Source organism: Hyperolius riggenbachi, chromosome 12, assembly GCF_040937935.1.
Source record: "Hyperolius riggenbachi isolate aHypRig1 chromosome 12, aHypRig1.pri, whole genome shotgun sequence".
Classification (NCBI taxonomy): Eukaryota; Metazoa; Chordata; class Amphibia; order Anura; family Hyperoliidae; genus Hyperolius; species Hyperolius riggenbachi.
The window spans coordinates 74615190-74687278 of record NC_090657.1 but is presented as its reverse complement, the minus strand read 5'-3'; the positions used below and the strand labels follow the sequence as shown (position 1 = coordinate 74687278).

Genomic DNA, 72089 nt, shown 5'->3' with positions numbered 1-72089 from the left:
ACAATGCCTAGTCTTGGGTGTGAGATCCGTGGTCTCTACACCCTGGAACTAGTCTGATGTATAACAGAATGATAACACAAGTTCCCTAGTCTTGGGTGTGAGGTCTGTGGTCTCTACACCCTGAAACTAGTCTGAAGTATAACAGAATAAACACAAGTAATCTGGCTCAGTGTGAATTCCCAGGTCCTCCTGGTTCAAACACACTGTAGGATCTGACTAAGGTCTGAGTGCTTCCACGTAGTGATCGCAATGGCAGACAATTTGAGAGTGGCCAGCAGTAACCATATATAGAGCAGTGCTCACTGGCGCCGCCCTAAAATGATCAACCAATGGTTACCAGCTCTGAGGTCAGCTGACCAGCCTGGTCAGCTGATCCCCCCTTGGCCATCATAAAAGTTCTGCTTTTCAGCGCACGCGCGTGTATTCCTAAACCTATGTGAACTAACAGGCTCAGCCACCCCGGCTGCACGCTGCTGCGTGCAAACCGCCACGCTGGACGCGGAACCAGCCGCCTCGCTATCAATACATGCGACAGCTTTTCCGCGTTCTGCCATGTCACTAGATGCACGCTTCCGCGTGCAGACCGCCGCATTGGACGCGGAATCAGCCACCTTGCTGCTAGTACACGCGGCGGCTTTTCCGCGTTTTCTCACACAGCCTTTTACATTTTTTCCATTGACTTGAATGGGTGAAATCTGATTGGCTGTTTGTAGCTCCGCCCAGGTGTGCAGGGGTGCCGCGAGACCCCCAGAACATATCATCCCAGGTAGTAAGGGATCTGTGGTCTCTACACCCTGAAACTAGTCTGAAGTATAACAGAATAAACACAAGTAATCTGGCTCAGTGTGAATTCCCAGGTCCTCCTGGTTCAAGTTTAGTTCAAATCGGTCGAGCTGTTTTCGCGTGATCGCGGCACACACACATACATACACACATATATACATGCACACACATATACATACATACATACGATTTTATATATATAGATAACCAACTTTTGTTTAAATATCTGTAAAAAACTATTATTTTCATTAAACATCAAATGACAAAAATAATAAAAATTAACATATGTCAAGTTTTGATTGCTTAAAACATGTTCAAAGATTATGATGCCAAAAGGTGTTTCCATTATTTTGTCCAGCCCCTGTATTGGTGTGCAAGATCTGTCCCCTGGAGTTTAAAGGGAATTGCGTTGAATCTCTTCACATAAGGATCCGCACCATTCAGTTAAAGCCACTTTATTTAATCTTCTTAAAATCACATTAAAGCATCAAATGTACCAGATCTACCATGACAACTCCTTTCAAATCTGGTGATGCTTCTTCAAGTCATTAGACACAAAAGCACAACTGCTTGCAGTTTTTGAAAGGGACAGTTGAAGCTATGTAATCAGTTCCTACCCGTTTTGATTAACTCAGTTTCTAGCTGCATACAATGTGCACGTAAACTGGAATTATAGACATCTTATTGCCTATCTCTGTACTTCACACATCACACCAAAGCTGTATCATTCACAAGGCCACCCAAGGCAGGTGCCTAGAGCCTAATCCGTGTTCAGGGGCCTGGCTGGCAACCAGAGCCGGGACAAGGTCCTCCAGCACCCAAGACTGAGACACCAAAGGGTGCCCTCCATCACCCCCACCACAGTCTTTACACTCTGGTTGCTATTTGATTACTAGAAACCCCCCCCCCCCCCTGCCCCACCACCACCTTAATCTCTAGTAATCTGGCTTGCAGTCACTGCCATGTATCCCCTTTTCTTATTTCTCTCTGCTTCAGACACAATAGGGTATTGATAGCTGAATGAGTTGTGCGCCCCCTCCTACACTGCGCCCTGAGGATGGAGCCTCTCTCGCCACTGCCTCGGCCCTGGCAACTTTTATGAACCCTATTCCTAGAGATGAGCCGAAATTTCGAACTGCTTTTATTACGAATGCGAAATTTAACATTACGACCCAAATTCGTAATTTCGTAATTAATTTTCAAATCGTAATTTACAATTTCGTAATCGAAATTTCACTCCCGTAATCACGAATTTCGTGTCTCCAACCGAAATTTTACTTTTTCAGGTTTGTAAGGGTTTCTATCCCTCTAGATGCCTAAAATGAATAGCCCAGCCAGTCCTCCTCCTCCTCCTCCTCCTCCTCCTCCTCCTCCTCCTCCTCCTCCTCCTCCTCCTCCTCCTCCTCCTCCTCCTCCTCCTCCTCCTCCTCCTCCTCCTCCTCCTCCTCTTCCTCCTCCTCCTCTCTCTCTCTCTCTCTCTCTCTCTCTCCAGAGATCTGTAGTATTTCAAAACCATACTCACATTCATGACATGTCCAGGGATCAAACCCAGGCCAACCACATGGAAGACAGCTATGCTCACCACCATACCACCAAACACACACTAAATAGACTGCTAACCTAAATCTTACTTGTAGACAGTCATATGAGACACATGCTGGGTGCAGGGCTTTGTGATTGGACCATGGACCATGCGATAGAGTGAGGTGCAAAAATGAAATCATGCCTAGCAGAGGATGGTTTCACAATGCTAAATGCTAGGCTGGCTGTGGTGCAATTGGTTAGTGCGTCTGACTGGTAACAGCAAGGTTACAGGTTCGATTCCATCCAGGCATGTCTTTTCCTTTTGCGTTCAACAGTTGTCCAAACAGAGCCAATAGAGCCCCAGATAGCCATGTAGAGTTAGGTCACAGCTAGCCTGGCTGTGGTGCAATTGGTTAGTGTGTCTGGCTGGTAACAGCAAGGTTACAGGTTCGATTCCATCCAGGCATGTCTTTTCCTTTTGAGTTCAACAGTTGTCCAAACACCGAGCACAAAGTTTTGCATGCGTAAAGTTTTACGCACGCAAAATACCCCATGGGGTTCAATGGCGCAGCGCGCGCACGCAAAAGGAAAAGACATGCCTGGATGGAATCAAACCTGTAACCTTGCTGTTACCAGCCAGACACACTAACCAATTGCACCACAGCCAGGCTAGCTGTGACCTAACTCTACATGGCTATCTGGGGCTCTGTTGGCTCTGTTTGGACAACTGTTGAACGCAAAAGGAAAAGACATGCCTGGATGGAATCGAACCTGTAACCTTGCTGTTACCAGCCAGACACACTAACCAATTGCACCACAGCCAGGCTAGCTGTGACCAACCTCTACATGGCTATCTGGGGCTCTGTTGGCTCTGTTTGGACAACTGTTGAACGCAAAAGGAAAAGACATGCCTGGATGGAATCGAACCTGTAACCTTGCTGTTACCAGCCAGACACACTAACCAATTGCACCACAGCCAGGCTAGCTGTGACCTAACTCTACATGGCTATCTGGGGCTCTGTTGGCTCTGTTTGGACAACTGTTGAACGCAAAAGGAAAAGACATGCCTGGATGGAATCGAACCTGTAACCTTGCTGTTACCAGCCAGACACACTAACCAATTGCACCACAGCCAGGCTAGCTGTGACCTAACTCTACATGGCTATCTGGGGCTCTGTTGGCTCTGTTTGGACAACTGTTGAACGCAAAAGGAAAAGACATGCCTGGATGGAATTGAACCTGTAACCTTGCTGTTACCAGCCAGACACACTAACCAATTGCACCACAGCCAGCCTAGCATTTAGCACTGTGAAACCATCCTCTGCTAGGCATGATTTCATTTTTGCACCTCACTCTATCGCATGGTCCAATCACAAAGCCCTGCACCCAGCATGTGTCTCATATGACTGTCTACAAGTAAGATTTAGGTTAGCAGTCTATTTAGTGTGTGTTTGGTGGTATGGTGGTGAGCATAGCTGTCTTCCATGTGGTTGGCCTGGGTTTGATCCCTGGACATGTCATGAATGTGAGTATGGTTTTGAAATACTACAAATCTCTGGAGAGGGAGAGAGAGAGAGAGAGAGGGGGAGAGAGAGAGAGAGAGGGAGAGAGAGGGAGAGGGAGAGGGAGAGAGAGGGGGAGAGAGAGGGAGAGAGGGAGAGAGGAGGTTGGTTATTCATTTTAGGCATCTAGAGGGATAGAAACCTTTGCAAACTTTAAAATACTAAATTTCGTAATCGTAATTACGAAAATTTGCGTAATTTGCGAAAATTACGAAATTTCGATTACTGCTGAAATCGTAATTGTAGTAATTTCGCGAAATTTCGGAAATTCGTAATTAAGTCATTACGCTCATCCCTACCTATTCCCCTTCTTACCTAATCAAAGAAAGGTAAATCCACAATATCCAGGCAAGTCTCTCGCTTTTGACAACTACAATCACGTTAGTAAAATATTGAGTTTAGAGCGCAGCTTGTTGGACAGCCAGGCTATGTTTGTTATTGCCAAGTGCTCTGTATAGGACAAGCCATGCCATCCACACTACTGCAGTAAATCACTAAGACTGTTTATTTGTTGTTTGGGTGCTGTCCTAACGCTGATAGGTGTTGCTCTTTGCTCTTGTTCAGTATGATGTTATTGCGTTTCTTTTATGCTGACGTTATTGTCTGTGTTTTTCAAACAAACAAAAATTATATTGTACTGCATTATAGCTATGAAGTGATAACAACAATACCAATAACATTTCTTTAGCACTTTTCTCCCATAGGACTCATGATGTAAAATGAAATCCATATTACCTAATATTTCTTACATCTGTCATGTATGAACTGTTTATCTACTCTAGGTGATGCTTTTATACCTGTGCTTCAGCTGTGTGTGTTATGGTTACAGGAAAATCAATAAAATATATTTGACCACCAATTATTGTCATCTGCAGAGTCGAGCTTCTGTTTCAGCAAAAACTGGGACCTCGAGTTGCACAAAGAAGCCATTCAGGATGATAGAATGTATCTGTGACCTAAGAGTAAGGGCTGGGATCCCGGCACTTTGCGATCAGCTGCGGTCAGAAAAGCGCTGCAGCAGTAGGTGATTCCACAGCTGCTGCCTGCACCATTTTTGCCGCAATCCCAGAGCAATTGTATTCAAGGAAATTTGGGGAAAATTTGCCATCCGATTTGGAGATATTATAGCAATTACTTAAAGGACCTCTGTTGCGAAAATCTTAAAATTTTAAATCGATGTAAACATATACAGATAAGAAGTACAGTACTTTTCTTCCAGAGTAAAATGAACTATAAATTACTTTTCTCTTATGTTGCTGTCACTTACAGTAAGTAGTAGAAAACTGACAGAACCGACACGTTTTGGACTAGCTCATCTCCTCATGGGTTTTCTTTATTTTGAAAAGCACTTAGTTAATGGCAGTTGCTCCGCCCAACTGCCAAGAAAGTGTGCAGCGAGCAGGCAGGCTGGCCAGCATCTTTTTATAAATCTTTTCCAAGGAGTGTTTTTATAAAGAATAAAGGCCATGCTGAAAATCCCCTATGGAGAGATGGACTAGCCCAAAACCTGTCAGTAATGTCAGATTTCCACTACTTACTGTAAGTGACAGCAACACAGGAGAAAAGTAATGTATGGCTCGTCTTACTCTGGAAGAAACTTCTTATCTGCTTCTTATCTGTATGTGTTTACATGTATTTTAAAAGTAAAGATTTTCACAGCAGTGGTCCTTTAAATATTTCCATATTTGTTTTTTCTCCCAAGGTTAGAGTGGGAAGGAGGGGTGAAGCAGGCAATTTGGGTTCCCCGCTAATGCTGAAAGCTTGGGCGCCGCCATAGGCACCTATAGGAATATTGGCATTGAGCTGTGATTTGATTGCCCAATAAATAGCCGATGCAGTGCCCGTTATTAATTGGGCACTGGGAGCACCCAAATTACAGCTCAATGATGATATTTCTATTCCATTGATATTGGATGATATTTCTAATACCATAGCTGTGCATGGCACAGCTTCTGGGATTCATCTGTGTCCTCGCAGAACAGGAAGTGCTGCCACGCGCGGCAGATAGTGATAACAAACCTGTAATCAATTAGTCTCAGATCCTTCCTTTGGCTAGAAAGTGTAATGGTCAAGGACTTTACCTCTGACACGAGACCTGGGTTCAAATCTCTACTCTTCCTGTTCAGTAAGTTGCACCTATTCAGTAAGGAGACCTTGGGTGAGACACCCTAACACTGCACCGTTCTAATGAGTGCGCTCCAGTGGCTGCCTCGCAAGCGCTTTGAGTCCGACAGGAGAAAAGCACTATACAAATACTGGAATTTATTTTATTTATTCCTTTCTTTCAAATACTGTCAGTTGGCAAACATCTGCTGTCTGTAAGTAACTTGTACCCTGTGACTGAGTCACTGACATCGGAAATAAATATTCACATCTGCATTAGAGAGCTTGGAGAATAGGTGCGGAAGAGGCAGTCTCTTGTATTGACTATAAGTTTTGTCTATGTGTAGCACTAATAGCTTCTGACCCACTTCAGCTGTTTACCTGCAAGTGAGCAGTGCGGTAATCAGAAATGATGTCATTCAACAAACACAAGCTGATACGACGCGAGGGCATCTTCATGCTTAACGTGCAGCGCTGTATTGATTCTATCGGTGATTACCGGTGTGAAATGAAAACATGGCAAGACCTAAGGCAAAGCTCATTTATTTGCTTTCACTTCCAAGCGACCTATAGATGGCAGGTGATCGCCATTTGATAGCAAACAATACAGTGTTTTAAAGATTCCAGTAAGGTATGTGCTGGGTGGCCATAAGTAGCCAAAGCCGGCACTATCAGCAATGATCAGGTGATGATCATGTTAATAAACCAATAATTATGACGTCATGTATCTACACAGCTATAGCGGCGTTCAAATGCCCGACGACCGACGCTAGCTGCAATACATTACCTGTTCCGGCCGGGGCATGTCCCCTGGTCTCCGCTGTCACTTCTCTGTGCTCGGCTCCTCCACCTTCCATGAACTTAGTGTCCCGGCAGGAAGTTTAAACAGTAGAGCGCCCTCTACTGTTTAAACTTCCCCGGCAGGAAGTTCAGTGAAGCTGGAGGAGCCGAGCACAGAGAAGGGCCAACGGAGACCAGGGGACATGCGCCGGCCAGAGCAGGTAATGTATGCAAGGGGAGGGGGCCGCGGCAGCACCACCACCACAGATTGTGATCGGTTTCATGCTGAAATCGATTCACAATCTGTTTGCAGTAAAGCCAGCCATACGATCCCTCTCTGATCAGATTCGATCAGAGAGGGATCTATCTGTTGGTCGGATCTGATGGCAAATCAACCAGTGTATGGCTACCTGTAGAGGGGAGAGAGATTGTAGAGAGCTTTGTAGGTTAGGGTTAAGGGCTTGTTCACTCCTAGGGCGTTTTGCGTTTTTTTCAAGCACCGGCGATTTTGAAAATCCCCTTAAAAGTGCTTGTGCAATGATTCCCTATGAGAGTGTTCACATTTGAGCTTCTCATTTCCGATCCGCTCAATGGAAAAGTATAGTATGCCTCAATGGAAAGTATAGGGGAATCACACAACCCTTGAAAAAGCGCTTTGCTTAGCGATTTCCCAGGCGCTTTTAAGAATAAATACAATGGGCTTGATTCACAAAAGGGTGATAACTGAGTTATCACGCCTAAAAGCTTTGCACTTGCAAACTAGGGTGCAAACTACTCAGCACCCTAGTTTGCACGTGGAAAGCTTTTAGGCGTGATAACTAAGTTTTTAGGCGTGATAACTGAGTTATCACGCTTTTATGAATCAAGCCCATTGTATTAATTATTTTCCGGTTCAAAGAGTTCACTTCCTGACTGACGTCAGGAAGTGAAAAAACAAATCGCTCTGCAAAAGCGGATAAAAAACGCAGCTCCCCCCAAGCGCTGGCAGAGGAAAAACATTTGCCCACAAAATTGAAAATCGCTGACGTTTTCAATTTCAGCCATGTTCAGTGCAGATTGGAGGGGAGCCTGTCTGGTAGTTGGTGGTCCAAAAAGTAGTATATTACAATAGCCCAATAGGTGTTTTGTACTAACAGTGGCGTAGCAATAGGGGGTGCAGAGATTGCAACCGCATCAGTGCCCTTGGGCCAGAGGGGCCCTCCCTCAACCACAGTATTAGCTCTCTATTGGTCCTGTGCTTGTAATAATCACTTCTATAGATGCCTTGAATAGTAATAGTAATTATTAGCACACTGTCCCCATCTCCTTCTTGCACCTCTGACACTGTGGTTCTCCTTGGCAGGATTTGGTGCGCCCTATCAATTGTTGTGTATAGAGTGCTTGGGGAGCCCCAATGTAAAACTTGCACCAGGGCCCATTGCTCCTTAGCTACGCCACTACCGATAGCCTGGCTGCGTTGTGCTTTGTCGCGCGTTTACGGCCCGGCTGCACACTTGCCCCAGTCATGCTCCAGCAGGCGCAGGACGCTCCCAGCGACGGGGGCATGCTTGCAGCCAGCCCACACATACTCGACAAAACGTAACTTGGCCAGGCTATCGCCCCGTGCAGCAGGAGCCACCAGGGGAGTTGTATAGGGGCCGAGTGGCCACAAGGGGCTTAAGGAAGCCCCGGGTAAGGGTCCATCTGAAAATGGCACCTGCGAATAATGGCGCACGGTGTTGTTGCTAATCCGTTTGACGCTTATCGCTATTTAACGTTAAAGCCTTATCGCTATTTAACGTTAAAGCCTTATTGTTATTTAGCGTTAACACACAGAACCCTCTCTGTACCTATCCCTAACCCCCCCTGGTGGTGCCTAACCCTAACCACCCCCCTGGTGGTGCCTAACCCTAACCACCCCCATGGTGGTGCCTAACCCTAACCACCCCCCTGATGGTGCCTAACCCTAACCACCCCCTTGGTGGTGCCTAACCCTAACCACTCCCCTGGTGGTGCCTAACCCTAACCACCTCCATGGTGGTGCCTAAACCTAAGATTTCCAGTGGTGCCTAACCCTAACCACCCCCCTGGCGGTGCCTAATCCTAACCACCCCCTTGGTGGTGCCTAACCCTAACCACCCTCCTGGTGATGCCTAACCCTAACCACCCCCTTGGTAGTGCCTAACCCTAACCACTCCCCTGGTGGTGCCTAACCCTAAGACCTCCATGGTGATGCCTAACCCTAAATCTCCCCTGGTGGTGCCTAACCTTGACAGTGTTACATTAAATCCATTCACTGTTTTGCAGTTAAATAACTTCTGCAGTTTGGCTTATGTAGGGCGCTATTGATAAATAATGTTACTGTGCACAATAACGTCTGCTGTTTGGCATATGAACAGCACTATTGATAAATAATGTTACTGTGTGCCGTTTTTCTTCTTTTTTCCCTGTGCGCCATTATTATGCAGTACTAACGATAAATAGCGATAAGCGTATCTTTTTAATGCGGCGCCAATTTTATGCATAGGCGCTGTGCGCAATTATTCGCTGATACCAAGTCAGGAATAGGTACCTCAGTATACATAGCCAGGATTAGATGCCTCTGTATAGATAGTCAGGAACAGGTACCTCAGTATACATAGCCAGGATTAGATGCCTCTGTATAGTCAGGAATAGCTACCACAGTATACATAACCAGGAGGATTAGATGCCTCTGTATAGATAGTCAGGAATAGGTACCTCAGTATACATAGCCAGGATTAGATGCCTCTGTATAGATAGTCAGGAATAGATACCTCAGTATACATAGCCAGGATTAGATGCCTCTGTATAGATAGACAGGAATAGGTACCTCAGTATACATAGCCAGGATTAGATGCCTCTGTATAGATAGTCAGGAATAGGTACCTCAGTATACATAGCCAGGATTACATGCCTCTGTATAGTCAGGAATAGCTACCACAGTATACATAGCCAGGAGGATTAGATGCCTCTGTATAGATAGTCAGGAATAGGTACCTCAGTATAGGTAGTCAGGATTAGATGCCTCTGTATAGATAGTCAGGAATAGGTACCTCAGTATACATAGCCAGGATTAGATGCCTCTGTATAGATAGTCAGGAATAGGTACCTCAGTATACATAGCCAGAATTAGATGCCTCTGTATAGATAGTCAGGAATAGGTACCTCAGTATACATAGCCAGGATTAGATGCCTCTGTATAGATAGTCAGGAATAGGTACCTCAGTATACATAGCCAGGTTTAGATGCCTCTGTATAGATAGTCAGGAATAGGTACCTCAGTATACATAGCCAGGATTAGATGCCTCTGTATAGATAGACAGGAATATGTACCACAGTATAGGTAGCCAGTATTAGATGCCTCTGTATAGTCAGGAATAAGTACCTCAGTATACATAGGTAGGATTAGATGCCTCTGTATAGATAGACAGGAATAGGTACCTCAGTATACACAGCCAGGATTAGATGCCTCTGTATAGATAGCTAGGAATAGGTACCTCAGTATACATAGCCAGGATTAAATGCCTCTGTATAGATAGTCAGGAATAGGTACCACAGTATAGGTAGCCAGTATTAGATGTCTCTGTATAGATAGTCAGGATTAGATGCCTCTGTATAGGTAATTCAAAAAGGTAAGGGGAAAAAATAACAATCTAATGAGCGTGTATGTCCAACAAACCCACTGTGTGGTCACTTTATTAGTGCATTAGAAAAAGTTAAAGTGCATACTCAGACAAACATCTTGTAAAATATCTGACAGATCTGTCAAAATATAAAAAAACAATATGGCCGGCCCATGCTGTAATGCAATTCACACACCACCTACAACTACCTGCCAGGAATGGTCCGCTGGACTACACCTACTAGCTATGAGCAACAGTTCAGAGAGCAGGTATCCCTGGTCGCAATCCCCAGATATTCATTTATTAATAGCATCAAGCACAATTCATGATGAAAAAGCAATGATGCTTGGCGCCTTAAGCTGATGCTGTCATTCCTCAAACAATTGCCAATTAGAAAAGGCCCGAATGAATCGAGGCGAACTTTCCTGGAAGTTCGATTCGCCCCATAATGCTCCATTAGGGTCAACTTTGACCCTCTACATCACAGTCAGCAGGCACATTGTAGCCAATCAGGCTACACTCAGTCCTGGAGCCACTCCCCCCTTATATAAGGCAGGCTCCGCTGGCCATTACACTCACTCGTGTGCCTGCAATAGTGAGAGTAGGGTGAGCTGCTTCAGACTGTTTCTCCTAGGGAAAGATTAGTTAGGCTCTTGGCTTGTTAGCTTGCTCCTGGCTGATTGTTATTGCTAAAATAGTACCAACCAACAGCTTTTGAGAGCTAATATTCTCCTGATGTGTTTTTTTTTTGTGTTGCTCACTGACACTGACATTATACAGCCCTATCTGTTGCAGCTGGACCTTGGTAATTGTTATTACTGTGCCAGCCAGGCCCTACCTAACTATCTATACTGGGACACCTACCTATGCCTTCTTAACTACTGGGGCACCTACTTACCTTTACGGGGACACCTACCTATGCCTACCTACCTACCTACCTTAGGGGACCTACCTATGCCTACTTACCTATACTGTGACTCCTACCTATGCCTACCTACCTATACTGGGACACCTACCTATGCCTACCTACCTATACTGGGTCTCCTACCTATGCCTAGCTAACTACTGAGGCACCTACCTATGCCTATCTACCTATACTGGGACACCTACCCATGCCTACCTACCTATACGGGGACACCTACCTATGCCCACCTACCTATACTGGGACTCCTACCTATGCCTAGCTAACTACTGGGGCACCTACCTACCTATACTGGGTCTCCTACTTATGCCTAGCTAACTACTGAGGCACCTACCTATGGCTATCTACCTATACTGGGACACCTACCTATGCCTACCTACCTATACTGGGACTCCTACCTATGCCTAGCTAACTACTGGGGCACCTACCTATGCCTACCTACCTATACTGGGTCTCCTACCTATGCCTAGCTAACTACTGAGGCACCTACCTATGCCTATCTACCTATACTGGGACACCTACCTATGCCTACCTACCTATACTGGGACTCCTACCTATGCCTAGCTAACTACTGGGACACCTACCTATGCCTACCTACCTATACTGGGATTCCTACCTATGCCTACCTACATACAAGAAGATAATAAGGTAGTTGCTTCATTGTTATCTCTGTCTAGATAGTTAGGAATAGGTACCTCAGTATACATAGCCAAGATTAGATGCCTCTGTATAGTCAGGAATAGGTACCTCAGTATAGGTACCATAGGTGCCTCTGTATAGATAGACAGGAATAGGTACCTCAGTATAGATAGCCAGGAATAGATGCCTCTGTATAGATAGTCAGGAATAGGTACCTCAGTATACATACAGTAGACAGGATTAGATGCCTCTGTATAGATAGTCAGGAATAGGTACCTCAGTATACATAGCCAGGATTAGATTCCTCTGTATAGATAGTCAGGAAATAGGTACCTCAGTATAGATAGCCAGGATTAGATGCCTCTGTCTAGATCAGGGGTCCCCAAATGTTTTGGGTCGAGGGACGGGTCAACATACTTCAGACAGCTGGGGGCCCGAAGTATATATAAAATGATGTAGAAGTCTGCGGGCCAGACAGTAAAGCATACCCAGGTAACAACCTGCAGTCCAATTGGACAGCAGTGTCATCTGATGTGGAATTTGATTGGAAAGCAGCAAAAAAGTTGGAAATATACATCTGGAAATATGCCTGAAGAAGGGGACTAGATCCCAGAAAGCTTGCATCATTTAACTCTATTAGTTAGCCATTAAAAGGTATTATTTTTTACAAAACGTTGTTTTTTTCTACCTATATAATTGGAAAGCAGCGAATTACTGCTTTCTGGCTTCCATGTGGATGGGTGGTGCCAGCACTGCTATTTTATATGCGGACCACCAATATTTAAAGATGTAGCTGATCGCATCTTTAAGTAATACATTTTGTGTGTGGGGGGCTGGTAAAAATGCCTCTGGGGGCCACATTCGGCCCGCAGGCCTTAGTTTGAGGCCCACTGGTCTAGATAGTCAGGAATAGGTAATTCAGTATAGTCAGGATTAGATGCCTCTTTATAGGTAGCCAGGATTAGATGCCTCAGATAGATAGCCAAGATTAGATTCCTCTGTATAGTCAGGAACAGGTACCTCAGTATAGGTAGCCAGGATTAGATGCCTCTGTATAGATAGTCAGGAATAGGTACCTCAGGATACATAGTCTGTATAGTCCGGAATAGGTACCTCAGTATACATAGCCAGGATTAGATGTCTCTGTATAGATATCCAGGAATAGGTACCTCAGTATACATAGCCAGGATTAGATGCCTCTGTATAGATAGTCAGGAATAGGTACCCCAGTATACATAGCCAGGATTAAATGCCTCTGTATAGATAGTCAGGAACAGGTACCTCAGTATAGGTAGCCAGAATTAAATGCCTCTCTATAGTCAGGAATAGGTACCTCAGTATAGGTAGCCAGGATTAGATGCCTCAGTATAGTCAGGATTAGATGCCTCTGTATACATAGTCAGGAATAGGTACCACAGTATAGATAGCCAGGATTAGCTGTCTCTGTATAGATATCCAGGAATAGGTACCTCAGTATACATAGCCAGGATTAAATGCCTCTGTATAGATAGTCAGGAATAGGTACCCCAGTATACATAGCCAGGATTAAATGCCTCTGTATAGATAGTCAGGAACAGGTACCTCAGTATAGGTAGCCAGGATTAGATGCCTCTCTATAGTCAGGAATAGGTACCTCAGTATAGGTAGCCAGGATTAGATGCCTCAGTATAGTCAGGATTAGATGCCTCTGTATACATAGTCAGGAATAGGTACCTCAGTATAGATAGCCAGGATTAGATGCCTCTGTATAGTCAGGATTAGATGCCTCAGTATAGATAGCCAGGATTAGATGCCTCTGTATAGTCAGGATTAGATGCCTCAGTATAGGTAGCCAGGATTAGATGCCTCTCTATAGATAGTCAGGATTAGATGCCTCTTTATAGGTAGCCAGGATTAGATGCCTCAGTATAGATAGTCAGGATTAGATGCCACTGTATAGATAGTCAGGAATAGGTACCTCAGTATAAATAGCCAAGATTAGATGCCTCTGTATAGATAGTCAGGAATAGTTACCTCAGTATACACCAGGATTATATGCCTCTGTATATAGTCAGGAATAGGTACCTCAGTATAGATAGCCAGGATTAAATGCCTCTCTACAGTCAGGAATAGGTACCTCAGTATAGATAGTCAGGATTATATGCCTCTTTATAGGTAGTCAAGAATAGGTACCTTAGTATAGATCAGCTATGGCGAACCTATGGCACGCGTGCTAGACCCAGTTTGTGACAGCTATCTGGAGTGCCATTTACCTTCCGTGTCATTATTGAACTGGCAGTGAATTTATATTTCTTTGGCTGCATTTTCCCAGTGTTGGCTTCCAACACTTGGGTGATCCTCGCTCCACGGACATTTGGGTTTTTATTGGTGGGTGGGTTGGACAGGCATCGGGCTTCTGACATCCAATATTGCATTTTACCCTTTTTTGATACAATAAAGCGATGATTTTTCATACCATTTAATCCCTTGTCAAGTATTGGTTTAATCACGCTTTGCACTTCAAACTCCTTTTTATTACACCTCAGTATAGGTAGCCAGGATTAGATGTCTCAGTATAGTCAGGATTAGATGCCTCTGTATACATAGTCAGGAATAGGTACCTCAGTATAGATAGCCAGGATTAGATGTCTCTGTATAGTCAGGATTAGATGCCTCAGTATAGATAGCCAGGATTAGATGCCTCTGTATAGTCAGGATTAGAGGCCTCAGTATAGGTAGCCAGGATTAGATGCCTCAGTATAGTCAGGATTAGATGCCTCTGTATACATAGTCAGGAATAGGTACCTCAGTATAGATAGCCAGGATTAGATGCCTCTGTATAGTCAGGATTAGAGGCCTCAGTATAGGTAGCCAGGATTAGATGCCTCTCTATAGATAGTCAGGATTAGATGCCTCTTTATAGGTAGCCAGGATTAGATGCCTCAGTATAGATAGTCAGGATTAGATGCCTCTGTATAGATAGTCAGGAATAGGTACCTCAGTATAAATAGCCAAGATTAGATGCCTCTGTATAGATAGTCAGGAATAGTTACCTCAGTATACACCAGGATTATATGCCTCTGTATATAGTCAGGAATAGGTACCTCAGTATAGATAGCCAGGATTAAATGCCTCTCTACAGTCAGGAATAGGTACCTCAGTATAGATAGTCAGGATTAGATGCCTCTTTATAGGTAGTCAAGAATAGGTACCTTAGTATAGATCAGCTATGGCGAACCTATGGCACGCGTGCTAGACCCAGCACGCATAGCCTCATCTGCAGACACGCCATCGCTGCTGCGCTATGTCCCGGATTTAACAGTTCATAGCCCGCAGCCCCGCTCCAGTCTGCAGGGCTACGGGAAGATGACGCCCGAAGCCCTGCACTGGAGACTATTTGTGTCTCCAGTACAGGGCTTCGGGCGCCATCTTCTTGTAGCCCTGCATTCTGCCTGTCAGCGCGGGAGACTGCAGGAGCATCATCTGGGGAACTGCACACCAGAGACCGCTGGGAGAGGAGACTTCTGTCAGGTGAGTAAATTTTTTTTTCTTTGCAGGTGAAATGCTGCCATCTTTGCGTTTATTTTTGGTGAAAAGCTGCCATCATTGCGTTTATTTTCTGGTGAAAAGCTGCCATTATTGCGTTTATTTTCTGGTGAAAAGCGGCACTCACTGTGTTTATTTTCTGGTGAAAAGCTGCCCTCATTGCGTTTATTTTCTGGTGAAATGATGCCATCATTGCGTTTATTTTCTGGTGAAAAGCTGCACTCACTGTGTTTATTTTCTGGTGAAAAGCTGCCCTCATTGTGTTTATTTTCTGGTGAAATGCTGCCATCATTGCGTTTATTTTCAGGTGAAAAGCTGCACTCACTGTGTTTATTTTCTGGTGAAAAGCTGCCCTCATTGCGTTTATTTTCTGCTGAAATGTTGCCCACATTGTGTTATTTTCTGCTGAAATGTGGCCCACTGCATTATTTTCTGCTGAAATGTTGCCCACTGCGTTTATTTTCTGCTGAAATGTTGCCCACTGCGTTATTTCCTGCTGAAATGTTGCCCACTGCGTTTATTTTCTGCTGAAATGTGGCCCACTGCGTTTATTTTCTGCTGAAATGTTGCCCACTGCGTTTATTTTCTGCTAAAATGTTGCCCACTGCGTTTATTTTCTTCTTAAATGTTGCCCAAAAAATAAAACACTAATGAGAGTGTATGTCCAACAAACCCACTGTGTTGTCACTTTATTAGTGCATTAGAAAAAGTTAAAGTGCATACTCAGACAAACATCTTGTAAAATATCTGACAGATCTGTCAAAATATTAAAAACAGTATGGCCGGCCAACGTTGTAATGCCATTCACACACCACCTACAACTACCTGCCAGGAATGGTCCGCTGGACTACACCTACTAGCTATGAGCAACATTTCAGAGAGCAGGTATCTATGGTCGCAATCCCCAGATATTTATTTGCATGTTAATAGCATCAAGCACAATTCATGATGAAAAAGCAATAATGCTTGGCACCTTAAGCTGATGCTCTTATTCCTCAAACAATTGCCAACGCAATAATTCCGGCAGTGTCCACACTATTCCAGCAGAGTGTCCAGATCACAACTCAATCGTAGTTATTGAATCAGTTAGCACTCTTGAGTATGGAATATGGCACCATGAAGCGTGTACAAAAGCAAGCGATGCAGCATGTGTAAGCACAAGACATTGCCGCCCAAAGACAAATGAAGCTACTGTTGTAAAGCAGAAATCTCTATTCAATCCATTGGACAACTGCTTCCTATCTGGTCTCAAGATGCTGCTAAGTCCATAACACAGGGCTTTCAGAGTGCTGGGTGGATGACACACGGTGGACCTCCGTATGCAGCTACACGCTGATGCAGTGGGCATGGGTGGCGTTGTTACGTGGTACCCGGAAGGAAACGCTTCTGTATAGGTAGCCAGGATTAGATGCCTCTGTAGTAGTCAGGATCAGTGGTGCTCAGCAGAGCTCGAATATTCGAGCTCTTTTTCAGCTATTCGAGCTCGGTATTCGAGCTCCGAATAGCTGCAGCTATTCGAATGGGCTATTCGAGTAAACGCGAATAGCCCATTCACTATTCGAGCTATTCGAGCAAATGGCGCTATTCGAGCTCGAATACCGAGCTCGAATAGCGTCATAGCCCAGATTGATGTCCTTAGAGCCAATCAGAGGGCTCCCAGGCCCTCTGACGGCAGCCAATCACAGAGGGGGACCCTGGCCAGCCCCTACCCTATAAATAGCGTCCGCCATGTTCCGTTTCTCCGTCCTTGCCTGAGACTTGCATAGAGAGAGAGTTGCTCCTTTGTGCTTTGGCTTAGCAAGAGCTCTATTGTGGTCATTTACCTAGCGTTTTTGCTCACATACACCTCCTATACACACCTATATTGTTGTTAGTTGGATAGACATTGTATTTTAGTTAGTAGCTTTTGTGTTACATAGAGACAGGCCAGCTGCTGCAGGCAAGCTTACAGCTTTAGGCCTCAGGGCCTGCCTGTGTGGGCAGCTGTCCTCCTGTCCTCTGTTAGTTTATTTCTCATTAGTATTAGACAGTATTAGATAGTATTAGACAGTATTTCTGCTGTCCTTTACTACTTAGTGATTGTATTTTGTATTGTAGTTATATACTGTAACTGTACTAGGACACTCACTGTCACTGTTCATAGGCTACTAGCTCCTGCGTGTGCTTGCACTCACTGTCTGTGTACACAAACTCTATTTCCTTCTGAATAGTTATATACTGTAACTGTACTAGGACACTCACTGTCACTGTTCATAGGCTACTAGCTCCTGCGTGTGCTTGCACTCACTGTCTGTGTACACACACTCTATTTCCTTCTGAATAGTTATATACTGTAACTGTACTAGGACACTCACTGACTGTCACTGTTCATAGGCTAGCTCGCTCCTGCGTGTGTGTGCACTCACTGTCTGTGTACTGTACACACACTCTATTTCCTTCTGAATAGTTATATACTGTAACTGTACTAGGACACTCACTGACTGTCACTGTTCATAGGCTACTAGCTCCTGCGTGTGCGTGCACTCACTGTCTGTGTACTGTACACACACTCTATTTCCTTCTGAATAGTTATATACTGTAACTGTACTAGGACACTCACTGACTGTCACCGTTCATAGGCTAGCTCCTGCGTGTGCGTGCACTCACTCACTGTCTGTGTACTGTACACACACTCTATTTCCTTCTGAATAGTTATATACTGTAACTGTACTAGGACACTCACTGACTGTCACTGTTCATAGGCTACTAGCTCCTGCGTGTGCGTGCACTCACTGTCTGTGTACTGTACACACACTCTATTTCCTTCTGAATAGTTATATACTGTAACTGTACTAGGACACTCACTGACTGTCACTGTTCATAGGCTAGCTCCTGCGTGTGCGTGCACTCACTCACTGTCTGTGTACTGTACACACACTCTATTTCCTTCTGAATAGTTATATACTGTAACTGTACTAGGACACTCACTGACTGTCACTGTTCATAGGCTACTAGCTCCTGCGTGTGCGTGCACTCACTGTCTGTGTACTGTACACACACTCTATTTCCTTCTGAATAGTTATATACTGTAACTGTACTAGGACACTCACTGTCACTGTTCATAGGTTACTAGCTCCTGCGTGTGCGTGCACTCACTGTCTGTGTACTGTACACACACTCTATTTCCTTCTGAATAGTTATATACTGTAACTGTACTAGGACACTCACTGACTGTCACTGTTCATAGGCTACTAGCTCCTGCGTGTGCGTGCACTCACTCACTGTCTGTGTACTGTACACACACTCTATTTCCTTCTGAATAGTTATATACTGTAACTGTACTAGGACACTCACTGACTGTCACTGTTCATAGGCTACTAGCTCCTGCGTGTGCGTGCACTCACTGTCTGTGTACTGTACACACACTCTATTTCCTTCTGAATAGTTATATACTGTAACTGTACTAGGACACTCACTGACTGTCACTGTTCATAGGCTACTAGCTCCTGCGTGTGCGTGCACTCACTGTCTGTGTACTGTACACACACTCTATTTCCTTCTGAATAGTTATATACTGTAACTGTACCAGGACACTCACTGTCACTGTTCATAGGCTACTAGCTCCTGCGTGTGCATGCACTCACTGTCTGTGTACTGTAGTGTACACACACTCTATTTCCTTCTGAATAGTTATATACTGTATCTGTACTAGGACACTCACTGTCACTGTTCATAGGCTACTAGCTCCTGCGTGTGCGTGCACTCACTGTCTGTGTACTGTATACACACTCTATTTCCTTCTGAATAGTTATATACTGTAACTGTACTAGGACACTCACTGTCACTGTTCATAGGCTACTAGCTCCTGCGTGTGTGTGTGCACTCACTGTCTGTGTACTGTACACACACTCTATTTCCTTCTGATTACTGATTGATTATTGTAAATTCTACTTCCTGACAGTTACTACTTACTTACTGTAGTAGGACACTCACTCAGTCACTGTTCATAGGCTAGCTCCTGCACGTGTGTGCGCGTGCGTGCACTCACTGTCTGTAGTGTACACACACTCTATTTCCTTGTGATTACTACTGATTATTGTAACTTCTAGTTGTACTTCCTGACTGTTACTACTTACTTACTGTACTAGGGACACTCACTCACTCTCTGTTCATAGGCCAGCTCCTGCGCGGGTTTGCGCGTGCGTGCACTCACTGTCTGTAGTGTACACACACTCTATTTCCTTGTGATTACTACTGATTATTGTAACTGCTAGTTGTACTTCCTGACTGTTACTACTTACTTACTGTACTAGGGAGTCGGGACACTCACTCAGTCACCTCACCCACCAACCCACTCCATTAAAGTACCCCACTTTTCACCCGCCCTTTTCAAAAACTTTTGTGTTTACGCCCAAAACATCGAAGATGTCTAGAAGTGGCAGCCAGCGCGGTTTGGGCAAGGGGAAGGGCAGCAAGGGAATCAGGAGGAGAGGGAGCAGCATTGTGGCAAGCCGCGGGCGCGGCCGCGCCACCATGCACAGTTCCGCAGCAGCAGCAGCAGCGTCAGTGGCTAACATTCCTCCCATAGCCACTGGCCGTGGACGCCTTGGGCGCCGCCCAGCAGGAGCATCTGCAACTCACGCTGCAGAGACACAGCAGCAGCAGCAGCGTGTAGCACCTGCTCCGATTTTCCTCCAGCCGAGTCGGAAACGTCCCATTGAGGAAAAGGATGCAGACACTGTGGTGCAACTGATGACGGAGGATGAGCAGCCCGCCATCAGCTCTGCATCCGAGGCCTCCACCCTCACCACCACCACCACCACCCCTGTTCGCAGCAGCCGCCCAGCAGGGCCTGGGGAGGAGGCCAGTTCACCGTCACAAGTTGGCGACCTGTCACTCAGCAGTATTTTTACCCCAGGCACCATCAGGGTATTGTCTGCTGTTGTTGGCAATTTGGAGGAGGAGATGCTGATGGGCACTTTGGGGGATGAGGGATTGGACAGCAAGACTGTGGTGACAGTCAAGCAGCCCATCCATGCATCAGGAGAGGAGTTTGGGGGGGTCATCATCCCAGCAGGACATGTTTCAGGAGGGGGAGGATGACGATGACACGCTGACAGACAGAGACTGGGTGCCACCAGCTCCAGGGGATGTCGTCATCAGCAGCTCTGAGGAGGAGGAGGAGGATGCGCTTGTGGGCCTTGCAAGGAGGCGCATCATTGCAAGCATTGGCAGCAGTAGGCAGGTCCCACAGCCTGCTGGTGTCTCAGGCTCAGCAGCAGCAGCAGCAGCAGCATCTGCCAGTACCACCACCAGCCGCACCCAAGCCCCCCCCCCCAACCACCACAGGGAGACAGGCAGCAGCGGTTCCATGCCGTAGGGGGTTGTTTTTGTCACCAATCTGGCGCTTTTTCACCATGCCCACTGTGTACAGCAAGTACGCCACTTGCAACCACTGTCAGCAGAAGTTGAGCAGAGGTGCAGACCCCTTAAAGTTCAGCACCAGCTCGCTCATCAACCACCTTGCTGCGAAACATTTCCACCAGCATGAGGAGTTCCAGAGGCTGAAGGCATCTGGTGCTGGCAGTGGCACCACACCCATCACTGCACAGCCTTCAGCAGCAGCAGCAACAGCAGCCACCCGCCCTCCTGCTCCTCCAGCAGCACCAGCAGGAGTGCGGAAACGCACTGCTCCTCCCCCCTCTGCAACTCCTGCCGCCGACACTGAGGCCTGTTCTGGCAGCCAGTCCTCAGTGGCCTCCTCTGCTGTGTTTGCTGATTCCCATGCCAGCAAAAGGCCACGCCAGAGCCTTTTGAGCGAGTCCTTCCAGGGGGTGGTTAGGGCTCTGCCTCCCAGCAGCCGTCGCGTGCGGCAGCTGAACGGCTTGCTGGCACGGGCCATGTGCTCCCAACTCCTGCCGTACACGCTTGTGCAGGAGGGGAGCGACATGCGTGCGCTGCTTGCTTGTGCAGCCCCAGACTGGCAGCTCCCCAGCAGACACTTCTTCGCCCGCAAGGCCATTCCTGCACTGCACCGCTTTGTGATGGCCAATGTGGAGCGAGGGCTGGAGCATGCGGTTGGTGAAAGGGTCCACGTCACCATGGACTCCTGGAGCAGCCGCTTCGGGACAGGCCGCTACCTGTCTTTCACTGTCCACTGGGTCAGCTTGGTGGAAGGGGGTGAGGATGGGAGAGCAGCAGCGGGCACAGCAGCAGCAACACAGTGGGTGGTGCCCCCCCGCAGGGTCAGGGGAACTGCAGCAGGTTCCTCCGATCCTCTGCCATCCTCCGGCACACCTGGCCAAACCCCCCGCCTCAGCAGCAGCGTGAAGGTCCGCCACTGCCAAGCGCTGCTGCACTTGGTCAGCCTTGGGAAGACCAAGCTGACGGCAACCCATGTGTTGGCCAAACTCCAGGAGCAGGAGAGGATTTGGCTGACCCCCAGAGGCCTCAGAGTCGGAGAGGTGGTGGCCGACAATGGGGCCAATCTGGTTGCCGCAATAGACAGGGGAAACCTGACCCACATCCCCTGTCTTGCCCACGTGCTGAACCTGGTGGTGCAAAAGTTCTTGCGCACCTACCAGGGGATGGGCGAACTGCTGGAAACGGCAAGGAACGTTGTGCGTCACTTCCAGCGCTCGGCTGCAGCCTGTGCGAGCCTGGAAGACGTGCAAAAGGAGCTGGAGCTGCCACGCCATCGGCTGATCCTTGACGTTCCGACTCGCAGGAACTCCACCCTGGCGATGTTGGAGCGTCTGGTTGAACAGAAGCACGCTGTCAACCAGTACCTTGCCCAGGCCACTGTTTCCGCCGCTCAGAGAAGGGACAAGACCAGCAACATCCCGTCCATTGTCCCCGATGATGACTGGAGGCACATGCAGCAGGTGTGCTTAGTGCTGGCTCCCTTTCTGCAAGCCACTAACATGGTGAGCAGGGACCATGCTATGGTCTGCGAGTGGGTGCCCCTGGTTTGTCTGCTGAACAGGGCCCTCGATGCTTTGCTGGAACAGGGAGCGGCAGCCTTGGACCAGCAGGAGCGGCAAGCAGCTGCACAGTCCACCTCTGAGGGGGAGGAGGAGGAGGACTTGGTGGAGGTCCCTGACCTTGCTGCTGATGAGGGGGATCAGCACAGCGCAGCTGAGTTGGTGCGGGGGTGGAGAGAGGATGAGGCGGCAGAGGAGGAGGATGAGGAGGACAGCACTGCCGTCGATGTGCCAGCACACGTGGCCCGCCTCTTCCCAATGGCAGCGCACATGCTGGCGTGCCTGCGCAAGGACCCCAGGGTGATCCAGATGAAGCAGAGGGAGGACATCTGGATCAGCATGATGTTGGACCCACGCCTCAAGGGGAAGTTGAGCCAGTTCCTGCCGCCTGCAGGAGGAGACCCAGCGCAACAAATAAGGAGCTTGCAGCAGGCCCTTGTTGAGCGCTTGGAGGAAGCCTTCCCCCAGCCTTCCACCCCCACTGTCCAGCAGCCAGCACAGAGGCAGCAGCAGGTGCCTGCATCCATCAGCAAGCGCCCCACAGACCTGCTGTCTCTCAGCCATGAGCTCTACAGGACTGTAGAGGCTCCGGCAGCAGTGACTAGAGAGGAGGTGCATGATGCAGCAGCATCCTCCTCCGGTCACAGCCAGCGCCTGACCCGCATGGTGGCTGACTACATGGGGTCCTACAGCGGGCTTGACAGCGATGCCCCTGTTGATCCCATGGAGTATTGGGTCAAGCGCCTGGAGATCTGGAGCGAGCTGGCGCAGTACGCCCTGGAAGTGCTGTCCTGCCCCCCTTCCAGCGTGCTGTCCGAGCGCTGCTTCAGTGCAGCTGGTGGCGTGGTCACCGAGAAACGCTCACGTCTGTCTCACAAGTCTGTGGACAGACTGACGTTTCTCAAGATGAACCAGGCGTGGGTGGAAGGCGAGTTCCTGGCCCCTGTTATCGGCGAGAGGGGGACATGAACTGGCTAAGAACCATCGTTAATGTGCCTTACCACCCTTTACCACCTCCTGGCTCCTGCTCACTAAGCCAGCCTGGTTCAGTTTGACTATTACGTCGCCTGCAGCCACACATTTTACACCTACAGTGGGCTGCTGTGTACTGCCCTTCTGCTGTCTGTCTGTGTTTCCCACTGCCAGGGTACACAGAATTACCTTCTGCTGCCACTCTGCCACCAGCTTTCACGTCAAACAATAGCTGCTCACATTACTCCTCCATTCCTCCTGCTGCTGCTGCTGTCGGTCTGTGTTTCTCACTGCCAGGGTACACAGAATTGCATTCTGCTGCCACTCTGCCACCAGCTATTACGTCAAACAATAGCTATATATCTGTGTAATTGGTTTTACAAACAAAACCAAAAAACCATTAAAAAAAAAAAAAGGTTTAATTTTTCTGAGGTGCCCGGGTTGAAAACTGTGTTGTCCCAGTTGTGTATTGGACACGATGTGGGCTGCACGACCGCTGTCTGGGACCTCCTGCCTGCTGTGTTTATTTACAGCCCTGGTATCACCGCTAGGTACCAGGGCTATTATGTCACGCTGCCTGCCTCATTGACTGCCTGCTGCCACACACTCATCCTCCTCCTCCTGCTGCTGAATTTACCTCCTGCTGTCTGTGTGTTTCCACTGCCAGGGAGCACATACAATGGCGCTTCCAACATGCGTGCGCCACCAGCTATTTGTTACGCTCAAAAATAGCTGCATTTCTTTAAAAAAAAAATTTGAAAAGAGAAATAAGTGAAGAAGAAGACGATATAGAAGAAGATGAAGAAGATGAAGAAGAAGAAGATGAAGAAGAAGAAGAAGAAGAAGAAGAAGAAGAAGAAGAAGAAGAAGAAGAAGAAGAAGAAGAAGAAGAAGGAGAAGAAGAAGAAGATGAAGAAGAAGAAAATGAAGAAGAAGAAGATGAAGAAGATGAAGAAGAAGAAGATGAAGAAGAAGAAGAAGGAGAAGAAGAAGAAGATGATGAAGAAGAAGAAGAAGAAGAAGATGAAGAAGATGATGAAGAAGAAGAAGAAGATGAGGAAGATGAAGAAGAAGATGAAGAAGATGAAGATGAAGAAGATGATGATGAAGATGAAGAAGAAGAAGAAGACAATATAGAAGAAGAAGAAGATATAGAAGAAGATATAGAAGAAGAAGATATAGAAGAAGAAGAAGAAGATAAAGAAGAAGAAGAAGAAGAAGAAGTATATACAGTACTGAACAAAATTCTGGACACAACGTCTCTTTTCACCTTTTTTTTTTAAAGGAACATCCCCACATAATCACTTGCTGTTGTTACTTGGAAAAAAAGATGTTTCTTGCATCATTCACCCTCAAAACAAGTGTTGGAAGCTATTTAAGGCCAATTCGAATAGTCAGCTCGAATAATGAGCTCGAATACCGACTCGAATAGTGAGCTCGAAGTCCGAGGTCGAATCGAATAGTAAAAATTATTCGACTCGAATATTCGACTGACCTCGAATAATTTACTATTCGAATTCGACCAAACTCGAATCTTAAAAAGGGGTATTTGAGCACCACTAGTCAGGATTAGATGCCTCTGTAGAAGTAATCAGGATTAGATGCCTCTGTATAGATAGTCCGGATTAGATGCCTCTGTATAGATAGCCAGGATTAGATGCCTCTGTAGAAGTAGTCCGGATTAGATGCCTCTGTATAGATAGCCAGGATTAGATGCCTCTGTATAGATAGTCAGGATTAGATGCCTCTGTAAAGGTAGTCAGGATTAGATGGCTCTGTATAGGTAGCAAGGATTAGATAGCTCTGTGTAGGTAGCCAGGATTAGATGGCTCTGTATAGGTAGCCAGAATTGGATAGCTCTGTATAGGTAGCCAGGGTTAGATGCCTCTGTATAGATAGTCAGGATTAGATGCTTCTGTATAGATAGTCAGGATTAGATGCCTCTGTATAGGTAGCCAGGATTAGATGCTTCTGTATAGATAGTCAGGATTAGATGCCTCTGTATAGGTAGCCAGGATTAGATGCTTCTGTATAGATAGTCAGGATTAGATGCTTCTGTATAGGTAGTCAGTATTAGATGGCTCTGTATAGGTAGTCAGGATTAGATGCCTCTGTATAGTCAGGATTAGATGCCTCTGTATAGGTAGCCAGGATTAGATGCTTCTGTATAGGTAGTCAGTATTAGATGGCTCTGTATAGGTAGTCAGGATTAGATGCCTCTGTATAGTCAGGATTAGATGGCTCTGTATAGGTAGTCAGGATTCGATGCCTTTGTATAGTCAGGATTCAATGCCTCTGTATAGTCAGGATTCGATGCCTCTGTATAGATAGTCAGGATTAGATGCCTCTGTGTAGGTAGTCAGGATTAGATGCCTCTGTATAGATAGTCAGTATTAGATGGCTGTGTATAGGTAGTCAGGATTAGATGCCTCTGTATAGATAGTCAGTATTAGATGCCTCTGTATAGGTAGCCAGGATTAGATGCCTCTGTATAGGTAGTCAGGATTAGATGCCTCTGTATAGATAGCCAGGATTAAATGCCTCTGTAGAAGTAGTCCGGATTAGATGCCTCTGTATAGATAGCCAGGATTAGATGCCTCTGTATAGATAGTCAGGATTAGATGCCTCTGTAAAGGTAGTCAGGATTAGATGGCTCTGTATAGGTAGCAAGGATTAGATAGCTCTGTGTAGGTAGCCAGGATTAGATGGCTCTGTATAGGTAGCCAGGATTGGATAGCTCTGTAAAGGTAGCCAGGGTTAGATGCCTCTGTATAGTCAGGATTAGATGCCTCTGTATAGGTAGCCAGGATTAGATGCTTCTGTATAGATAGTCAGGATTAGATGCCTCTGTATAGATAGCCAGGATTAGATGCTTCTGTATAGATAGTCAGGATTACATGCCTCTGTATAGGTAGCCAGGATTAGATGCCTCTGTATAGATAGTCAGTATTAGATGGCTGTGTATAGGTAGTCAGGATTAGATGCCTCTGTATAGATAGTCAGTATTAGATGCCTCTGTATAGGTAGCCAGGATTAGATGTCTCTGTATAGGTAGTCAGGATTAGATGCCTCTGTATAGCCAGGATTAGATGCTTCTTTATAGGTAGCCAGGATTAGATGGCTCTGTATAGATAGTCAGGATTAGATGCCTCTGTATAGATAGTCAGTATTAGATGGCTGTGTATAGGTAGTCAGGATTAGATGCCTCTGTATAGATAGTCAGTATTAGATGCCTCTGTATAGGTAGCCAGGATTAGATGTCTCTGTATAGGTAGTCAGGATTAGATGCCTCTGTATAGCCAGGATTAGATGCTTCTTTATAGGTAGCCAGGATTAGATGGCTCTGTATAGATAGTCAGGATTAGATGCCTCTATATAGGTAGCCATGCGGAGGGGGGACACAGCAGCAGAGGCTCAGCTGTCATCGGATAGTCACTTCGGCCAGGATCCACTCTATGCAGCTACAAACTTGGTGGACCTCCGTATGCAGCTACACGCTGATGCAGGGGGCATGGGCGGCATTGTTACGTGGTACCCGGAAGGAAACGCTTATGTATAGGTAGCCAGGATTAGATGCTTTTGTAGAAGTAGTCAGGATTAGATGCCTCTGTATAGATAGTCAGGATTAGATGCCTCTGTATAGGTAGCCAGGATTAGATGCTTCTGTATAGGAAGTCAGGATTATATGCCTCTGTATAGGTAGCCAGGATTAGATGCTTCTGTATAGATAGTCAGGATTAGATGCCTCTGTATAGGTAGCCAGGATTAGATGCTTCTGTATAGGTAGTCAGGATTAGATGCCTCTGTATAGGTAGCCAGGATTAGATACTTCTGTATAGGTAGTCAGGATTAGATGCCTCTGTATAGGTAGTCAGGATTAGATGCTGCAGTACAGGTAGCCAGGATTAGATGCCTCTGTATAGGTAGTCAGGATTAGATGCCTCTGTATAGGTAGTCAGGATCAGATGCCTCTGTATAGATAGTCAGTATTAGATGCTTCTGTATAGGTAGTCAGTATTAGATGGCTGTGTATAGGTAGTCAAGATTCGATGCCTCTGTATAGTCAGGATTAGATGCCTCTGTGCAGATAGTCAGGATTAGATGCCTCTGGTTAGGTAGTCAGGATTAGATGCCTCTGTATAGCTAGGATTAGATGCTTCTTTATAGGTAGCCAGGATTAGATGGCTCTGTATAGATAGTCAGAATTAGATGCCTCTATATAGGTAGCCAGGCGGAGGGGGTATGCAGCAGCAGTGGCTCAGCTGTCATCGGATAGTCACTTCGGCCAAGATCCACGCTCTGCAGCTACAAAATTCTTCCTGTCCTATGTTCCAGCTCACAGCAAGAGCGCCCCTAGGGAGCACTCTTAATGTGAGATGGAGCACAAGAACAGGAAGAAGTTTGTAGCTGCAGAGCGTGGATCGTGGCGAAGTGAGTATCTGATGACTCCCTCAGTGGCAGAACTGTGGTAGGAACAAGCGGGCCCCTCAGGGGCCCGGTTGCACAGGCAACTGCTGCGACCTTGGCCCCTATGCCCTGATCCTCCTCCTAAAAATGTGTTGTTGTTTTTTTAGATATCCAAGTTTTATTTAATATTTAAATCTACTTTTTAACTTTTTACTGTTTCATTGTCTCTGCTCAATAGCCCTTTATTGAAGTATGCCAGAGCTACAATCTGAGAACTGTTGACCCTTTTTAATCTATTTTCTGCTCTCAGAAGCCATTTTCTGTATTATAGCTGGAATTCCTTATCAGTGAGGGTTACGCTGTGGTCCCACCCAGTCCCAAGCCAGTCACTTGCATGCCTGATGTTTAACTCTTTCAGGCAGGGAAAGAAAAAAAGGAACACAGCATAGTTATTTGTATGCTTGGCGCTGTACATACACATGTCTATGTCATCATGTCACCTCGTGCATCCTTTCAAGGGTACCTGAAGTGAAAAAAAGATAATTGAACACTTACCTCAGTAGTGGAAAGCCTCTGGAGAGTTCAGAGTCTTCTCAATCCTCCTTGATCCCACCGATCCAGAACTTATTCGACAAGGGCTTGAGGAGGTTATGGAAACAAAACATTTAATTTATCAATACTGTTATAAACGTTGATTAATATTATTAAAATATGAATGACTCCATTCACATAAAAACATTACTTCAAGGTGGTAATTTAGGAATGATCTCTGTATAGGCATGCTAGCGGGCTATCTGCTGAGTAGCCTGTTCTGTTGTATGGAAAGGGGAGGGGAAAAGGGGTGAGCTGGAGGTGTAGGAAAAACAATAGAAGATAACTGTCAGACAATGCTGACCTAAAGTGTGCAATGGCTGAAGGGAATGCCAGGAACATTGGGGGCACCTGGACACACACTTCAGACTACTTGAACAATTTATTTGAGCAGCAAGATTCTAATATACTGTATATGCTTTATAAGTGTTGTGCAGTTACGTTCAGGACACTCAAGCAGTCCCCACAATATCTATACCAGAGGTGTAACCACAGAGAGCAGCCCCAGTGACTGCAGGGGGTTCCAGAGCTGTGGGGGCTCAGCTTCTAACCCCCCCCCCCCCTCCAATACAGGGGCCCATCTCACATATCATAAAATGCAGCACATTAGCCAGTATAGAAAATGTAGTGCATACATGTGAAATCAGCCCGGTAGACTTGGGCACAGGACACAGCAGGTATATAGCTGATCCCAGGGCCGGCCCTAGACTTTTTGCCGCCTGAGGCAAATTTTAAAAAAAATTATTGCTGCCGCCGCCCCCCGTGAGGGGGGGGGGGGGCGCCGCCGCCGAGCTGGAGGGGTAGCGGGCAGGGCGGGGGTATTGTGCCTAGCGGCGGGGAGGGGGGTCGGACCCCCCCCTCCCTCGCCTGGGTCCCCGTCCTCCGCTCCCCTCCATCCTTAAATACATCAGAACTAGCGCAACTCGTAAGAGGCAGTGGGCGGGAAGGACTCACCTCTTCCTCGCTCGATCCAGCGTGCGCTCCACTGACGTCCCTTCCTGCAGTGCCGTCCATTTACAATACAGTGGGCGGCGTGCAGGAAGTGACGTCAGTGGAGCGCACGCTGGATCGAGCGAGGAAGAGGTGAGTCCTCCCCGCCCACTGCCTCTTACGAGTTGCGCTAGTTCTGATGTATTTAAGGCTGGAGGGGAGCGGAGGACGGGGACCCAGGCGATGGAGGGGGGGGTTCGACCCCCCTCCCCGCCGCTAGGCCCAATACCCCCGTCCTGCCCGCTACCCCTCCAGCTGGGCGGCCGGCTCCCCGCACCCTCCGACGGGCGGATGCCGCCCCTAGAAATTTGCCGCCTGAGGCAAAAGTTTCACCCCGCCTCATGAGCGGGCCGGCCCTGGCTGATCCTGCTTCTGCACAAGTCCGGGCCGTGTTAATTACTATTTCTCCTCCAGGCCGCCATGGATAGGGGGGTATGATATAATTTTGCTTCCAGCGATTGCTGGAGGCCGATTTATTGTGTGATTTAAGCAACTTCGGCTCTGTCTTCTGACGGCGCCAACGTTACTCACTGAGCGCTGTGTGATGTGATTCCTATAATAGTCTATGGTGGCGCCGGCTGCGCTCAAATCTAGCAGTGCTAAAAATCACTGCTCCGAATGCAGCCCATATATAAAATGTATCACATTGGCCCATATGGAAAATGTAGCACTTTAGTCCATATGGAAAATGCAGCACTTTAGCCCATATGGAAAATGCAGCACGTTAGCCCATATAGAAAATGCAGCACGTTAGCCCATATACAAAATGCAGCACGTTAGCCCATATGGAAGAGTAGAAGTATTGGAGGCTGGCACTTCCAAACGTGAAAAAAGCTCTTTATTGAAACATTAAAATTAGTGGTAATACAGCTGTATTACCACTAATTTTAATGCTTCAATAAAGAGCTTTTTTCACGTTTGGAAGTGTCAGCCTCCAATACTTCTACTACACGGATTGGATCCAGAGGTGTGAGGATCCTTTGAGGCTTTGGCACCCATATCCCTGCTTTATATGAGTGCCACTCTTTTTACCAGCCCATATGGAAAATGCAGCACTTTAGCCCATATGGAAAACGCAGCACGTTAGCCCATATGGAAAATGCAGCACTTTAGCCCATATGGAAAATGCAGCACATTAGCCCATATGGAAAATGCAGCACTTTAGCCCATATGGAAAATGCAGCACGTTAGCCCATATGGAAAATGCAGCACTTTAGCCCATATGGAAAATGCAGCACATTAGCCCATAAACAAAATGCAGCCCATTAATAAAATGAAGCATGTTAGCCCATATAGAAAATAAGCAGGTTAATCCATATAGAAACAGCAGCCTATATATGAATTGCAGCACATTAGCCCATACAGAAAATGAAGCACATTAGCCCATATAGAAGTTAGAAAGATTAGGCCACACATAAAATGAGCATATTAGCCCATACAGAAAATGTAGACCATCTATAAAATGCAGCATATCCTATTAATATTATAAAAGGGGAAGTTCGGATGTTTGCTACTCGATCACGCAAAAATGGCTGAAGGAATTTGAATGAAATTTGGCACACACATAGTATATTACCTGAAATAACATATAGGATACTTTTTATCCCCATAACCAAAAAGTGGGCGGAGACAAATACAAATTTCACTGGGAAAATGTAAACTGCAGCCATTCTTACACTGGTAATGGCAGGGTTCTCAAACTTTGCACAGTTGGCCACTGGGTGACTGGGATTAATATTCAGAAAAGTGGGTGGAGCCTACAAAAGCCAATCAGAATTCACCTATTGATTTTCACAGGGAATATTTGATTGCTGCCATTATTGCACTGTTAATGGCGCAAACCTCAAACCTGGTACAGTTGGTCATTGGGTGACTGGGGATCAAATTCAGAAAAGGGGTGGAGCCACCGCCAATCAGATTTGTTTCATTTCAATGCAAATTATTAATGCCAAAGACCGCAAAGCTCACAAACTTGGTCATTGAGTAATTGAGTGTTTAGGTGTTAGTGTTAGAAAAAGTGGGTGCAGCCAACACCAGCCAAATACATACCAGAGCAACGCCGAGTCACCAGTAGACAGAGAGAAATACAAATTTCACTGGGAAAATGTAAACTGCAGCCATTCTTACACTGTTAATGGCAAGGTTCTCAAACTTTGCCCAATTGGTCACTGTGTGACTGGGATTAATATTCAGAAAAGTGGGTGGAGCCTACAAAAGCTAATCAAAATTCACTTATTGATTTTCAAGGGGAATACAGGTAGTCCCCGACTTACGAACGCCTGACTTACGAATGGCCTGCACAGTATAACGGCATGGATTCTGTGTTTCCATGGGAACAAGTAAAAACATTTTCCAATTGGAGTTTTTGAAAAAATCAATTTTCAAAAATTCGAAGAAAGAAATGGCTTATAAACTTGTATAAGCAGGCACAGAGGGCAGAGGTGACACAGAGGGGGACAATGGAGGCATGGGGGGCACAGAGGAGGTACAGGGGACAGAAATGGCACAATGTTCTGACTTAAGAACAGATTCAGGTTAAAAACAAACCTACAGTCCCTATCTCGTTTGTTAACCGGGGACTACCTGTATTTTATTGCTGCCATTTTTGCACTGTAACAAGCCATAAACCTGGTACAGTCAGAGCAGTCCTTTTCAGCGCAGTAAGATTTGGGCGCAGCCGGCGCCACCATAGACTATAAAGGGGATTCCTTCTATAGCGCGCTCAGTGAGTAACGTTGACTCCGCCAGAAGACGGAGCCGAAGTTGCTTAAAAAAGCACAATAATTCAGCGTCCAGCAATCGCTGGTAGCCGAATTATATCATTCCCCCACTATCCATGGCGGCCTGGAGGGGGAATAGTAATTAACACGGCCCGGTCTACCAGCACCGATTTCACATGTATGCGGTACAGTTGGTCATTGGGTGACTGGGGTTCAAATTCAGAAAAGGGGTGGAGCCACAGCCAATCAGATTTGTTTCATTTCAATGCAAATTATTGATGCCAAAGACCACAAAGCTCACAAACTTGGTCATTGAGTAATTGTGTGTTAGGGTTAGAAAAAGTGGGCAGAGCCAACACCAGCCAAATACATACCCGGGTAACGCCAGGTCATCAGCATGTAAGCCCTTATATAAAATGCAGCATGTTAGCTCATATAGAAAATGAAGCATGTTAGCACATATAGAGAATGTAGCACGTAAGCCCATATAGAAAATGCAGTCCATATATAAAATGCAGCACGTTAGACCATACGGAAAATGCAGCACATTTGCCTATATAGAAAATAAGTTGGCTAGCCCAAAAATAAAATGAGCACGTTAGCCCATATAGAAAATGCAGTCCATATACAAAAAGAAGCATGTTTGCCCACATAGAAAATGCAGCATCTTAAACCATATATAAAATGCAGCATGTTAGCCCACACAGAAAATGCAGCATGTTAGACCATATACATAACACAGGACATTAGCCCATATACAAATGCAGCACGTTAGCCCATATACAAAATGCATCATGTTAGCCCATATACAAAATGCAGCACGTTAGCCCATATACAAAATGCAGCACATTAGCCCATATACAAAATGCAGCACATTAGCCCATATACAAAATGCAGCACATTAGCCCATATACAAAATGGAGCACGTTAGCCCGTATAAAAAACGCAGCACGTTAGCCCGTATAGAAAATGCAGCAAGTTAGCCCATATACAAAATGCAGCACGTTAGCCCGTATACAAAATGCAGCACGTTAGCCCATATACAAAATGCAGCACGTTAGCCCGTATAGAAAATGCAGCACGTTAGCCCATATAGAAAATGCAGCACGTTAGCCCATATAGAAAATGCAGCACGTTAGCCCGTATACAAAATGCAGCACGTTAGCCCGTATACAAAATGCAGCACGTTAGCCCGTATACAAAATGCAGCACGTTAGCCCGTATACAAAATGCAGCACGTTAGCCCGTATACAAAACGCAGCACGTTAGCCCGTATAGAAAATGCAGCACGTTAGCCCATATAGAAAATGCAGCACGTTAGCCCGTATACAAAATGCAGCACGTTAGCCCGTATACAAAATGCATCACGGTAGCCGTATACAAAATGCAGCACATTAGCCCGTATACAAAATGCAGCACGTTAGCCCGTATACAAAACGCAGCACGTTAGCCCGTATACAAAATGCAGCACGTTAGCCCGTATACAAAACGTAGCACGTTAGCCCGTATACAAAAAGCAGCACGTTTGCCCGTATACAAAACGCAGCACGTTAGCCCGTATACAAAAAGCAGCACGTTAGCCCGTATACAAAACGCAGCACGTTAGCCCGTACACAAAACGCAGCACGTTAGCCCGTACACAAAACGCAGCACGTTAGCCCGTATACAAAACGCAGCACGTTAGCCCGTATACAAAACGCAGCACGTTAGCCCGTATACAAAACGCAGCACGTTAACCCGAATACAAAACGCAGCACGTTAGCCCGAATACAAAACGCAGCACGTTAGCCCGTATACAAAACGCAGCACGTTAGCCCGTATACAAAACGCAGCACGTTAGCCCGTATACAAAACGCAGCACGTTAGCCCGTATACAAAACGCAGCACGTTAGCCCGTATACAAAACGCAGCACGTTAGCCCGTATACAAAACGCAGCACGTTAGCCCGTATACAAAACGCAGCACGTTAGCCCGTATACAAAACGCAGCACGTTAGCCCGTATACAAAACGCAGCACGTAAGCCCGTATACAAAACGCAGCACGTTAGCCGGTATACAAAATGCAGCACGTTAGCCCGTATACAAAACGCAGCACGTTAGCCCGTATACAAAATGCAGCACGTTAGCCCGTATACAAAACGCAGCACGTTAGCCCGTATACAAAACGCAGCACGTTAACCCGTATACAAAACGCAGCACGTTAACCCGTATTCAAAACGCAGCACGTTAGCTCGTATACAAAACGCAGCACATTAGCTCGTATACAAAACACAGTACGTTAGACCGTATACAAAACGCAGCACGTTAGCCCGTATACAAAACTCAGCACGTTAGCCCGTATACAAAAACGCTGCACGTTAGCCCGTATACAAAACGCAGCACGTTAACCCGAATACAAAAATCAGCACGTTAGCCCGTATACAAAATGCAGCCCGTTAGACCGTATACAAAACGCAGCACGTTAGCCCCTATACAAAACACAGCGCGTTAGCCCGTATACAAAACGCAGCCCGTTAGCCCGTATACAAAACGCAGCACGTTACCCGTATACAAAACGCAGCACGTTAGCCCGTATACAAAACGCAGCACGTTAGCCCGTATACAAAACGCAGCACGTTAACCCGAATACAAAACGCAGCACGTTAGCCCGTATACAAAACGCAGCACGTTAACCCAAATACAAAATGCAGCACGTTAGCCCGTATACAAAACGCAGCACGTTAGCCCGTATACAAAACGCAGCACGTTAGCCCGTATACAAAACGAAGCACGTTAGCCCGTATAGAAAATGCAGCACGTTAGCCCGTATACAAAATGCAGCACGTTAGCCCGTATACAAAATGCAGCACGTTAGCCCGTATAGAAAATGCAGCACGTTAGCCCGTATAGAAAATGCAGCACGTTAGCCCGTATAGAAAATGCAGCACGTTAGCCCGTATACAAAACGCAGCACGTTAGCCCGTATACAAAACGCAGCACGTTAGCCCGAATACAAAACGCAGCACGTTAGCCCGTATAGAAAATGCAGCAAGTTAGCCCGTATACAAAATGCAGCACGTTAGCCCGTATACAAAATGCAGCACGTTAGCCCGTATACAAAATGCAGCACGTTAGCCCGTATAGAAAATGCAGCACGTTAGCCCGTATAGAAAATGCAGCACGTTAGCCCGTATACAAAATGCAGCACGGTAGCCCGTATACAAAACGCAGCACGTTAGCCCGTATACAAAACGCAGCACGTTAGCCCGTATACAAAACGTAGCACGTTAGCCCGTATACAAAGAGCAGCACGTTTGCCCGTATACAAAACGCAGCACGTTAGCCCGTATACAAAACGCAGCACGTTAGCCCGTATACAAAACGCAGCACGTTAGCCCGTACACAAAACGCAGCACGTTAGCCCGTACACAAAACGCAGCACGTTAGCCCGTACACAAAACGCAGCACGTTAGCCCGTACACAAAACGCAGCACGTTAGCCCGTATACAAAACGCAGCACGTTAGCCCGTATACAAAACGCAGCACGTTAACCCGAATACAAAAATCAGCACGTTAGCCCGTATATAAAATGCAGCCCGTTAGCCCGTACACAAAACGCAGCACGTTAACCCGAATACAAAATGCAGCACGTTAGCCTGAATACAAAATGCAGCACGTTAGCGCGATTACAAAACGCAGCACGTTAGACCGTATACAAAACGCAGCACGTTAGCCTGTATACAAAACGCAGCACGTTAGCCTGTATACAAAACGCAGCACGTTAGCCCGTATACAAAACGCAGCATGTTAGCCCGTATACAAAACGCAGCACGTTAACCCGAATACAAAAATCAGCACGTTAGCCCGTATATAAAACGCAGCATGTTAGCCCGTATACAAAACGCAGCACGTTAGCCTGAATACAAAATGCAGCACGTTAGCCCGATTACAAAACGCAGCACGTTAGACCGTATACAAAACGCAGCACGTTAGCCTGTATACAAAACACAGCACGTTAGCCTGTATACAAAACGCAGCACGTAAGCCCATATACAAAACGCAGCATGTTAGCCCGTATACAAAACGCAGCACGTTAACCCGAATACAAAATGCAGCACGTTAGCCTGAATACAAAATGCAGCACGTTAGCCCGATTACAAAACGCAGCACGTTAGACCGTATACAAAACGCAGCACGTTAGCCTGTATACAAAACGCAGCACGTTAGCCTGTATACAAAACGCAGCACGTTAGCCCGTATATAAAACGCAGCACGTTAACCCGAATACAAAACGCAGCACGTTAGCCCGAATACAAAACGCAGCACGTTAGCCCGAATACAAAATGCAGCACGTTAGCCCGTATACAAAATTCAGTACGTTAGCCCGTATATAAAATGCAGTACGTTAGCCCGTATACAAAACGCAGCACGTTAGCCCGTATACAACACGCAGCACGTTAGCCCGTATACAAAACGCAGCACGGTAGCCCGTAGACAAAACGCAGCACGTTAGCCCGTAGACAAAACGCAGCACATTAGCCCGTAGACAAAACGCAGCACGCTAGCCCGTATACAAAACGCAGCACGTTAGACCGTATACAAAACGCAGCACGTTAGACCGTATACAAAACGCAGCACGTTAGCCTGTATACAAAACGCAGCACGTTAGCCCGTATACAAAACGCAGCACGTTAGCCCGTATACAAAACACAGCACGTTAGCCCGTATAACGAACGTAGCACGTTAGCCCGTATACAAAACGCAGCACGTTAGCCCATATACAACACGCAGCACGTTAGCCCGTATACAAAATGCAGCACGTTAGCCCGTATACAAAATGCAGCACATTAGCCCGTATACAAAACGCAGCACGTTAGCCTGTATACAAAACGCAGCACGTAAGCCCATATACAAAACGCAGCATGTTAGCCCGTATACAAAACGCAGCACGTTAACCCGAATACAAAATGCAGCACGTTAGCCTGAATACAAAATGCAACACGTTAGCCCGATTACAAAACGCAGCACGTTAGACCGTATACAAAACGCAGCACGTTAGCCTGTATACAAAACGCAGCACGTTAGCCTGTATACAAAACGCAGCACGTTAGCCCGTATATAAAACGCAGCACGTTAACCCGAATACAAAACGCAGCACGTTAGCCCGAATACAAAACGCAGCACGTTAGCCCGAATACAAAATGCAGCACGTTAGCCCGTATACAAAATTCAGTACGTTAGCCCGTATATAAAATGCAGTACGTTAGCCCGTATACAAAACGCAGCACGTTAGCCCGTATACAACACGCAGCACGTTAGCCCGTATACAAAACGCAGCACGTTAGCCCGTAGACAAAACGCAGCACGTTAGCCCGTAGACAAAACGCAGCACATTAGCCCGTAGACAAAACGCAGCACGCTAGCCCGTATACAAAACGCAGCACGTTAGACCGTATACAAAACGCAGCACGTTAGACCGTATACAAAACGCAGCACGTTAGCCTGTATACAAAACGCAGCACGTTAGCCCGTATACAAAACGCAGCACGTTAGCCCGTATACAAAACACAGCACGTTAGCCCGTATAACGAACGTAGCACGTTAGCCCGTATACAAAACGCAGCACGTTAGCCCATATACAACACGCAGCACGTTAGCCCGTATACAAAATGCAGCACGTTAGCCCGTATACAAAATGCAGCACATTAGCCCGTATACAAAATGCAGCACGTTAGCCCGTATATAAAACGCAGCACGTTAGCCCGTATACAAAATGCAGCACGTTAGCCAATAAACAAAATGCAGCATATTGACCCATATATAAAATGCAGCATGTTAGTCCATATATAAAATGCAGCATATTGACCCATATATAAAATGCAGCATGTTAGTATATATATATAAAATGCAGCATATTGGCCCATATATAAAATGCAGCATGTTAGCCAATATATAAAATGCAGCACGTTAGCCAATATATAAAATGCAGCATGTTAGCCAATATATAAAATGCAGCACATTAGACCATATGGAAAATGCAGCACTTTAGCCCATAGGGAAAATACAGCACTTTAGACCATAGGGAAAATACAGCACTTTAGCCCATAGGGAAAATGCAGCAATGTTACATGTGGCACTTGCGCCACGGTTTCCAGATTGAAAGTTCCAGGACGGAGGGGCGGAGCACAGCACTACAGCAGCAAATAGCAGGAGCATGACAGGAGCATCACATCCCTGGCACCCAACACAGAAAGCAACAAAGAGGCATGACAGCCAGGTGGAAAGGTACAGAGGAGGGGGCGGAGCTAATCGAGTGGTCGCGGTGTTACAGCTGTATTTTCTATTGCATCAGTGCAGCCGGCCCAGGGTGAAATGTCCCCCCTTTGCTAGCTGTACACTTCAGGTGCCCGCCATGGGTCTCCATGAGGCTCGCAGCAGACCCCCCTATCGCCGGAAAAGAGAATAGGGCCCTTGGCTAAGGCCGCCATAGCAGCCACTATGGCTCCTATGGAGATTCCTATGCCACTTGTGCTGGAGGAGGGAGAACTCAGTGTAGGTGCTGGGAGGAGGGAGAGGTCAGGATGGGTGCTGGGCGGGGGTCAGTGTGATTGTCGAGGAAGGGACAGGTCAGTGTGGTTGTTGGGGAAGGGAGAAGTTAGTGTGGGTTCCGGGGGTTGGGACAGGTTAGTGTAGGGGGTGGGGGAAGGTAGAGGTCATTGTGATTGTCGGGGAAGGGAGAGGTCTTTATAATTGTCAGGGAAGGGAGAAGTTAGAGTGGATTGTGGGGGTGGGAGAGGTTAGGGTGGGGGAGGGAGAGGTCAGTGTGGATGATGGAGAGGTTAGTGTGGGTGGAGGGTGAGGTCAGTGTTTGTGTGTGTGTGTGTGCGTGTGGGGGGGGGGGGGGGGTATGAAGTTACTGTGGGTTCTAGGGGGGGGGGGGGTGATGGGTCAGTGTAGGTGATTGGTGGAGGGAGAGGCCAGTGTGGGTGTAGGGGGTGTGTGTGTTGGATGAGGAAGAAGTTACTGTGGGTTTTGGGGGTGGGGGTGTGTGAGGGATCAGTGTGTGTTGATTGGTGGAAGGAGGGGTCAGTGTGTGTGTGTGTGTGTGTGTGGGGGGGGGGGTTCTTGAGGGAGAAAGTACTGTGGGTGCAGGTGGGGGGAGGGGTCAGTGTCGGTGTGTGGATGAAGGAGAAGTTAGTTGGGAGGGGGTGGAGCTCAGTGAGGGTGCTGCAATGTGGGGTGCACATTCTCACCTGATCCCAAATTCCTGTCAGGGCTGCCTGCCTCTCCAAAGTGTCCTGGATATGGGGGCGGGGCTTCTCGCGGCGGGGGGCGTGGCTTCTTGCAGCCACCTTTGTTGTATGTAAAAAAAAGGCATGTGGGGGTCGGGGGGGATGTGCCAGAGCCCCTCCCCTCTGCACGTGACGGAGCCGCATCTGTGCTTCCAGTGCTGACAGCTCCGGGGTCACGTGACAGGCTTTGTGCTTCTCCAATCACACTAAACTGCTCATAACTCCCCATCACCGCCCCCTGGAGGCCCCAAATAGCATTACACCTGTCTACCAGAGAGCCCTCCTCCACCCCCAGCAGCGATCTCTCCTCTCTGCCTCCTCTCACCCCCGCAATCTGCCCCCGAACAGCTGTCTTCACACCGCTAGCGCTGTGACCGCCAGGGGGCGCCCATGGATCGAGGGATTTCCACATGAAAGCGGCGGCATTCCTCCGGGATTCCTGTTCGGGTCTTCGGGGCGGAGTCCGGAGATGGAGACATGCGGGTGGTCCCGGGTTTGGGGGTCGCCGATCGCCTGAAAACCCCGCGAAGAGGCGGGAGAAGAAACACAAATGTGGCGCAGCGGCACGCGGGGGCTGTGTGTGTTCTCAACGTGGTCCGCTCTGTGGCTGTATAAAGCTCCGCTGCGGGAGCGAGGCATTCGCCTAGAGACCGCCGAGCCGAGGAGCACCTCTGCCGCTTATCGCAGCTCCGATGCTGCAACGGAAGGAAGGAATGTTTTAGTAATTATTCTTTTTGTTATTTAAACAACAATCATAGAGTCACATAAGGATTTCAATACAGCAATTATAATAATGAAAGCGGTATATATATAGCAGCCAGAGAAAAAGCGATGTAAGCAGATATACCAAATGATATAAGAAATTATGGCTCTCTATATATATATACATATATATATATATATATGTATATATATATATATATATATATATATATATATATATATATATATATATATATATATGTATATATGTGTGTGTGTATTTTTTGTTTAAACGTTTTATTGAAAAGGTAAGCAAAGTCCATATATACAAAAAAGGCAACAAACCTCACTCAGGAAGCATTACATCAGCGTGAATTATGAAAAGAAAATATAATCAAATCCCTAGTACAGAATACATTATCAATTACATGCAAACAGTCCTGACATGGAATTGTCTTTCCAGATGAAAACTTGACTGATCAGTTATAGCTGTTTTTCCCACCTGATGACCTCACAATACTCAGCTGGGTACAGATAGAGGATGCTTGGATTACCTGATGACCTCACAATACTTAGCTGGTTATAGAGGATGCTGGGATAACCTGATGACCTCACAATACTCAGCTGGGTATAGAGGATGCTGGGATTACCTGATGACCTCACAATACTCAGCTGGGTATAGCGGATGCTGGGATTACCTGATGACCTCACAATACTCAGCTGGGTATAGAGGATGCTGGGATTACCTGATGACCTCACAATACTCAGCTGGGTATAGAGGATCCTGGGATTACCTGATGACCTCACAATACTCAGCTGGGTATAGAGGATGCTAGGATTACTTGATGACCTCACAATACTCAGCTCGGTGTAGACGATGCTGGGATTACGTGATGACCTCACAATACTCAGCTGGGTATAGAGGATGCTGGGATTACCTGATGACCTCACAATACTCAGCTGGGTATAGAGGATCCTGGGATTACCTGATGACCTCACAATACTCAGGTGGGTATAGAGGATACTGGGATTACCTGATGACCTCACAATACTCGGCTGGGTATAGAGAATGCTGGGATTACCTGATGACCTCACAATACTCAGCTGGGTATAGAGGATGCTGGGATTACCTGATGACCTCACAATACTCAGCTGGGTATAGAGGATGGTAGGATTACCTGATGACCTCACAATACTCGGCTGGGTATAGAGAATGCTAGGATTACCTGATGACCTCACAATACTCAGCTGGGTATAGAGGATGCTGGGATTACCTGATGACCTCACAATACTCAGCTGGGTATAGAGGATGCTGGGATTACCTGATGACCTCACAATACTCAGGTGGGTATAGAGGATGCTGGGATTACCTGATGACCTCACAATACTCAACTGGGTATAGTGGATGCTGGGATTACCTGATGACCTCACAATACTCAGCTGGGTATAGAGGATGCTGGGATTACCTGATGACCTCACAGTACTCAGCTGGTTATACATAGAGGATGCTGGGATTACCTGATGACCTCACAATACTCAGCTGGGTATAGAGGATGCTGGGATTACCTGATGACCTCACAGTACTCAGCTGGTTATACATAGAGGATGCTGGGATTACCTGATGACCTCACAATACTCAGGTGGGTATAGAGGATGCTGGGATTACCTGATGACCTCACAATACTCAGCTGGGTATAGAGGATGGTAGGATTACCTGATGACCTCACAATACTCAGCTGGGTATAGAGGATGCTGGGATTACGTGATGGCCTCACAATACTCAGGTGGGTATAGAGGATGCTGGGATTACCTGATGACCTCACAATACTCAGCTGGGTATAGAGGATGCTGGGATTACCTGATGACCTCACAATACTCGGCTGGGTATAGAGGATGCTGGGATTACCTGATGACCTCACAATACTCAGCTGGGTATAGAGGATGCTGGGATTACGTGATGGCCTCACAATACTCAGGTGGGTATAGAGGATGCTGGGATTACCTGATGACCTCACAATACTCAGCTGGGTATAGAGGATGCTGGGATTACCTGATGACCTCACAATACTCGGCTGGGTATAGAGGATGCTGGGATTACCTGATGACCTCACAATACTCGGCTGGGTATAGAGAATGCTAGGATTACCTGATGACCTCACAGTACTCAGGTGGTTATACATAGAGGATGCATGTAGGAAGAATAAGTATATGGAATAGAGAACATACAGGCTAGGTGCACACTTAGCAGAAACGCTAACGTTGCAGAACGGAAGTCAATGGGCCGCAGGAAAAATGCATATAAAAACGCATATGCGTTTTCAAATATGCGTTTTTAAAATTCAGGTTTTGTTGCATAATATTCAAAAACACACATAATGAAAGTCAATGGGAACGCAATGATATGCATTTTTTATGTTTTATGTTTGCGTTTTACATGCGTTTTTTTATGCAATTTTATTTTAAAAAATTGTTTTCTTATGTGTTTCCGCTTCCTGTTGTCTTCCTAGGGATTAGCATAAAACGCAATTGAAAAGCGCATACAAAACACATATGGGTTTTGTATATACCAAACACAAATGCATAAAAATGCACCCAAACGCTTGAAAAACGCATCTGCAAGGAAAAACCGCAAAAGTACTAAAAACACACACACACAAAACCCCACACATGACAGAAAACGCAACCTTTCACGCTGTGTTATGTGTGCACCCAGCCTCAGTCAGTTTTAAGCACTGAGTATGAGCTGAGTGTAAAGGTTGCCATACACTTATAGATTTGCAGCAGATTTGACCATCAGATAGATTTATGGCAGATGCCGGTCAAGTCCAATCTGACAGGAATCTATCTGATGTGCCACACAATAGGAACAGATTTCCTGAAATCTATTGAAAATCAATCTAAATGCATTATTGGACCATTAAATCCAATGCATCGATTTGATCTATCTGACAGGATGGAAAATTTAGGTCGATCCTGTCAGATAGATCAAATCGATCGAACTTGGCCGCAAATCGATCGAATGGGGAATTTGATAGAATCGATTTCTGATCGATCGATCGATCGCTGAAATCAACCACTGTATGGGCCCCTTAAGTGCATTAGTAACCATAACTGTGGATTCATGATTGGCCAGTTTGGTGTTAGTAGTTTTCAGATCATCAAATCATATTTGTGATCTGTTCACAGAAATTATGGTAATTAGTAGCCAAATAGAAAGTTATATAAACAGATCACAAATATAATGATTTGATGATCTGAAAACTACTAACACCAAGCAGGCCAATCATGGCAGAACAATGGAACGTTTGACATGTTTAGTAGCCTGGTACACACTTTCAATTATGATTGGCCAATAACTTACCAATTACCACCTATGGCTAGGTCCACACTTGTCAGTTCAGGATCAAATCCGTTTTAAAAGGGTCCTTTTTTATTTTTTTTCTCTAAACAAAACGGAGGCTAGGGTAAAGCCACAGGTGACGTTTCCAGTCCGTGGAAACATCAGCGGGGAGGGGGGTCATTCCCCCCTCACCTGGGTCCCCCGTCCCTGCTCTCCCTCCAGCTAGTTGGGGTCCTTGAAAATGTTGCAAATACGGACCGTCCGTTCAGGTTTTAAAAACGGGTCCCCCTGAACGCAGACGGATCCGTTTTTTTTTTATGGGTGAAGAGAACTGCCATCTTTAACACTGGTATCCGTAGCTCCAGTTTTGATCCGGCCTGAAAAACAGAGCCACAGATATGTTAACGGACCAAGTGTGAACCTAGCTATATGTAGTGTGATTGTTTACCTGCACAATCTGCTCATTAAATCCAATATCTGTTGGCTCCCATAGTGCATTTTGGTAAGGTTAGTTAGTGATTGGCCAATCATAATTGAAAGTGTGTACCAGGATTTACTCACTGGGAAGACTACATCCTATAGGTGTTATGCCTGGGTCACACCATGCAATTTCCTTCAGATAGACGGATCGAATTGATAATTTCCAACAGATTAGATCTGATTTCAGATTGTTTTTCCAATTAAACTTTCCAAAAACTTCTACAAAAAATGCATCAAAAACATGATCAGAAATCAGATCAGATAGGACCTGTCAGAAATCATCGTTTGGACCCGTCTATCAGATGGGAAATAGCATGGTGTGTATGTACCAGGCATAAAAACTAGCTGGAAGCATCTGAGTCAAGTATCTGATATCTGATCAAGTATGATATGTGTGAAAGTGGAGATTCCATTCTACAATGGGGCACAGTTCCATCTTATCTCTGCTTATTAATGTTACTTTTTCTTTATGGTTATGATTGGCTCACAAGGTTATATTCTCTACCTCAGGCTTATTAACTCCTTCCATAGAGTCAGGATCAGGCCCGTTTTGTAGGGCCGTGTGGCCACCCTGAGGGGGGCGCAGTGATGGATGGGGAGCTGCAGCTGTGGGGAGAGTGGCCCGACCTCTCTCTCCCTTCCTCTCCAGGGCCGCCCTCCATGCTCCCTCTCTGATGCAGAGTAAAGCGCAGCAGGAAGCAATGTAGAGTAACAGGAAGCAGTGTAGAGAGCAAATCCAATCAATTAGTGGCGCCAATGGTCCACACATGCCCAATTAAGATTGTGATACCTTAAAAATAAAAACACAGACAAGCGGGTCTCCTCATAGTGAGTATTGCCTCAATACAGTACACCCTACTGCCAACACACACTGCGTGAGGGTAATAGCTATCACCAAAAGGCAGGGGATCCCCCCCCCCTCAATCCCCGCTCACCGGATGGCTCCTTTCAATAATTACACATCAAACATTTCATTCCGGTTGCACATAAAATACACTGGTATGTTTACATATCACAACACCCGTCCGCCGACACCGGTCACCTCTCACATGCCCAGGCCGCGTCTGGTTCAGTATTCAGTTTGCGTGCGTCCTCCTCACTGACGAAATGCGTAGGGCGGAGCTTGGAGGATGCACACAAACTGAATACTGAACCAGACGCGGCCTGGGCATGTGAGAGGTGACCGGTGTCGGCGGATGGGTATTGTGATATGCAAACATACCCGTGTATTTTATGTGCAGCCGGAATGAAATGTTTGATGTGTAATTATTGAAAGAAGCCATCTGGTGAGTGGGGATTGAGAGGGGGGGGGGGGGTGATCTCCTGCCTTTTGGTGATAGCTATTACCCTCACGCAGTGTGTGTTGGCACTAGGGTGTACTGTATTGAGGCAATACTCACTATGAGGAGACCCGCTTGTCTGTGAGACCTTAAAAATAAAAACACAATCTGAATTGGGCGTGTGTGGACCATTGGCACTAATTGATTGGAATTGTTTCACTGGGACTTGTCTCTGTGCATAGTCAGCAGCCACACAGGAGCTTGAGGACTGAGCGCAACATCACGGTGAAATTGAAAATGTAGAGAGCAACTCACCTGCCTGAGTTCCAATCGCCGGTCACTAGCCGCTGGTCTCCTCCTCTGCATAGCCGCTTATACACACTATACTTCTTGTTTGGGGGTACCGGTTTAGCAGGAAGTATAGTGTGTATAAGCGGCTATGCAGAGGAGGAGACCAGTGGCTAGTGACCGGCGATTGGAACTCAGGCAGATGCGCTCTACATTGCTTCCTGTTGCTCTCTACATTGCTTCCTGCTGCGCTTTACTCTGCATCAGAGGGGGAGCACGGAGGGCGGCCCGGGAGAGGAAGGGAGGGAGATGTCGGGTCGCTCTCCCCTCGGCTGACTTCCCCCTCCATGATGGGGGAGGAGGGTACCTACCTATCTAGCTGATACTAGGGGCAGCTACCTATCTAACCTATACTAGGGGTACCTACCTATCTAACCTATACTGGGGGCACCTACCTATTGAGCCTATACTGGAGGTACCTACCTATCTAACCTATACTGGGGGCACCTACCTATCTAGCCTATATGGGGAAAAACTACCTATCTAACCTATACGGGGGCAGCCTCCTATCTAACCTATACTGGGGGCACCTACCTATCTAGCCTATACTGGGGGTACCTACCTATCTAACCTATACTGGGGGCACCTACCTATCTAACCTATACTGGGGGCACCTACCTATCTAGCCTATACTGTGGGGCACCTACCTATCTAACCTATACTGGGGGCAGCTACCTATCTAACCTATACTGTGGGCAGCTACCTATCTAACCTATATTGCAGGTACCTACCTATTTAACCTATACTGGGGGCACCTACCTATCTAACCTATATTGCAGGTACCTACCTATCTAACCTATACTGGGGGCACCTACCTATCTAACCAATACAGGGGTACCTACCTATCTAACCTATACTGGGGGCACCTACCTGTCTAGCCTATACTGGGGGGCACCTACCTATCTAACCTATACTGGGAGTACCTACCTATCTAACCTATACTGGGGGCAGCTGCCTATCTAACCTTTATTGCTGGTACCTACCTATCTAACCTATACTGGGGGCAGCTACCTATCTAACCTATATTGCAGGTACCTACCTGTCTGAAGAAACCCGACGCCGGGTGAAATGCGTCACGTGAGGCTGCGGTCATGTGACGGATCTCGGTGTACGGCCTCGCTCTCTCCTCCCAGCATCCTGGTTCCTGCTTCAAAACGCCAGCATCCTGGTTCCTGCTTCAAAACGCCCGAACAGCTGAAGTAGCCGGTGCACATAAACGGACGGCGGCAGACGAGTGGCACGCAAGGAAACCTGGCATATGGACGTTGCTAGTGCCGGAAGTACCCGCCATTATAGCGTAATACGCTTATACAAAAGGACAGGTGAGTCCCGGCGAGTGCCGGTCTGCTTAGAAAAATTGCTGGGGATGTTCTACATATAAAACCGGGGAGCTAAAGTAAGAGGCTGAAGCCTATTCATCATATGCTATCCATGACATATGGCACATGACCCGGATACCTATAGAGAACATCACAAGAATTGTTAGCATCCTGAGTTTACATAAAGGGGATCCCGAAGAAATACGCTATTGGTAACTGTTGCTTATGCTTGAATAATAGAAGTGCACTCCAAATTCATCTAGCGCTAGGCCTACCATCCTCTATGGGAACTGCAGCCATTTTTATGGTTTTAAATAGAGCGGGGGGGTGTCATTCACACTATGCTTTTTGAATAAAAAATATTTTTGATACGTTGTATATGAGGCTCCCTTTTTTGTCATACCTACCTATCTAACCTATACGGGGGGCAGCTACCTATCTAACCTGTACTGGGGGTTCCTACCTATCTAGCCTATACTGGAGGCACCTACCTGTCTAGCCTATACTGGAGGCACCTACCTATCTAGCCTATACTGGGGGCACCTACTTATCTAACCTGTACTGGGGGCACCTACCTATCTAGCCTTTACTGGGGGCAGCTACCTATCTAACCTATATTGGGGGCATCTACCTATCTAACCTAAACTGGGGGAACCTACCTATCTAGCCTATACTGCGGGCACCTACCTAGCTAGCCTATACTGGGGGCACCTACCTAGCTAGCCTATACTGGGGGCAACTATTCTGGCTACTTATATTGGAGACACCCACCTAGCTAACCTGTACTGGGGGCACCTAACTATCTAACCTATAGCGGCGACACCTGCCTATCTAACCTATGCCGGGACAACAATACTGCATACCTATACTGGAGGCACCTACCTGGCTAACCTATACTGTGGGGACCTATAGCTGGCTACCTATACTGGGGCACCTATGCCTAGCTACCTATACTGAGGGGACTTATAGTTGGCTACCTATACTGAGTGCAACTAGACCTTGCTAACCTATACTGCAGGCCCCTATACCTGGCTCCACGTGGAGGGGGAGGGGTGCACTTTTCACACCCTCGCCCTGGGTGTATTTTTGCCTAGAAACTGCCCTGGTCAGGATTACCTGATGACCTCACAATACTCAGCTGGGTATAGATAGAGGATGCTGGGAACCTCTGGTCCACGCCCTCTCAGGTGGTGCTTTTCACTGCTGTTCTAGTATGCATGCACATTGGGGAAGAGGACGGAAAGGAAAGCAGATCCTGGTCACTCTGCAATACTGGAGGCCAGGTGCCGGATTCTGCAGAGAATACATCCTGTAAGACAGTCCTGCAGCTCTACAAATGGGAGAGGTACCCAAAAGTCATTTCTCACCACCATTTACAACTGACTGACAGAGTGTGACTGTATACGGCCCTGAAACATGGTCACACTTGATAGTAATCTGGTGTTACAATTTATAGGATGACAGGGTGGCAACAATTCTCCAGTTATTTCATGCAACAGCTATGAATTGATGCTATGAATTATTACTCTGTGCTAGTATATGGTCCTGAAAAAAGCATCACACTTGATAGCTACATTTTCCAACAAGTATACACACTACAACTTACGCCACTCCCACATCAGCCTCTGGCCAAGTTGTGCTCCTCACTAGCAAACCTAAAAACACATCACCTCTTGGTATACATGTTGTTTACTACCCCATCCCCCGAATTCCCATAGATAGTAAACTCACTCATTATTGGACCATTAGAGCCAATGCAACTCTATGGGCCATCGATCAGAAATTGATTCTATCAAATTCCCCATTCGATCGATTTGCGGCCAATTTTCGATCGATTTGATCTATCTGACAGGATGGAAAATTTAGGTCGATCCTGTCAGATAGATCAAATCGATCGAACTTGGCCGCAAAGCGATCGAATGGGGAATTTGATAGAATCGATTTCTGATCGATCGATCGCTGAAATCAACCACTGTATGGGCCCCTTAAGTGCATTAGTAACCATAACTGTGGATTCATGATTGGCCAGTTTGGTGTTAGTAGTTTTCAGATCATCAAATCATATTTGTGATCTGTTCACAGAAATTATGGTAATTAGTAGCCAAATAGAAAGTTATATAAACAGATCACAAATATAATGATTTGATGATCTGAAAACTACTAACGCCCAGCAGGCCAATCATGGCAGAACGATGGAACGTTTGACATGTTTAGTAGCCTGGTACACACTTTCAATTATGATTGGCCAATAACTTACCAATTACCACCTATGGCTAGGTCCACACTTGTCAGTTCAGGATCAAATCCGTTTTAAAAGGGTCCTTTTTAATTTTTTTCTCTAAACAAAACGGAGGCTAGGGTAAAGCCACAGGTGATGTTTCCAGTCCGTGGAAACATCAGCGGGGAGGGGGGTCATTCCCCCCTCACCTGGGTCCCCCGTCCCCGCTCTCCCTCCAGCTAGTTGGGGTCCTTGAAAATGTTGCAAATACGGACCGTCCGTTCAGGTTTTAAAAACGGGTCCCCCTGAACGCAGACGGATCCGTTTTTTTTTTTTATGGGTGAAGAGAACTGCCATCTTTAACACTGGTATCCGTAGCTCCAGTTTTGATCCGGCCTGAAAAACAGAGCCACAGATATGTTAACGGACCAAGTGTGAACCTAGCTATATGTAGTGTGATTGTTTACCTGCACAATCTGCTCATTAAATCCAATATCTGTTGGCTCCCATAGTGCATTTTGGTAAGGTTAGTTAGTGATTGGCCAATCATAATTGAAAGTGTGTACCAGGATTTACTCACTGGGAAGACTACATCCTATAGGTGTTTTGCCTGGGTCACACCATGCAATTTCCTTCAGATAGACGGATCGAATTGATAATTTCCAACAGATTAGATCTGATTTCAGATCGTTTTTCCAATTAAACTTTCCAAAAACTTCTACAAAAAATGCATCAGAAACATGATCAGAAATCAGATCAGATAGGACCTGTCAGAAATCATCGTTTGGACCCGTCTATCAGATGGGAAATTGCATGGTGTGTATGTACCAGGCATAACAACTAGCTGGAAGCATCTGAGTCAAGTATCTGATATCTGATCAAGTATGATATGTGTGAAAGTGGAGATTCCATTCTACAATGGGGCACAGTTCCATCTTATCTCTGCTTATTAATATTACTTTTTCTTTATGGTTATGATTGGCTCACAAGGTTATATTCTCTACCTCAGGCTTATTAACTCCTTCCATAGAGTCAGGATCAGGCCCGTTTTGTAGGGCCGTGTGGCCACCCTGAGGGGGGCGCAGTGAGGGAGGGGGAGCTGCAGCTGTGGGGAGAGTGGCCCGACCTCTCTCTCCCTTCCTCTCCCGGGCCGCCCTCCATGCTCCCTCTCTGATGCAGAGTAAAGCGCAGCAGGAAGCAATGTAGAGTAACAGGAAGCAATGTAGAGAGCAAATCCAATCAATTAGTGGCGCCAATAGTCCGCACATGCCCAATTAAGATTGTGATACCTTAAAAATAAAAACACAGACAAGCGGGTCTCCTCATAGTGAGTATTGCCTCAATACAGTACACCCTAGTGCCAACACACACTGCGTGAGGGTAATAGCTATTACCAAAAGGCAGGGGATCACCCCCCCCCCCCCCCTCAATCGCCGCTCACCGGATGGCTTCTTTCAATAATTACACATCAAACATTTCATTCCGGCTGCACATAAAATACACTGGTATGTTTGCATATCACAACACCCGTCCGCCGACACCGGTCACCTCTCACATGCCCAGGCCGCGTCTGGTTCAGTATTCAGTTTGCGTGCGTCCTCCTGACTGAGTCACAATCCTGACGAAATGCGTAGGGCGGAGCTTGGAGGACGCACACAAACTGAATACTGAACCAGACGCGGCCTGGGCATGTGTGAGGTGACCGGTGTCGGCGGATGGGTATTGTGATATGCAAACATACCAGTTTATTTTATGTGCAGCCGGAATGAAATGTTTGATGTGTAATTATTAAAAGAAGCCATCCGGTGAGTGGGGATTGAGAGGGGGGGGTGATCTCCTGCCTTTTGGTGATAGCTATTACCCTCACGCAGTGTGTGTTGGCACTAGGGTGTACTGTATTGAGGCAATACTCACTATGAGGAGACCCTCTTGTCTGTGAGACCTTAAAAATAAAAACACAATCTGAATTGGGCGTGTGTGGACCATTGGCACGTCTAATTGATTGGATTTGTTTCACTGGGACTTGTCTCTGTGCATAGTCAGCAGCCACACAGGAGCTTGAGGACTGAGCGCAACATCACGGTGAAATTGAAAATGTAGAGAGCAACTCACCTGCCTGAGTTCCAATCGCCGGTAACTAGCCGCTGGTCTCCTCCTCTGCATAGCCGCTTATACACACTATACTTCTTGTTTGGGGGTACCGGTTTAGCAGGAAGTATAGTGTGTATAAGCGGCTATGCAGAGGAGGAGACCATCGGCTAGTGACCGGCGATTGGAACTCAGGCAGGTGCTCTCTACATTGCTTCCTGTTGCTCTCTACATTGCTTCCTGCTGCGCTTTACTCTGCATCAGAGGGGGAGCACGGAGGGCAGCCCGGGAGAGGAAGGAAGGGAGAGGTTGGGTCGCTCTCCCCTCAGCTGACTCCCCCCTCCATGATGGGGAGGAGGGTACCTACCTATCTAGCTGATACTAGGGGCAGCTACCTATCTAACCTATACTGGGGGTACCTACCTATCTAACCTATACTGGGGGCACCTACCTATCGAGCCTATACTGGAGGTACCTACCTATCTAACTTATACTGGGGGCACCTACCTATCTAGCCTATCCGGGGAAAAACTACCTATCTAACCTATACGGGGGCAGCCTCCTATCTAGCCTATACTGGGGGTACCTACCTATCTAACCTATACTGGGGGCACCTACCTATCTAACCTATACTGGGGGCACCTACCTATCTAGCCTATACTGTGGGGCACCTACCTATCTAACCTATACTGGGGGCAGCTACCTATCTAACTTATACTGTGGGCAGCTACCTATCTAACCTATATTGCAGGTACCTACATATCTAACCTATACTGGGGGCACCTACCTATCTAACCTATATTGCAGGTACCTACCTATCTAACCTATACTGGGGGCACCTACCTATCTAACCAATACAGGGGTACCTACATATCTAACCTATACTAGGGGCACCTACCCGTCTAGCCTATACTGGGGGGCACCTACCTATCTAACCTATACTGGGAGTACCTACCTATCTAACCTATACTGGGGGCAGCTGCCTATCTAACCTATATTGCTGGTACCTACCTATCTAACCTATACTGGGGGCAGCTACCTATCTAACCTATATTGCAGGTACCTACCTGTCTGAAGAAACCCGACGCCGGGTGAAATGCGTCACGTGAGGCTACGGTCATGTGACGGATCTCGGTGTACGGCCTCGCTCTCTCCTCCCAGCATCCTGGTTCCTGCTTCAAAACGCCCGAACAGCTGAAGTAGCCGGTGCACATAAACGGACCGCGGCAGACGAGTGGCACGCAAGGGAACCTGGCATATGGACGTTGCTAATGCCGGAAGTACCCGCCATTATAGCGTAATACACTTATACAAAAGGACAGGTGAGTCCCGGCAAGTGCCGGTCTGCTTAGAAAAATTGCTGTGGATGTTCTGCATATAAAAAGGGGAGCTAAAGTAAGAGGCTGAAGTCTATTCATCATATGCTATCCATGACATATGGCACATGACCTGGATACCTATAGAGAACATCACAAGGATTGTTAGCATCCTGAGTTTACATAAAGGGGATCCCGAAGAAATACGCTATTGGTAACTGTTGCTTATGCTTGAATAATAGAAGTGCACTCCAAATTCATCTAGCGCTAGGCCTACCATCCTCTATGGGAACCGCAGCCATTTTTATGGTTTTAAATTGGGCAGGGGGGGTTATTCACACTATGCTTTTTGAATAAAAAATATTTTTGATACGTTGTATATGAGGCTCCCTTTTTTGTCATACCTACCTATCTAACCTATACGGGGGGCAGCTACCTATCTATCCTATACTGGAGGCACCTACCTATCTAGCCTATACTGGAGGCACCTACCTATCTAGCCTATACTGGAGGCACCTACCTATCTAGCCTATACTGGGGGCACCTACCTATCTAGCCTATACTGGGGGCACCTACCTATCTAACCTGTACTGGGGGCACCTACCTATCTAGCCTTTACTGGGGGCAGCTACCTATCTAACCTATATTGGGGGCATCTACCTATCTAACCTATACTGGGGGAACCTACCTATCTAGCCTATACTGCGGGCACCTACCTAGCTAGCCTATACTGGGGGCACCTACCTAGCTAGCCTATACTGGGGCAACTATTCTGGCTACTTATATTGGAGACACCCACCTAGCTAACCTGTACTGGGGGCACCTACCTATCTAACCTATAGCGGTGACACCTGCCTATCTAACCTATGCCGGGACAACAATACTGCATACCTATACTGGAGGCACCTACCTGGCTAACCTATACTGTGGGGACCTATAGCTGGCTACCTATACTGGGGCACCTATGCCTAGCTACCTATACTGAGGGGACTTATAGTTGGCTACCTATACTGAGTGCAGCTAGACCTTGCTAACCTATACTGCAGGCCCCTATACCTGGCTCCACGTGGAGGGGGTGCACTTTTCACACCCTCGCCCTGAGTGTATTTTTGCCTAGAAACTGCCCTGGTCAGGATTACCTGATGACCTCACAATACTCAGCTGGGTATAGATAGAGGATGCTGGGAACCTCTGGTCCACGCCCTCTCAGGTGGTGCTTTTCACTGCTGTTCTAGTATGGATGCACATTGGGGAAGAGGATGGAAAGGAAAGCAGATCCTGGTCACTCTGCAGTACTGGAGGCCAGGTGCCAGATTCTGCAGTGTATACATCCTGTAAGACAGTCCTGCAGCTCTACAAATGGGAGAGGTACCGAAAAGTCATTTCTCACCACCATTTACAACTGACTGAGCGTGACTGTATACGGCCCTGAAACATGGTCACACTTGATAGTAATCTGGTGTTACAATTTATAGGATGACAGGGTGGCAACAATTCTCCAGTTATTTCATGCAACAGCTATGAATTGCTGCTATGAATTATTACTCTGTGCTAGTATATGGTCCTGAAAAAAGCATCACACTTGATAGCTACATTTTTCAACAAGTATACACACTACAACTTACGCCACTCCCACATCAGCCTCTGGCCAAGTTGTGCTCCTCACTAGCAAACCTAAAAACACATCACCTCTTGGTATACATGTTGTTTACTACCCCATCCCCCGAATTCCCATAGATAGTAAACTCACAAGGACAAGGCTCTCTCAACATGTTGTGTCTTGAAATGTGTTATACATTTTATTCATCATGTAACATTTGTCACTGTAATTACTTTTTCTACCAAGTCTGAATTTTGAGCCAGTGTGTTTATATTTGGTGTATATGTTACGGCCAGAACCCGAAGTTTGGCCACTTTGCGTTCTGGCTGGCCACTTCGGGTTCTGGCCGGCCAATGTGGCTGCTGCGCTGCGGCCAGTGTTAGAAATGAAATGATTCCTGAAAGATGAATGTATTTTCTGGCTGTCTCGCTGCGGGCGAATGTATGAAAAGTTAGTTAATGTTAATGAAATTAAGCCGGCGGCAAATGTAGCAGATGAAGCCGCTGGCTTCAGCTCTGCCTCTCTCTCCTTCCCCTGCCTCTCTCTCCTACTGGCAGCCGGGGGGGACACGCGTGTCCCCGAGAGTCGTTCGTCACGCCAGGGAAGCAGAGCGGGGAAGGCTGCAGACATTGCTTGTGCCAACACCCGCTCTGCAAGAACGGCAGGATTCCCTGCTGCGACGAACGACTCTCGGGGACACGCGTGTCCCCCCCGGCTGCCAGTAGGAGAGAGAGAGAGGCAGGGGGGAGGAGAGAGAGGCAGAGAGGAAGCCGGCGGCTACATTGCTGCCGTCTTAATTTCATTAAGTTAATTAACTTTTCATACATTCGGCCGCAGCGAGACGGCCAGAAAATACATTCATCTATCAGGAAACATTTCATTTCTAACACTGGCCGCAGCGCAGTGGCCACTTCGCACATTGGCCGACCAGAACCCGAAACTTCGGGTTCTGGCCGTAACATATAAATTTTTCTATATTACAGTACACCCCATATTTTTACTTACTTTGTACCGCGCACAGTAATTTATTGGTGTTTGGAGTGCTTTTGGTGGGGAGCGTTTCTGCTCTTTGCTGATAGCCGGTATTCAGCAAAGCAATGTGGTAAATCCTTGCAGTGCCTGCGGTGTGCATATGTCGCACAGGTGCACTGCGTGCAACATTTCGGTGGCAGTTAGAATGCCATTCTCATTCTCTGGAATGAGACTCGAAAAAACGCAATCACTGCAACATGGAGCCACAATTGCTTGGTAAAAACGCAATCACACTCCATAGGCGATTGTGATTTTCCTTTTGCGATCCCAATGTTAAACCAGGCCTAAGGGGGACCAACTGGGTCCCAATTATTTATCAGGTGGTTGTCATGGGTTCCAGACTTTACACTTGAGGGTGTAAGAGTGGTACCCATGATGACCACCTATCCCCCTTATCCCCCTTCAAAACTGTCATCCCCTATGCCTCACTCACTCCCTTCCCCCAACCTGCCCTAAGAGTCTACCTTGCCATGGTGGGCCGGCTTACAATCCTATTGGCCATAATGTGATTTACTTTTAGCCAATTGGATTAGCCAAAGTACTCTGCCAAAAAAGAATACAATAAACCATCTGAGAGGGAGATCAACTAATTAGAGCCCTTTTGTATTAGGCACGTTGCAATTAAAAAAAAGGTATCGTGCCCATTTTGCCAATAGCAACAGCACAGCGATGAACATGTAAATTGCATTGCCTGGTTTTTGCTAGTGCATTTGGTATTTTCAATAATTACGATTGTCGGCCTGCATCTTTTTTGTTTTGTTTGCGCGTCTATGCTTTGTAACTTTTTGGTGAGGAGTGGTATGGCTGTGGGGAGGAGGAGGCCATACGTAGAACTTGGGGGTATATTTAAATCATTTTAAATATGCCCCTGAGTTCTACACTGCAGGCTGCAACAATTTGTAATCACCAATCAAATTCTCTTAAGGGCCAGTTCACATTTGGTGTGCTTTTGGTGGGGAGCATTTCTGCTCTTTGCTGATAGCCGGTATTCAGCAAAGCACTGTGGTAAATCTTTGCAGTGCCTGAGGTGTGCATATGTCGCACAGGGGCACTGCGTGCAACATTTCGGTGGCAGTTAGAATGCCATTCTCATTCTTTGGAATGAGACTCGAAAAACGCAATCACTGCAACATGGAGCCACAATTGCTTGGTAAAAACGCAATCACACTCCATAGGCGATTGTGATTTTCCTTTTGCGATCCCAATGTTGAACCAGGCCTAAGGGGTATCAACTGGGTCCCAATTATTTATCAGGTGGTTGTCATGGGTTCCAGACTTTACACTTGAAGGTGTAAGAGTGGTACCCATGATGACCACCTATCCCCCTTATCCCCCTTCAAAACTGCCATCCCCTATGCCTCACTCACTCCCTTCCCCCAACCTGCCCTAAGAGTCTACCTTGCCATGGTGGGCCGGCTTACAATCCTATTGGCCAAAATGTGATTTACTTTTAGCCAATTGGATTAGCCAAAGTACTCTGCCAAAAAAGAATATAATAAACCATCTGAGAGGGAGATCAACTAATTAGAGCCCTTTTATATTAGGCACGTTACAATTAAAAAAAAGGTATCGTGCCCATTTTGCCAATAGCAACAGCACGGCGATGAACATGTAAATTGCATTGCCTGGTTTTTGCTAGTGCAATTGGTATTTTCAATAATTACGATTGTCGGCCTGCATCTTTTTTGTTTTGTTTGCGCTTCTATGCCTTGCAACTTTTTGGTGAGGATTGGTATGGCTGTGGGGAGGAGGAGGCCATACGTAGAACTTGGGGGTATATTTAAATCATTTTAAATATCCCCCAGAGTTCTACACTGCAGGCTGCAACAATTTGTAATCACCAATCAAATTCTTTTAAGGGCCAGTTCACACTTGGTGTGCTTTTGGTGGGGAGCATTTCTGCTCTTTGCTGATAGCTGGTATTCAGCAAAGCAATGTGGTAAATCCTTGCAGTGCCTGCGGTGTGCATATGTCGCAAAGGTGCACTGCATGCAACATTTCGGTGGCAGTTAGAATGCCATTCTCATTCTCTGGAATGAGACTCAAAAAACGCAATCACTGCAACATGGAGCCACAATTGCTTGGTAAAAACGCAATCACACTCCATAGGCGATTGTGATTTTCCTTTTGCGATCCCAATGTTGAACCAGGCCTAAGGGGGACCAACTGGGTCCCGATTATTTATCAGGTGGTTGTCATGGGTTCCAGACCTTACACTTGAGGGTGTAAGAGTGGTACTCATGATGACCACCTATCCCCCTTATCCCCCTTCAAAACTGCCATCCCCTATGCCTCACTCACTCCCTTCCCCCAACCTGCCCTAAGAGTCTACCTTGCCATGGTGGGCCGGCTTACAATCCTATTGGCCAAAATGTGATTTACTTTTAGCCAATTGGATTAGCCAAAGTACTCTGCCAAAAAAGAATATAATAAACCATCTGAGAGGGAGATCAACTAATTAGAGCCCTTTTGTATTAGGCACGTTACAATTAAAAAATGGTATTGTGCCCATTTTGCCAATAGCAACAGCACGGCGATGAACATGTAAATTGCATTGCCTGGTTTTTGCTAGTGCAGTTGGTATTTTCAATAATTACGATTGTCGGCCTGCATCTTTTTTGTTTTGTTTGCTTTGTAACTTTTTGGTGAGGGTTGGTATGGCTGTGGGGAGGAGGAGGCCATACGTAGAACTTGGGGGTATATTTAAATCATTTTACATATGCCCCTGAGTTCTACACTGCAGGCTGCAACAATTTGTAATCACCAATCAAATTCTCTTAAGGGCCAGTTCACACTTGGTGTGCTTTTGGTGGGGAGCATTTCTGCTCTTTGCTGATAGCCGGTATTCAACAAAGCAATGTGGTAAATCCTTGCAGTGCCTGCGGTGTGCATATGTCGCAAAGGTGCACTGCGTGCAACATTTCGGTGGCAGTTAGAATGCCATTCTCATTCTCTGGAATGAGACTCGAAAAACGCAATCACTGCAACATGGAGCCACAATTGCTTGGTAAAAACGCAATCACACTCCATAGGCGATTGTGATTTTCCTTTTGCGATCCCAATGTTGAACCAGGCCTAAGGGGGACCAACTGGGCCCCAATTATTTATCAGGTGTTTGTCATGGGTTCCAGACTTTACACTTGAGGTTGTAAGAGTGGTACTCATGATGACCACTTATCCCCCTTCAAAACTGCCATCCCTTATGCCTCACTCACTCCCTTCCCCCAACCTGCCCTAAGAGTCTACCTTGCCATGGTGGGCCGGCTTACAATCCTATTGGCCAAAATGTGATTTACTTTTAGCCAATTGGATTAGCCAAAGTACTCTGCCAAAAAGAATATAATAAACCATCTGAGAGGGAGATCAACTAATTAGAGCCCTTTTGTATTAGGCACGTTACAATTAAAAAATGGTATCGTGCCCATGGGCGTCCGCAGAAAATTTTCCAGGGGGGGGCAAAAAGTGGGGAGTTAAAAATTTGGGCTGGTGTAATGGAGCTACATCATGCGGCGCGCGTAGCGCGCCGCGCCGAAAAATGGGTGTGGTCATGAACCAGAATGTGGGTGTGGTCGTGGGTGGAGACAAGTTTACATGAACTAAGCAATGGTGGGACATTAGATTAGGACAGTGGTGGCGAACCTTTTGGAGGTCGAGTGTCCAAACTGCAAAGTCACTTTACTATCACAACGTGCCAACAGCAATTTAAACTAAATACAAACGTTTTAACTCATACATGAACATTATGGAAAATTAAGTTGAAAATAAACTGTGAAGATAAACAATTTCATCCATCGTACTCCTGAAAAAAATTATTCATTTTTTTTTAGAACCTCCCAGTTTCATTTTCTGTTTTAAAAAGCAGAAAAAGTAGGTTTAATGCTATTGTCTCATATGATGATGATTCAGCTTTTTCCATAGTCTCGCAGTTAGCAATCATGTGACCCCCAACAAGACAAATTCAGCAATCATGAGGCCCCCCCCATCAAGACAAATTCAGCAATCATGAGGCCCCCAACATGACCAACTCAGCAATCATGAGGCCCCCAACAAGACAAATTCAGCAATCATGAGGCCCCCAACAAGACAAATTCAGCAATCATGAGGCCCCCAACAAGACAAATTCAGCAATCTTGAGGCCCCCAACAAATCATGAGGCCCCCAACAAGACAAAGTCAGTAACCATGAGGCCCGCAACAAGACAAATTCAGCAGTCATGAGGCACATAAATAGACAGCTTTTCACATAAATAGGCAGAATGCCCCCTTAATATGTAGACACCTCTCACCTGGCAGCAGTTCCTTAAAATACACTCAATCTGACAGCAGTGGTTCCCCAAAAATAGGTAGCCCCAGGTCTATAGGTGTCCCCAGAATAGGTGGCCAGCGGTATAGATGTCCCCAGAACTGGTAGCCAGGGGTAGAGATGTCCCCAGAACAGGTAGCCAGGGGTATATGTGCCCAGTATATGTAGGCAAGGGTATATGTCCCAGTATATGTAGGCAGGGGGTATATGTCCCAGTATATGTAGCCAGGGGGATATGTCCCAGTATATGTAGGCAGGGGTATATGTCCCAGTATATGTAGCCAGGGGTATATGTCCCAGTATATGTAGGCGGGGGTATATGTCCCAGTATATGTAGGCAGGGGTATATGTCCCAGTATATGTAGGCAAGGGGTATATGTCCCAGTATATGTAGGCAGGTGTATATGTCCCAGTATATGTAGGCAGTGGTATATGTCCCAGTATATGTAGGCAGGGGTATATGTCCCAGTATATGTAGGCAGGGGTATATGTCCCAGACAGTATATGTAGGCAGGGGTATATGTAGGCAGGGGTATATGTCCCAGTATATGTAGGCAGGGGTATATGTCCCAGACAGTATATGTAGGCAGGGGTATATGTCCCAGACAGTATATGTAGGCAGGGGTATATGTCCCAGACAGTATATGTAGGCAGGGGTATATGTCCCAGTATATGTAGGCAGGGGTATATGTCCCAGTATATGTAGGCAGGGGTATATGTCCCAGTATATGTAGGCAGGGGTATATGTCCCAGACAGTATATGTAGGCAGGGGTATATGTAGGCAGGGGTATATGTCCCAGTATATGTAGGCAGGGGTATATGTCCCAGACAGTATATGTAGGCAGGGGTATATGTCCCAGACAGTATATGTAGGCAGGGGTATATGTCCCAGACAGTATATGTAGGCAGGGGTATATGTCCCAGTATATGTAGGCAGGGGTATATGTCCCAGTATATGTAGGCAGGGGTATATGTCCCGGTATATGTAGCCAGGGGGATATGTCCCCAGAAAAAGTGGCCATGTGTGCAGGAGGAGGGGAGCAGCGGAGAGAAGAGGGAGAGCTATGGGCACTCACCTTAGGGGGCTCTCCCTCCCTCTCTCGCTCTCCCCTCCGGAGTCCGGAATGAAGTGTGCAGCGGCTGGCAGCGGTGGGCGGAACTTACCTCCTCTCGTCGCACGCGCCGGATGGATTAGCCGCTACTCTGGCCTGATCCAGACCAGAGTGCGGCACCAGAACTTCCGGCGCAGGAGCGAGAGGAGGTAAGTTCCGCCCACCGCTGCCAGCCGCTGCACACTTCATTCCGGAGGGGACAGCGAGGGAGAGAGAGACCCCTAAGGTGAGGGAAGGGGGGGGAGACGTCCGCCCTTCCCCACTGTGCCCATAGCGCTCTCTCTCTTCTCTGCGTGTTCCCCTCCTGCTGGCTGCACGGGCACGCGGCCAGGGGGGGCAGCGGGCGGCCAGGCTCGGGCAGATGCCCGGTTTTGCCATATGTGCGGACGCCCATGATCGTGCCCATTTTGCCAATAGCAACAGCACGGCGATGAACATGTAAATTGCATTGCCTGGTTTTTGCTAGTGCAATTGGAATTTTCAATAATTACGATTGTTGGCCTGCATCTTTTTTGTTTTGTTTGCGCTTCTATGCTTTGTAACTTTTTGGTGAGGGTTGGTATGGCTGTGGGAAGGAGGAGGCCATACGTAGAACTTGGGGGTATATTTAAATCATTTTAAATATGCCCCTGAGTTCTACACTGCAGGCTGCAACAATTTGTAATCACCAATCAAATTCTCTTAAGGGCCAGTTCACACTTGGTGTGCTTTTGGTGGGGAGCATTTCTGCTCTTTGCTGATAGCCGGTATTCAGCAAAGAAATGTGGTAAATCCTTGCAGTGCCTGCGGTGTGCATATGTCGCAAAGGTGTACTGCGTGCAACATTTCGGTGGCAGTTAGAATGCCATTCTCATTCTCTGGAATGAGACTCGAAAAACGCAATCACTGCAACATGGAGCCACAATTGCTTGGTAAAAATTCAATCACACTCCATAGGCGATTGTGATTTGCCTTTTGAGATCCCAATGTTAAACCAGGCCTAAGGGGGACCACCTGGGTCCGAATTATTTATCAGGTGGTCGTTGTGTTTCCATACTTTACACTTGAGGGTGTAAGAGTGGTACTCATAATGACCACCTATCCCTCTTATCCCCCTTCAAAACTGCCATCCCCTATGCCTCACTCACTCCCTTCCCCCAACCTGCCCTAAGAGTCTACCTTTAAAAACACACGATTGGTTCGCACGATGGCCAGGGGCCCCGGACCTCTCTCACTGGCCGGGCCCCAAGGCCAATGCGCGATACCTGGAGGGGAGTGTAGGTGGGCCTGGACCTCTCACACCCAGGCTCTGGACCTCTCACATCCAGAAAACCCACCAACACTGCCTCCATACTGAATGCTAAATTCGACACACACAAGCAATAGAACACAGCAATACATGCATGCAGCTACATTTAAGTCGTCAGCAGGTGCTCGTCAGCCAATCAGGATGCGCTGTCATATACCCTTTACCTGCCATACCACATCTAGCAGCCATTAGCATTCAGGTGGGAGGCTTCAGTTGGACGCAAATCGCAAGATTGCGTCGCTAGCAGGACCGCCCCGTGCAGGCATCCCTCCCTAACCGCTCACCTGTCTGCCATGTCCTAGAGCTGAAAAAAAAAACGTTTAAAAACACACGATTGGTTCGCACGATGGCCAGGGGCCCCGGACCTCTCTCACTGGCCGGGGCCCCAAGGCCAATGCACGATACCTGGAGGGGAGTGTAGGTGGGCCTGGACCTCTCACACCCAGGCTCTGGACCTCTCACATCCAGAAAACCCACCAACACTGCCTCCATACTGAATGCTAAATTCGACACACACAAGCAATAGAACACAGCAATACATGCATGCAGCTACATTTAAGTCGTCAGCAGGTGCTCGTCAGCCAATCAGGATGCACTGTCATACACCCTTTACCTGCCATACCACATCTAGCAGCCATTAGCATTCAGGTGGGAGGCTTCAGTTGGACGCAAATCGCAAGATTGCGTCGCTAGCAGGACCGCCCCGTGCAGGCATCCCTCCCACAGGGGTCCCTCCCTAACCGCTCACCTGTCTGCCATGTCCTAGAGCTGAAAAAAAAACGTTTAAAAACACACGATTGGTTCACACGATAGCCAGGGGCCCCGGACCTCTCTCACTGGCCGGGGCCCCAAGGCCAATGCGCGATACCTGGAGGGGAGTGTAGGTGGGCCTGGACCTCTCACACCCAGGCTCTGGACCTCTCACACCCAGGCTCTGGACCTCTCACATCCAGAAAACCCACCAACACTGCCTCCATACTGAATGCTAAATTCGACACACACAAGCAATAGAACACAGCAATACATGCATGCAGCTACATTTAAGTCGTCAGCAGGTGCTCGTCAGCCACTCAGGATGCACTGTCATACACCCTTTACCTGCCATACCACATCTAGCAGCCATTAGCATTCAGGTGGGAGGCTTCAGTTGGACGCAAATCGCAAGATTGCGTCGCTAGCAGGACCGCCCCGTGCAGGCATCCCTCCCACAGGGGTCCCTCCCTAACCGCTCACCTGTCTGCCATGTCCTAGAGCTGAAAAAAAAACGTTTAAAAACACACGATTGGTTCGCACGATGGCCAGGGGCCCCGGACCTCTCTCACTGGCCGGGGCCCCAAGGCCAATGCGCGATACCTGGAGGGGAGTGTAGGTGGGCCTGGACCTCTCACACCCAGGCTCTGGACCTCTCACACCCAGGCTCTGGACCTCTCACATCCAGAAAACCCACCAACACTGCCTCCATACTAAATGCTAAATTTGACACACACAAGCAATAGAACACAGCAATACATGCATGCAGCTACATTTAAGTCGTCAGCAGGTGCTCGTCAGCCAATCAGGATGCACTGTCATACACCCTTTACCTGCCATACCACATCTAGCAGCCATTAGCATTCAGGTGGGAGGCTTCAGTTGGACGCAAATCGCAAGATTGCGTCGCTAGCAGGACCGCCCCGTGCAGGCATCCCTCCCACAGGGGTCCCTCCCTAACCGCTCACCTGTCTGCCATGTCCTAGAGCTGAAAAAAAAACGTTTAAAAACACACGATTGGTTCGCACGATGGCCAGGGGCCCCGGACCTCTCTCACTGGCCGGGGCCCCAAGGCCAATGCGCGATACCTGGAGGGGAGTGTAGGTGGGCCTGGACCTCTCACACCCAGGCTCTGGACCTCTCACATCCAGAAAACCCACCAACACTGCCTCCATACTGAATGCTAAATTCGACACACACAAGCAATAGAACACAGCAATACATGCATGCAGCTACATTTAAGTCGTCAGCAGGTGCTCGTCAGCCACTCAAGATGCACTGTCATACACCCTTTACCTGCCATACCACATCTAGCAGCCATTAGCATTCAGGTGGGAGGCTTCAGTTGGACGCAAATCGCAAGATTGCGTCGCTAGCAGGACCGCCCCGTGCAGGCATCCCTCCCACAGGGGTCCCTCCCTAACCGCTCACCTGTCTGCCATGTCCTAGAGCTGAAAAAAAGACGTTTAAAAACACACGATTGGTTCGCACAATGGCCAGGGGCCCCGGACCTCTCTCACTGGCCGGGGCCCCAAGGCCAATGCGCGATACCTGGAGGGGAGTGTAGGTGGGCCTGGACCTCTCACACCCAGGCTCTGGGCCTCTCACATCCAGAAAACCCACCAACACTGCCTCCATACTGAATGCTAAATTCGACACACACAAGCAATAGAACACAGCAAGACATGCATGCAGCTACATTTAAGTCGTCAGCAGGTGCTCGTCAGCCAATCAGGATGCACTGTCATACACCCTTTACCTGCCATACCACATCTAGCAGCCATTAGCATTCAGGTGGGAGGCTTCAGTTGGACGCAAATCGCAAGATTGCGTCGCTAGCAGGACCGCCCCGTGCAGGCATCCCTTCCACAGGGGTCCCTCCCTAACCGCTCACCTGTCTGCCATGTCCTAGAGCTGAAAAAAAAATGTTTAAAAACACACGATTGGTTCGCACGATGGCCAGGGGCCCCGGACCTCTCTCACTGGCCGGGGCCCCAAGGCCAATGCGCGATACCTGGAGGGGAGTGTAGGTGGGCCTGGACCTCTCACACCCAGGCTCTGGACCTCTCACATCCAGAAAACCCACCAACACTGCCTCCATACTGAATGCTAAATTCGACACACACAAGCAATAGAACACAGCAATACATGCATGCAGCTACATTTAAGTCGTCAGCAGGTGCTCGTCAGCCAATCAGGATGCACTGTCATACACCCTTTACCTGCCATACCACATTTAGCAGCCATTAGCATTCAGGTGGGAGGCTTCAGTTGGACGCAAATCGCAAGATTGCGTCGCTAGCAGGACCGCCCCGTGCAGGCATCCCTCCCACAGGGGTCCCTCCCTAACCGCTCACCTGTCTGCCATGTCCTAGAGCTGAAAAAAAAAAACGTTTAAAAACACACGATTGGTTCGCACGATGGCCAGGGGCCCCGGACCTCTCTCACTGGCCGGGGCCCCAAGGCCAATGCGCGATACCTGGAGGGGAGTGTAGGTGGGCCTGGACCTCTCACACCCAGGCTCTGGACCTCTCACATCCAGAAAACCCACCAACACTGCCTCCATACTGAATGCTAAATTCGACACACACAAGCAATAGAACACAGCAATACATGCATGCAGCTACATTTAAGTCGTCAGCAGGTGCTCGTCAGCCAATCAGGATGCACTGTCATACACCCTTTACCTGCCATACCACATCTAGCAGCCATTAGCATTCAGGTGGGAGGCTTCAGTTGGACGCAAATCGCAAGATTGCGTCGCTAGCAGGACCGCCCCGTGCAGGCATCCCTCCCACAGGGGTCCCTCCCTAACCGCTCACCTGTCTGCCATGTCCTAGAGCTGAAAAAAAAACGTTTAAAAACACACGATTGGTTCGCACGATGGCCAGGGGCCCCGGACCTCTCTCACTGGCCGGGGCCCCAAGGCCAATGCGCGATACCTGGAGGGGAGTGTAGGTGGGCCTGGACCTCTCACACCCAGGCTCTGGACCTCTCACATCCAGAAAACCCACCAACACTGCCTCCATACTGAATGCTAAATTCGACACACACAAGCAATAGAACACAGCAATACATGCATGCAGCTACATTTAAGTCGTCAGCAGGTGCTCGTCAGCCACTCAGGATGCACTGTCATACACCCTTTACCTGCCATACCACATCTAGCAGCCATTAGCATTCAGGTGGGAGGCTTCAGTTGGACGCAAATCGCAAGATTGCGTCGCTAGCAGGACCGCCCCGTGCAGGCATCCCTCCCACAGGGGTCCCTCCCTAACCGCTCACCTGTCTGCCATGTCCTAGAGCTGAAAAAAAAAGTTTAAAAACACACGATTGGTTCGCACGATGGCCAGGGGCCCCGGACCTCTCTCACTGGCCGGGGCCCCAAGGCCAATGCGCGATACCTGGAGGGGAGTGTAGGTGGGCCTGGACCTCTCACACCCAGGCTCTGGACCTCTCACATCCAGAAAACCCACCAACACTGCCTCCATACTGAATGCTAAATTCGACACACACAAGCAATAGAACACAGCAATACATGCATGCAGCTACATTTAAGTCGTCAGCAGGTGCTCGTCAGCCAATCAGGATGCACTGTCATACACCCTTTACCTGCCATACCACATCTAGCAGCCATTAGCATTCAGGTGGGAGGCTTCAGTTGGACGCAAATCGCAAGATTGCGTCGCTAGCAGGACCGCCCCGTGCAGGCATCTCTCCCACAGGGGTCCCTCCCTAACCGCTCACCTGTCTGCCATGTCCTAGAGCTGAAAAAAAAACGTTTAAAAACACACGATTGGTTCGCACGATGGCCAGGGGCCCCGGACCTCTCTCACTGGCCGGGGCCCCAAGGCCAATGCGCGATACCTGGAGGGGAGTGTAGGTGGGCCTGGACCTCTCACACCCAGGCTCTGGACCTCTCACATCCAGAAAACCCACCAACACTGCCTCCATACTGAATGCTAAATTCGACACACACAAGCAATAGAACACAGCAATACATGCATGCAGCTACATTTAAGTCGTCAGCAGGTGCTCGTCAGCCACTCAGGATGCACTGTCATACACCCTTTACCTGCCATACCACATGTAGCAGCCATTAGCATTCAGGTGGGAGGCTTCAGTTGGACGCAAATCGCAAGATTGCGTCGCTAGCAGGACCGCCCCGTGCAGGCATCCCTCCCACAGGGGTCCCTCCCTAACCGCTCACCTGTCTGCCATGTCCTAGAGCTGAAAAAAAAAGTTTAAAAACACACGATTGGTTCGCACGATGGCCAGGGGCCCCGGACCTCTCTCACTGGCCGGGGTCCCAAGGCCAATGCGCGATACCTGGAGGGGAGTGTAGGTGGGCTTGGACCTCTCACACCCAGGCTCTGGACCTCTCACATCCAGAAAACCCACCAACACTGCCTCCATACTGAATGCTAAATTCGACACACACAAGCAATAGAACACAGCAATACATGCATGCAGCTACATTTAAGCCGTCAGCAGGTGCTCGTCAGCCAATCAGGATGCACTGTCATACACCCTTTACCTGCCATACCACATCTAGCAGCCATTAGCATTCAGGTGGGAGGCTTCAGTTGGACGCAAATCGCAAGATTGCGTCGCTAGCAGGACCGCCCCGTGCAGGCATCCCTCCCACAGGGGTCCCTCCCTAACCGCTCACCTGTCTGCCATGTCCTAGAGCTGAAAAAAAAAACGTTTAAAAACACACGATTGGTTCGCACGATGGCCAGGGGCCCCGGACCTCTCTCACTGGCCGGGGCCCCAAGGCCAATGCGCGATACCTGGAGGGGAGTGTAGGTGGGCCTGGACCTCTCACACCCAGGCTCTGGACCTCTCACATCCAGAAAACCCACCAACACTGCCTCCATACTGAATGCTAAATTCGACACACACAAGCAATAGAACACAGCAATACATGCATGCAGCTACATTTAAGTCGTCAGCAGGTGCTCGTCAGCCAATCAGGGTGCACTGTCATACACCCTTTACCTGCCATACCACATCTAGCAGCCATTAGCATTCAGGTGGGAGGCTTCAGTTGGACGCAAATCGCAAGATTGCGTCGCTAGCAGGACCGCCCCGTGCAGGCATCCCTCCCACAGGGGTCCCTCCCTAACCGCTCACCTGTCTGCCATGTCCTAGAGCTGAAAAAAAAACGTTTAAAAACACACGATTGGTTTGCACGATGGCCAGGGGCCCCGGACCTCTCTCACTGGCCGGGGCCCCAAGGCCAATGCGCGATACCTGGAGGGGAGTGTAGGTGGGCCTGGACCTCTCACACCCAGGCTCTGGACCTCTCACATCCAGAAAACCCACCAACACTGCCTCCATACTGAATGCTAAATTCGACACACACAAGCAATAGAACACAGCAATACATGCATGCAGCTACATTTAAGTCGTCAGCAGGTGCTCGTCAGCCACTCAGGATGCACTGTCATACACCCTTTACCTGCCATACCACATCTAGCAGCCATTAGCATGCAGGTGGGAGGCTTCAGTTGGACGCAAATCGCAAGATTGCGTCGCTAGCAGGACCGCCCCGTGCAGGCATCCCTCCCACAGGGGTCCCTCCCTAACCGCTCACCTGTCTGCCATGTCCTAGAGCTGAAAAAAAAAACGTTTAAAAACACACGATTGGTTCGCACGATGGACAGGGGCCCCGGACCTCTCTCACTGGCCGGGGCCCCAAGGCCAATGCGCGATACCTGGAGGGGAGTGTAGGTGGGCCTGGACCTCTCACACCCAGGCTCTGGGCCTCTCACATCCAGAAAACCCACCAACACTGCCTCCATACTGAATGCTAAATTCGACACACACAAGCAATAGAACACAGCAATACATGCATGCAGCTACATTTAAGTCGTCAGCAGGTGCTCGTCAGCCACTCAGGATGCACTGTCATACACCCTTTACCTGCCATACCACATCTAGCAGCCATTAGCATTCAGGTGGGAGGCTTCAGTTGGACGCAAATCGCAAGATTGCGTCGCTAGCAGGACCGCCCCGTGCAGGCATCCCTCCCACAGGGGTCCCTCCCTAACCGCTCACCTGTCTGCCATGTCCTAGAGCTGAAAAAAAAAAACGTTTAAAAACACACGATTGGTTCGCACAATGGCCAGGGGCCCCGGACCTCTCTCACTGGCCGGGGCCCCAAATCCAATGCGCGATACCTGGAGGGGAGTGTAGGTGGGCCTGGACCTCTCACACCCAGGCTCTGGGCCTCTCACATCCAGAAAACCCACCAACACTGCCTCCATACTGAATGCTAAATTCGACACACACAAGCAATAGAACACAGCAATACATGCATGCAGCTACATTTAAGTCGTCAGCAGGTGCTCGTCAGCCAATCAGGATGCACTGTCATACACCCTTTACCTGCCATACCACATCTAGCAGCCATTAGCATTCAGGTGGGAGGCTTCAGTTGGACGCAAATCGCAAGATTGCGTCGCTAGCAGGACCGCCCCGTGCAGGCATCCCTCCCACAGGGGTCCCTCCTTAACCGCTCACCTGTCTGCCATGTCCTAGAGCTGAAAAAAAACCGTTTAAAAACACACGATTGGTTCGCACGATGGCCAGGGGCCCCGGACCTCTCTCACTGGCCGGGGCCCCAAGGCCAATGCGCGATACCTGGAGGGGAGTGTAGGTGGGCCTGGACCTCTCACATCCAGAAAACCCACCAACATTGCCTCCATACTGAATGCTAAATTCAACACACACAAGCAATAGAACACAGCAATACATGCATGCAGCTACATTTAAGTCATCAGCAGGTGCTCGTCAGCCAATCAGGATGCACTGTCATACACCCTTTACCTGCCATACCACATCTAGCAGCCATTAGCATTCAGGTGGGAGGCTTCATTTGGACGCAAATCGTAAGATTGCGTCGCTAGCAGGACCGCCCCGTGCAGGCATCCCTCCCACAGGGGTCCCTCCCTAACCGCTCACCTGTCTGCCATGTCCTAGAGCTGAAAAAAAAACGTTTAAAAACACACGATTGGTTCGCACGATGGCCAGGGGCCCCGGACCTCTCACTGGCCGGGGCCCCAAGGCCAATGCGCGATACCTGGAGGGGAGTGTAGGTGGGCCTGGACCTCTCACACCCAGGCTCTGGACCTCTCACATCCAGAAAACCCACCAACACTGCCTCCATACTGAATGCTAAATTCGACACACACAAGCAATAGAACACAGCAATACATGCATGCAGCTACATTTAAGTCGTCAGCAGGTGCTCGTCAGCCAATCAGGATGCACTGTCATACACCCTTTACCTGCCATACCACATCTAGCAGCCATTAGCATTCAGGTGGGAGGCTTCAGTTGGACGCAAATCGCAAGATTGCGTCGCTAGCAGGACCGCCCCGTGCAGGCATCCCTCCCACAGGGGTCCCTCCCTAACCGCTCACCTGTCTGCCATGTCCTAGAGCTGAAAAAAAACCGTTTAAAAACACACGATTGGTTCGCACGATGGCCAGGGGCCCCGGACCTCTCTCACTGGCCGGGGCCCCAAGGCCAATGCGCGATACCTGGAGGGGAGTGTAGGTGGGCCTGGACCTCTCACATCCAGAAAACCCACCAACATTGCCTCCATACTGAATGCTAAATTCAACACACACAAGCAATAGAACACAGCAATACATGCATGCAGCTACATTTAAGTCATCAGCAGGTGCTCGTCAGCCAATCAGGATGCACTGTCATACACCCTTTACCTGCCATACCACATCTAGCAGCCATTAGCATTCAGGTGGGAGGCTTCATTTGGACGCAAATCGTAAGATTGCGTCGCTAGCAGGACCGCCCCGTGCAGTCATCCCTCCCACAGGGGTCCCTCCCTAACCGCTCACCTGTCTGCCATGTCCTAGAGCTGAAAAAAAAACGTTTAAAAACACACGATTGGTTCGCACGATGGCCAGAGGCCCCGGACCTCTCACTGGCCGGGGCCCCAAGGCCAATGCGCGATACCTGGAGGGGAGTGTAGGTGGGCCTGGACCTCTCACACCCAGGTTCTGGACCTCTCACATCCAGAAAACCCACCAACACTGCCTCCATACTGAATGCTAAATTCGACACACACAAGCAATAGAACACAGCAATACATGCATGCAGCTACATTTAAGTCGTCAGCAGGTGCTCGTCAGCCAATCAGGATGCACTGTCATACACCCTTTACCTGCCATACCACATCTAGCAGCCATTAGCATTCAGGTGGGAGGCTTCAGTTGGACGCAAATCGCAAGATTGCGTCGCTAGCAGGACCGCCCCGTGCAGGCATCCCTCCCACAGGGGTCCCTCCCTAACCGCTCACCTGTCTGCCATGTCCTAGAGCTGAAAAAAAAACCGTTTAAAAACACACGATTGGTTCGCACGATGGCCAGGGGCCCCGGACCTCTCTCACTGGCCGGGGCCCCAAGGCCAATGCGCGATACCTGGAGGGGAGTGTAGGTGGGCCTGGACCTCTCACACCCAGGCTCTGGACCTCTCACATCCAGAAAACCCACCAACACTGCCTCCATACTGAATGCTAAATTCGACACACACAAGCAATAGAACACAGCAATACATGCATGCAGCTACATTTAAGTCGTCAGCAGGTGCTCGTCAGCCAATCAGGATGCACTGTCATACACCCTTTACCTGCCATACCACATCTAGCAGCCATTAGCATTCAGGTGGGAGGCTTCAGTTGGACGCAAATCGCAAGATTGCGTCGCTAGCAGGACCGCCCCGTGCAGGTATCCCTCCCACAGGGGTCCCTCCCTAACCGCTCACCTGTCTGCCATGTCCTAGAGCTGAAAAAAAAACGTTTAAAAACACACGATTGGTTCGCACGATGGCCAGGGGCCCCGGACCTCTCTCACTGGCCGGGGCCCCAAGGCCAATGCGCGATACCTGGAGGGGAGTGTAGGTGGGCCTGGACCTCTCACACCCAGGCTCTGGACCTCTCACATCCAGAAAACCCACCAACACTGCCTCCATACTGAATGCTAAATTCGACACACACAAGCAATAGAACACAGCAATACATGCATGCAGCTACATTTAAGTCGTCAGCAGGTGCTCGTCAGCCACTCAGGATGCACTGTCATACACCCTTTACCTGCCATACCACATCTAGCAGCCATTAGCATTCAGGTGGGAGGCTTCAGTTGGACGCAAATCGCAAGATTGCGTCGCTAGCAGGACCGCCCCGTGCAGGCATCCCTCCCACAGGGGTCCCTCCCTAACCGCTCACCTGTCTGCCATGTCCTAGAGCTGAAAAAAAACCGTTTAAAAACACACGATTGGTTCGCACGATGGCCAGGGGCCCCGGACCTCTCTCACTGGCCGGGGCCCCAAGGACAATGCGCGATACCTGGAGGGGAGTGTAGGTGGGCCTGGACCTCTCACACCCAGGCTCTGGACCTCTCACATCCAGAAAACCCACCAACACTGCCTCCATACTGAATGCTAAATTCGACACACACAAGCAATAGAACACAGCAATACATGCATGCAGCTACATTTAAGTCGTC

At 47.8% G+C, this 72089-nt stretch overlaps 1 long non-coding RNA gene across 1 annotated transcript; it reads left to right on the top strand.

Moving 5' to 3' along the window:
• Positions 1–40022: 40022 nt before the first annotated feature.
• On the top strand, positions 40023–52840 carry LOC137541601 (uncharacterized). Its single transcript, XR_011025228.1, has 3 exons — positions 40023–40095; positions 46556–46846; positions 52209–52840. It is a non-coding gene; the product is annotated as an uncharacterized lncRNA (long non-coding RNA).
• The last annotated feature ends 19249 nt before the right edge of the window (positions 52841–72089 follow it).